Below are 72089 nucleotides of genomic sequence, written 5' to 3' on the forward strand. Positions count from 1 at the left end.
ACGGAATATGGCTCATAGCAGGGCTGGGCGGTCTGGAGGGCACACCATCCTCACCCTCCTAATAAGCATGACTACCATGGGCTGTCCAGGCTGTAGAAAATGGACAGGGGTAGTAGCAACATATTCTGGTAGGTTAGCTCTGGGTAGCTGCCATTTGCCAGGGAGAGATGTCTATCCCCATGTTTTCAACAGGTCTGTCAGCCCAGGCCAATCTAGTCCTTCACTCCACGTGTGTAGAATCCAGGAAAAGTAGAATATGCGTGGAGCAAGCATGCTGTTGGTGGCTGGAGCTAGCCAGGAATCCATTTCGAATAACTGAACCAATATGCTACAGGAGCCGGAGCCTCGAGAGAAACCCACAAAGCAATGTGAATTGCGGGGTCCATCCAAACCATTCCTGAAGTCTTTTGTACAGGGGCGGCTTACACAGCTGCAAAACGTTTACAAGAAAACGATAATAAACTATGTTTATGATTGTTTTCTTATAAAAGGGGTGGGGCCACGGGCGTGGACAGGGCTCCCTCTCAGTGCGCATGTATGTTTGGCCGGCCGTCTTGGGCCAGCCAAACACACATGCGCACAAGGCTCTCTCCAACCAGCTTGGGGATAGCAGGCAGAGACTTCAACTCTGCCTCAGAGTGCCGTGGCTGGGCACTCTGTCCAATCCTAACACTGATTTTATGCTGCCAGCAGCATGAAAGCTGCATTAGGATTCGATACAGGGCAGGATGGGAGCCTGTGCCTGCAGTGGAGGAGCGGATCGGAGCGGCGAGGTGCGGCGCAAAAGGTAAGTGTTTTTTAAAAATTATTTTTATTTTTTTTGTTGCCACGCACCACGCCACCCTGTCCCCCCCCCCCTTTTTTTCCCTCCTGCGAGCTGGCACTGTTACGGAGACGAGACAATGGGCCCTTTTGAAGTGCAGGGATTACCCCGTCCTTTTCAGCTCTATTCCTGAACAGGTTGAGTGTTAGTTAACTGCAAAAACCTGTCCCTCTTTGTACCTCTGTTTTGAGTATCTCCTGACACAGGATATACACATCCACCAAGCTCCACTGTCCTCCTGACACTGTGAGACAGCGACTGTGGCTGGACCGCTCTGGGAAGAATACATAAAAGTCAGGAGCTGCCTGAAAGTAGTCCCAGAGTGGAATATTGAAATACACAAATTCTATTGGTAAACTTAGTATACGTTTGGGGCAGAAACTAGCAGCCAGTGCGTCGCAGTTTCTCTACCAGAATCCGAGATCCCATACCAAAGGCATGGGGGAAAATCTTTTGTGCTCCATAGTTGGGTTGTTGACTGCCTATGCCCCATGCTAGATTTGACACCAGAAATCTGAAAAGCTTGACAGTCTACATGGAGGAGCTGCCTTGGGGCTGCCTAGAAGCCAGTGGCAGACAAACCGCTTTGGTTGGGTGCTGGAGATGACCTCGCATGAGCAAGAGGATGCCTTTAACAGGAGCACAATCTGAGACAGCCTGACCGGAAGCTGCCTGCTCCGGGTCAGCAGAAAGGCTGGCATCACTAGTCCAAAGCATGAGACCCACGACTGCTCTGAAGCAAAAGTGCCCATAATCAACCTAAATCTTTCCATCACTGCTGGGATTCCAGGGTGGGATTGGCCTTTTGTTTGGAAGATAGGCTTCTGTATGGGCTGTAGAAGATCTCCTTGTGATGAATCTGCAGACCACAAGCAGCCTCTTCGCCACCAGTGCTGGCGCGTTCATCCAAGCCAGCCATGATCGCTAGAGGGGGACCGAGGAAATGTCGGGAGGATCTCAGTTGATAGGCTGTGTGAAGACACGTCACCCGGAGCAGCTTGCCTCTGCATGCAGATAAAGACAGCCAAGGACAGAAACGTACAGTGCAAGGGTGTGGCTGCCAGTGAGAGGGGAAACATCACATTGGGACTGAGTTCACGTTAAATCCGGAAAAGGGAAGAACCCAGACGAGTAATCTAAAACTTTACCATCTTATTTCCTCAAGTGGCCAAGCATCTAACTTGCATTGTACAACCATTCAATAGTTGTCAGAGTGGAGCAGCATTGACTGCACCAAAACCACAATACTTGAGATCTGATAACTTTGTGCCAATGGAAATGATCTCTGATGCTTGCATTTAGTATTATGTTGTGTGCTGAAGTAAAAGTATTTTTCTTTTCTATGTAAAGGTACTATCTAGGCCCTGTTTTAATAAGTGTTATTGGATTTTTTATTGAGTTCTGAGTTTCTAACCCCACACCACCTCCTTGAAAGTCCTTGGACTGCTCGATTTCGCTATGCAAGGAGTCAAGTGCCCAAGGGGTGTACTTGGTGATCAGAGCTGGGCTCAAGAGTAGGGTAAAACCCCAACACACCAGTGGTAAAAGGTTCTTATTGTTAGAATCTGAGCTTAGTAACCCTTGTCTGTCCAGGAACATTTGAAACAAAAAATCAGGATGCAATTGTTTCCTTGTAAGTGATAACGCGTCCCTTTATGATATTTTATTACACATCAGGACTCGTTTTAGGCCAATTAATCTTTTGACCCAGTTGAGAGACACCTTAGGACAAGATAGCTAATCAATATGTCAATCAATACGTCAATAATGTCATCAATATTTATCATAATAATACATTTCAAAGTCATTAATCAATTCAAAACTCTACCATGACCTTGCAGCCATGAATAACCACACCAGTTTAGTAGAATTTTATGAGTTTTATTCCCTATTAGTTACAATCTAAGAACAGATGCGTCAATCTCAAAACCAAGAAACATAATAGCATAGTCACGATATGGCAACTTTGATAAGATTTCATTAAAGTGAGAATCACAAACATCAGAACATAACACGGCGTGAACATAGATCAAGTTTAGCAGAGTGTCAATATCGCGTCAGTTCAACAAAGCATAGTTTCATTTGTTTGTCTATTTGCGTCAATTTTGGTGAACACCTGTCCTAACCACTGATTAGCATTAGCATTTTGGGCTTCATGCAAAACAATTTAGAACACCAATTTGGAACACATCTAACTAAGGTCTCTGTCAAAAGTAAGCAGTTGGTACCTAGAAAGGAAAAGCAAACAGACAAATCACAATTGCATTGTCATAGTTACCTTCCAAAGTTTAGGTCAGCGCACAGATTCAGTCTTCGTCCTCAGGACATCAGTCAAATCGCCATCAGTCAGGACTCTGCTCCGGGGCAAAAGGGCACTTCCCTCATAAGGAGGAAAAGTGTGAATGGACAAAACTAAGGGCGAGGATGGTTTTAATAAAGTAACAAGTCACCAAACAGAGTGACTGAGTTTCTGGATAAAATCAATAGCATACCCTAACCCACCTAAATGACTCCCCGTGACATGGGTTTTTATCCCTTTTCCATTTCCCCAAAATTCTATTGGTCATCTGTTATACCCCACTATCTTTAACCTATCAGAAAACGCATTAGGTAATCTAACTCTTCACCCCATATTATTTTACAAATCTTTGATTGGTCTTCATAATTGACGTCTTCCAAGGTGGCACGTCCGGTATGATTTCATCCTTTTGTAATTCTTTGCACATCTTTTGGTCAGCAGTTCCATTGTCTTCACCGGTTTGATTGACCTTGTACATTACATTAATCTACACTGTTTCAATTTACTTTTAACATTCATTCTGCAAAGGCTATGTGAACGGATCTAACATGGTTACATTCGTCTTCTAGTTTGAAGAAAAAGAACACGCAGGGTCATGTCCCTTTGTGAGTCAGCATACTGAAAAATAGAAAAAATGCATTTAATATGAGAGCCAAGTAGCTAAGCTTCGGCTCATGCTAACTTAAGGCCTATGAGGATTTCAGCACAGATTCAATAACGCAATCATTGGTACAAACTTATTTAAACATAACATAAACATTTTATCATTATTATTATTCTACGTATACATTGGTGGCCAATTCAAGTGCACGTCTAAGCAAAAATACTATTATTATAGTTTCTATGCAGCATTATCACACATTGATTAATAAACATTTCATGTTACTATAGATTATATAAGCTACGCTCTCTCAGTCCCTCCTCTGATGAAGTTTGTCATCACACAAACCTTTTCCTTTGACCTTTCACTTTAATTTTTCACTTTAAGCATAATGCGCATTTCGACATTTTGTCCCTTGTGTGAACTTTCCCAAATTTCATTAAACATTTTCTCTCCTTCACTTTCCTCATTTCTCTTGTTTCTCTTTGTCCAATTTCTTTTAATTTTATCATTAATTTTGCATGCTCCCCATAATCCTAATAGACAGGCCAGAACAATTAATAGACCACCTAATATTTTTGCAAGTACCCCACTCCAAATGTGGCTAAACCAGCTCCCTACTCTGGCAATTCCTTTTCCTAATTTTTCCCACACTCCAGGTTCTTTCAAATCCTTCAAATCTGCACTATCTTTAGTTAGGTTAGTAAGCATACCTCTAATCTTTTTACTATTGTCTGGTATATATGAGCAACAATGACACTCGTTGAGCATCTTGCAGACTCCGCCACTTTTTGCTAAAAGAATGTCTAAAGCAAGCCGATTTTGAAGAGTCATAGCTCTTTCCACAGAAAGTTCAGTATCCATCAGGAGTATAGCCCCTGTAAAATTTGTCAGCATGTTATCCACAATAGTAGACAACTTTTGAATCTTTATGGAGTTTAAGATAACCCCTACTGAAGGAATTATGGCTCCAAATATGTCACCAACGACAGCAGCCGCTGTCTCTCGTTTTTGTCTAGCATGTTTTAATTCAGATGTTTTAGGTATTTGCTTTAAAACATCAAGTCCACAAATATAATAGATCCCAGGGATTGCTGGATCCTGTCCATTTAACATGAATGTCCATTTACTCTGAAACAAAAACACATGCCTGGATTCACTCGTTCCCACAAATAAAGTGTCCTGCTCGGATTTCGGCCTATATATACAAAGCCTTCCTACATGTAAAGCATCGATAGCTAATTTGCCTTGGGTCTTTATTGCAGTGTAAGCATAATCATTTGCATATGTGCATTTCTCTAACCCTTTCTCTAATCTTTCCTTCAATGCTTTGCGTCTATCATCAGTGTGGTCTAAAAAGCTTTTCTCTACAGGTGTCAATAAGCAAGTCAGATTATTGAGGTGTGCATAAGCTGTCCCAAATGTAAGTGTTGGTTCAAAGAAACCTCTAACTAGTTTTATACTATGCTCTTTAGCTAATTTGTTCAGAAACTCAATCACAGGCACAAAAGAAAACACTACATCCAAATTTGCACATGCTCTTGATTATAAAATCTTGTTAATAGCAAGCTACAACTTATCCCGTAAGTTAGTGGCAAGCTATGGTAGGTGACCCCTTCTTGCACTGATGAAGGAATCTTTGTGCACACATAACAGTTTTTCACATCCATTGTCTCAACATACTCATTCAGCAAGCGATAGAAGACATTAGTGGAAAGCTCCCCTTTTGAATTAGTTCCCTCATATAAGTGTTTTGCATCCTACTCAGACTTCTCCCACGGTGTTAGCGTTGTAGTCTCAGGTTTTGAAGCATTGTTAGTCACTTTCTTATCCAGCCACGGCATTCCCACAATCACACCTACAATTATTATCGCACACACAACACCTAATATAAGACTCAACCAACCACACACCTTACCCTTTTTGTTACTACCTCTATTATAAGCCATGTATGTAAAGAATCAGATAATAGAACAATAATCAATTGAGGACGATATAAAACTCTTTTTCTTTCTTTTTTTTTTTTTCTTGATGCAAAAGTCTCTTTCTCTCTGCATGTATTTACAGCGTTTCACTCACTCCAGGACCCCTTTGTCAAATCAGGTTAGCAGCTTGTCATAATCGGGTTTTCAAAGTCAATTCAGGTTATCAGTGTCACATCCGGTAATTTATAAGTCTCTTTCTTAGCTTTCCAACATTCAATTTCTTTTCAGTTTTAACACAGTCTCCTTTCCTAATTGATTTCAGGTACCGTAGTATTGGCCTGGTACTTCTCAATCAAAACAGAACGCTAAGAATTCTTATTGCCATTCAGATGTTGTTGCATATGCCCACTCAGGACCTGCGTACCTTCTATTTGCGGTTCTCTTTCTTTTCAATCGGCGTTCGCCTTGAAATTCTCCTTCACTCAAATCCTCTGTCCTTGTGGTATCAGTTTCTTCCGTTATTGTTTCACCTGGTACGATCCTTTCTTTCGCAGCCTGCTTCTCTGGCCAGTTATCTCCCTTATGCGTCTTTTTCCTGCTTGTTCTTTCAGGACGCTGAACAGCACCCTCCTCTTGTGCTATGGTGTTTTCTCTTGATGGACCTGCAACTGGCTCAGGGGATGCCGGTGTACTTTGATCTCTTTCTACTATTTCCCCTTCTTCTTCTTCTGAATCTGTAACGGGTTCAAGCTTAACCCGTATCCGTCTGCTTCTGGGAGAACCTCTCCTTGATTTAGTTCTCCTGCTGCCTCTACTGAGATAGGCACACTGTCACCTCTCTCGAACTCATTTACTGTTTGAGGGACAAGGCTGTTCTCAGTGGGTTCTCCTGCAGTCTCAGTTCCATCTTGGCTATTCTCAGGCCCTGAGACTTCCCTCTCTGGAACTGTTGAGTCAGAAACATCAAGTTCCTCATCAGTTGGACACGTTACCTTCTTTGTGTGACTGGCATGTATCCAGTTTGGAACGCCTGCACATTTCACAGCAGTGGTTGTTGTCAATATTACTTGATATGGCACCTTCCAGCGTGGCTCCAAACACGATTTTCTCACGTGCTTCTTGACAACCACCCAGTCACCGGCTTGCAGAGTGTGACCTGGATCACTGATTGGTGGCAATGTGTTGGCTTCCACCTGGTGAGAAAAAGAGCGAACCACATCAGCCAAACTTTTGCAGTAGTCCAACACCATATCATCCGTGATATTCACAAGAGCATTTGCAGGTACTGCGGGCAGCCTCATAGCTCTATCCATAAGGATCTCGTGGGGTGATAGTCCTGTCTTCTTATCATGGGTGTTCCTCATCAACATCAGTACTAAGGGCAATGCATCTGGCCATTTCATATTGGTAGCTGCGCACATCTTCGCCATTCTCGATTTTAAGGTACCATTCATTTGTTCTACTAGTCCTGATGCTTCAGGGCGGTAACTACAATGCAGTTTCTGTTCAATATCTAATGCAGCACACAAGAGCTTAATCACCTCATTGTCAAAGTGTCTGCCCCTATCTGATTCTATAGAGACCGGAAACCCGAACCTGGGTATTAGTTCCCTAAGCAGCAGCTTTGCAACTGTGAGACTGTCATTTCTACATGTGGGGTAAGCTTCAATCCAGTGACTGAAAACACACACAATCACCAACACGTATTTCAATCCTCCACAAACAGGCATCTCAATGAAATCCATTTGCATCTTGCTAAATGGACCACCAGCTCTCCCTATGTGGCTCAAAGTTACCACAGTCCCTTTTCCGGCATTCATCTGTTGACAGATGATGCACCTGTGACAGGTAACCTCTGCGGCATGTCTGAATTTTTTATTAAACCAGTCAATCTTGAATGACCTGATTATTGCATCTCTCCCAAGATGTGCCTGTCCATGGTAGAGCCTCGCAAATTGTGACAGAAGACTGTTTGGCAAAACCAGTTTCCCCTCCTCTGAGACCCATAAATCGTCAGCTCTTTGTACACATTGCATTCTCTGCCAGGAGCGTTTTTCCTCTTTGCTAGCATGACCCTGTAGTGTTTTCAGCTCATCTAGTGTATCAACCACCCTTAATGCAAGGTTCAAACATGTGTCATTTTCGGTTTGCGGTAACAATTCCCACTGGTCCTTGAACGATATACAGTTCAATACACAAAATCTTGCGACTTGATCTGCATAGCCGTTTCCCATGGACACAAAGTCTTGCGACTTAACATGAGCATTACATTTCACCACGGCAATTTCAAGAGGTAACTGAATCGCATGTAACAAATCTTTAATTTGTTCACCATTTTTCACCGGAGACCCAGAAGAGGTCATGAAACCTCTCTGTGACCACAATTGGCCAAAATCATGTACAATTCCAAATCCGTATCTGCTGTCAGTATAGATAGTGACTCTCAGATTTTCAGCTGCGTGGCATGCCTTAGTAAGGGCAATTAATTCTGACACTTGTGCGGAATACACTCTCTCGAGCCAGGAAGCTTCAATGATACCAGCTATGGTACATACAGAGTAACCAGCTCTCAGCATTCCGACTGAGTCTCTCAAACAGGATCCATCAACAAACATAATGCAGTCATTTTCTTTTAACTGTGTATCTTGAATGTCAGGCCGGGGCTTGGTACATAGTTCTGTTACCTCAAGACAGTCATGCTCCACTTCCCCTTCATTATTAATCTCGGTATTCTCAACAGGAAGCAGAGTTGCCGGGTTTAATACAGTACATCGCTTCAATGAAACATTAGGTGACCCCAATATAATTGTCTCATATCTGGTAAGTCAGGCATTTGTCATGTGCTGAGTTTTGGTTCGAGTTAGCAAAATTTCAAATGAATGAGGAACCATTACTGTCAAAGGATGTCCCATCACTATGCCTTCACACTGCGTGAGGCTTTGACCAACTGCTGCAACTGCGCGCAAACAACCCAGTAAGGCTGCTGCGACTGGGTCCAAGGTAGCTGAAAAATATGCTACAGGGCGGTTTGCACCTCCATGGACCTGTGTTAAGACAGACAAAGAACAAGCATCACGTTCATGACAAAACAGTAGAAAAGGTTTCGTGTAATCAGGCATACCCAAAGCTGGTGCCCTGCACATGCACTCTCTCAATTCCATGAATGACTCAAGCTCTTCTTTGGATAGGGTTATGGTGTACGGTTCATCCTTAATCTCTTTACCTGTCAGCTTTATCAATGGTTTTGAGATAATTGAGAAGTTGGGTATCCACTGGCGACAGTAGCCCACCATTTTCAAAAACATCCTGACATCTCTCTTTGTTGTCGGGGGGTTCATTTGCAAAATGGCTGTCACCCTTTCCTTCAATATTCTCCTGGACCCTCTCTCAATCAAGTGTCCTAAGTACTTCACCTCTTTCTGACAGTACTGCAGCTTCTTTGGCAACACTTTATGTCTGTTCCTACCCAAATGATTCAGTAAGGCAATTGTGTCATATTTACAGTCATCTTTTGTCCTGGATGCAATCAGCAAGTCGTCAATGTACTGTACTAGTGTCTAATTGAAAGGCAGTACTAAGGATTCCAAGTCCTTTTTCAATATCTGGTTGAAGATGGATGGTGATTCAGAAAACCCTTGAGGAATTCTGCACCAACTGTACACCTTGTCCAGGAATTTGAAACTGAATAAAAACTGGCTGTCCTCATGAAGAGGTATCGAAAAGAAAGCTTGTGACAGGTCTACAACGGTGAACCATTCAGCATCGCACGGAACCTGAAACATGATTACTGCTGGATTGGGCACTATGGGGCAACACTTCACCACAATCTCGTTTATTTTTCTCAAGTCCTGCACAATTCGAACCTTCCCACAAGGCTTTTTCAAACCCATTATCGGTGAATTACATGGGCTGCTCAATACTTCCTTTAAGACTCCCTGTTTTACAAAGTCTGCAATTATTTGCGCCACCTGGATAAGAACATCTTGTGCCATATGGTACTGTGGCACCTGGGGAAACACTGCGTTTGGTTTCACTTGATCTTTAACTGGTTCCACTCCTTTTATCAGTCCCACTTCTTTTCCTGTCAAATCCCACACTTTCTCTGTCACTGTTCCCTGTAATTCAGCCGGTAAGTCAGTCACTGTAAGCATCGGGAATAAAGTTATCAAAGGGTAATCTTCATTTGCGGTTTCTGTCTCTAACTCTGAGAACTGACCATCATCCCCTTCATCATCACTGTTTGTCTGCACCTCAATTCCATCATTGGAACAGGTAATGGAGCATTTCGTCTCGCACAGTAAATCTCTTCCCAGTAGGGATACCGGACTTGAATCACAGACTACAAACTTATGCAGTCCCTGGAAGTTGCCAATCTCAACTTGCACTGGATCTGTAATCGGATTTGTCAAGTACTGGTTTGCTACTTTGACCACTCTTATGGTACGCCCTGAAAGTGGTAATTTTGGAACTTCTGCACTTCTGACTGTGGAGCGTGTAGCTCCAGTATCAACCAAGAATGAAACCTTGTGACCCATTACCTTTCCCTCTACATAGGGTCCCCTTTGATCTACCTATAGGGACGCTGCAAGCCTGCACTCTTCACTGTCTGAACTGTCATCCGACCATTCCTCATTCATTCCATCTTCACCATGCAATGGGACTTGCTGTACTGTATTATTTTGGCTCATCACTTGACCTGTGACCTGTTGAGGAAGCATCACCTGCTGCTGTCCCATTGGAGCAATTGGTAGTTGCATTTGCTGTCTAGGTACCATGGGAACCTGCTGTTGTACTTGCTGCATTTGCCCTGGTTGAACATGCGGCATTTGCATTTGCTGCATGGGTTGTAACCCTTGCATCTGGACCATGTTATTTTGAAAGTTCGGGTTTTGATTTCTCAATTTGTGGGGTTAACACCCCTAGCCCTGCCTGTCTCATTGCTTCCAATGGTGCTTCAACTGGGCTAAGGTCTATCAAAGACCTTGGTTTGTCATCCCTTGTGCATCATTTTGAATCACAACAGTATTCAAGTCTGGACCGTGATTCACAAAACCTCGACCTCTTGGTTGTGCCTGAAACACACCATTCCCTTGCGGTTGCTGCTGTATCATCTGCTGAATCCCATTTCCCTGCCTTCTTGCCTGTGCAGCCCTTATCTGCATCACCATCACTTTCTCCTTCAACTTTTTCTGCTTCAGTTCAATCTCATCACTACAGTATTTTGCATACTGCAGCACCTCATCAATCGGCTTCGCTTACCAACAGATCAAATGATTCTTAATCATCTGGCTAACCTCTGGTCTCAACCCTTCAACAGATCTGAACACGAGATGGTTCATGTCTTTTGGCTCAATGGTCTCAGTACCACTGTAATGTTTGAATGCCTTCAACAACCTCTCATAGTAAGCATGTATTGATTCTTTAACCTCCTGTGAGGTCCGGTCTATTTTCTGCCAATCAGTCACTTTCGGCGACACTTTCTGCTTCAAAAACTCAATTACTTTATGATAGTACTTCATCACCTCCTCAGAGGGTGCTCCGGTCACCTTATCCCTTGCCGGCTCCTATGTCGGTCAGTCTTCCCCTCTCTTGCACTCAAGCCATAAGTCGGGCGGAACAATGATCTCAAACAAGGTATTCAGGTCTTCCCAGAGACACTTTGCAAGCTTCACAAACCTATCTGTTTGTTGGTACCACTCGATCGGTTTCTCCCTCAACCTGGGATAATCATTAGTGAAGGATAGGATGTCTCCCCTGGACCATGGTACATGGATTAGAACCCCACCAGCGGTTTCTCTCATTGGTAGTATCTTTACTGATTCCGTATCTGGTGTAATTTTAGCTTTACTCGATCCTGGGCTGTCACCTTTTTCCTTGTCTTTTTTCTTAGCCCATCTGCCTTCCCATTTTTCTAACGCTCCCCAGATTTGAGCACTTTGCAATATTTCCTTTAAATGCGCTTTCATTCCAGCAGACCTCATGTGCTCGAAGTCTTTTGAATCAAAGTCTAATCTGTAACTTCTTTTCAAATGTTTAGTATTCTCAATATCAATGTTGTATTTGTCTGCCAAGGTCGCTAATTTCTGATGTACCTTGCCTACTTCCTTAGTAATCTTAGGGCACAGATATCTCAATTCTGCTTCTGTGTATGACTCTAATCTGTTTACCCCCATTGTTCCGTCCACTAATTCAGCAGCTTCCACGCCCAGCCTCACAAAGTTCAGGTACTCATCTCTCCCCAACCTTTCCGGTTCCACTGCAGTTACTGTAGTCTTTTGCGTAGTAAAGGTCTTCTCTAGCCACTCATTCAACTGTTGTACTGAAAAAACTTGTAAGGAAATGTTCCCTGCATGCATCATCGGCGACTGTGAAGCATTCGTACTTATTGTTTGTGGGGTTAACACCCCCAGCCCTGCCTGTCTCATTGCTTCCAATGGTGCTTCAACTGGGCTAAGGTCTATCAAAGACCTTGGTTTTTCAACCGCTTGCTCTCCTGGGGCCATTAGCTGAGGGGTTCCTATGGACCCTCCTCTTATCACATCTTGGGTCATTACTCCCTGATCACATAAACCAGGCTTACCTTGTGCATACAATGGCACCGATTGACCAACAGTAATTAGCAATGATATTGCAGCTGGTGTCTGACCTGGTCCCAGACCTCGTGGAGCAGCAACTCCAAAGGTCTTATTTTCTGAAGCCGGGGCAGGTATTAATGGAGGACCTGCTGCTGGATTATACCTTGGTATCAGTTGTGGCTGCGGCTGGGGCAGCAATTGCGGAGTTGACTCAATCTGCACTAACCTCGATTTTGTATATATCGGGTCCGGCGGCACTATCAGATTTGTAGTAGTCTCTAGTACTGGGACGTCTGGATAGATTCTCTGTATCTGCGGTGGAGGTTGCAACTGTATCTGCATGTCTGGCGCAGTGGGTACACTGACACCATTCTGTATGAAACCCATATCACTAGTCTGTGCTGTATCAGTAACTCCCTTCTCCTGCGTCTGGTTCCCAGGACCCGCGCTAGTGCTCGGGACATTGTCGCTTACCGCATAAGGTGGCAGGCGATCATGTAATATCTGATTTAGGAATTCTTCATTGTCTGAATCATCTTCTTCTTCCCAAGGTCTCTTAGTTTCTTTAGGCTTTGTCTGTTTTACAGGTGGCTTTCTTTCCCTGCGTCTCGTCTCCCTGTGTTATTGCTGGGAATAATTTGAATCCACCAACCATTCCCTGTCTCCACATTTTGCTTTCATTATCCCACCTAGCTTCCGCATAAGTCTTTTCTGCCCTTTTTATTCTTCTTTGGAATTTCTCTTGTCTCTGTTTAAGAGCCATTAGATCCCAAATTGCTAAAGCCTCATACTGAACTGGCCTCGGAGGTGGCTTTCGTACACTTAACATACACCTTAAATTCTCTAGAATTCTCGTATTGAATGTCCTGTGTTCCGGGAACGCCAAACCTCCTTCTTTTTCTGTCAATTTGCGCCACTGTTTCATCCATGAACAAGGTGCAACACCTTTTTCCTCCATGACAATGTAAGCTGGAGTTTCCTCAGGCGGTGTAGGCTCCCCTTCACTCGCCATAATGTATGCGTCTCCTTTCAGAGCACTCTTAAAAGCTTTGACAAAGTTCATCTTTACGTCTTTTCTTTTGTTGTATTTAATCAGAAAGTGACTTACTTCCCAGGACACTCTTCACCCACCTTTCTCAACCTACTGCCTCTCACGGACGGCAGCCAATCCGTGCGCGACCCCTCTCGACAACTGACCTATCTCAGCGCGGCACCACTGACGTCACACTTACACACTGCAGCTGACAAAGTCTTGCGGCTCGTCCGCCCCCCCCTGGATTCACACCAAACTAATGCAAAAATAATTGCGAGCACCTTTAACAATAACACAAATTTGCTGGTTTACTTCAGGAAGGATAGCACATTCGCTTCAGAACTTTACAGAGATTTCACTTGAAGCCTCGGCCGCAACTCTCTACTTCTCAGTTCCCGCATACGCAAGCAGAATTCGACCCGCAAATCCTACTCTCGACTTGTCAATGGTTCGTTCTAGTGCACTTTAGAACTTGCCAAATCTCCATTGAAGGTTTCATACATACTGTACAATTTGACTCAAACTCGACTTGTCAACCACGTCCGATTGACCTACTTAAACCGCACAAATTACAACATAAACCCAAGTGTCTCCTACACTTGTCAACATACTCCGGAGTCTTAGACCACGACGGGTCCGTACATGAACAACCAACCACGTGGATAATTTTGAGCACAAAGCGCCACAATCAAATGAAGTACGCCAACTTCCCTACTCTCATACTGCGGAGTACGCCCACTCCTACTAAAACAACATTTACCTGGCCTACATACACATAAACTTCGCAAATCACCTGCAAAATGCATAAGCTGAGCAAGCGCAAATCCTACATCACACATACTAGAACGCCGAGAACATCCCCAACTCACTTAGGCAGGCTCCGAGATCCCGGGAAAGTCATGGTGAATTTAGAAACACATCATACCTCCAATTTGCATTATCTCAGAGAAACAGTCTAAACAATGATTCTCCGTCCTAGGGCCCCAAAGGGCCAAACCGTCGCTCTGCTACCAGAACTGATAACGCATCCCTTTATGATATTTTATTACACATCAGGACTCGTTTTAGGCCAATGAATCTTTTGACCCAGTTGAGAGACACCTTAGGACGAGATAGCTAATCAATATATCAATCAATACGTCAATAATGTCATCAATATTTATCATAATAATACATTTCAAAGTAATTAATCAATTCAAAACTCTACCATGTCCTTGCAGCCACGAATAACCACACCAGTTTAGTAGAATTTTATGAGTTTTATTCCCTATTAGTTACAATCTGAGAACAGATGCGTCAATCTCAAAACCAAGAAACATAATAGCATAGTCACGATATGGCAACTTTGATAAGATTTCATTAAAGCGAGAATCACAAACATCAGAACATAACACGGCGTGAACATAGATCAAGTTTAGCAGAGTGTCAATATCGCGTCAGTTCAACAAAGCATAGTTTCGTTCGTTTGTCTATTTGCGTCAATTTTGGTGAACACCTGTCCTAACCACTGATTAGCATTAGCATGTTGGGCTTCATGCAAAACAATTTAGAACACCAATTTGGAACACATCTAACTAAGGTCTCTGTCAAAATTAAGCAGTTGGTACCTAGAAAGGAAAAGCAAACAGACAAATCACAATTGCATTGTCATAGTTACCCTCCAAAGTTTAGGTCAGCGCACAGATTCAGTCTTCGTCCTCAGGACATCAGTCAAATCGCCATCAGTCAGGACTCAGCTCCGGGGCAAAAGGGCACTTCCCTCATAAGGAGGAAAAGTGTGAATGGACAAAACTAAGGGCGAGGATGGTTTTAATAAAGTAACAAGTCACCAAACAGAGTGACAGAGTTTCTGGATAAAATCAATAGCATTCCCTAACCCACCTAAATGACTCCCCGTGACATGGGTTTTTATCCCTTTTCCATTGTACATTCCCCCAAAATTCTGTTGGTCATCTGTTATACCCCACTATCTTTAACCTATCAGAAAACGCATTAGGTAATCTAACTCTTCACCCCATATTATTTTACAAGTCTTTGATTGGTCTTCATAATTGACGTCTTCCAAGGTGGCACGTCCAGTATGATTTCATCCTACTGTAATTCTTTGCACATCTTTTGGTCAGCAGTTCCATTGTCTTCACCGGTTTGAATGACCTTGTACATTACATTAATATACACTGTTTCAATTTACTTTTAACATTTATTCTGCAAAGGCTGTGTGAATGGATCTAACATGGTTACATTTGTCTTCTAGTTTGAAGAAAAAGAACATGCAGGGTCATGTCCCTTTGTGAGTCAGCATACTGAAAAATAGAAAAAATGCATTTAATATGAGAGTCAAGCAGCTAAGCTTCGGCTCATGCTAACTTAAGGCCTATGAGGATTTCAGCACAGATTCAATAACGCAATCATTGGTACAAACGTATTTAAACATAACATAAACATTTTAGTCATTATTATTATTCTACGTATACATTGGTGGCCACTCTCCGTGGTCACAATTCAAGTGCACGTCTAAGCAAAATTACTATTATTATAGTTTATATGCAGCATTATCACACATTGATTCATAAACATTTCATATTACTATAGATTATATAAGCTACGCTCTCTCATAAGGGTCGTGCCCAAATACCCCTCATGGCCCAAATCTACTAACCTTACACATAAACCAATGGAAGGCACAAATGTGTCTCCCATCTATACCACTCTAGTTTCAATCAACAGTTCCTCAGTTACCTTGCACTAAGGCTACCATCCAACTTTCATATTTCAGGCGCACGCTCACCCTTTGGCACCCACCCTCATAACACTCTAAACAACTTCATCATCTTCAGATACATCACTCCATTCCTTTTTCGAAACACTGTTCATGATACAAGCTCCAACATTAATATCTGGAATCACACCCTCCGCATCAGCTTTGAGGGTCTTCCCATCACCACTATCCACCATCAATGTCAATAAACAGCATTCCCTGATGTACTTTCCATTTGGAATGTATTCTACAGTACAGTGAAGTTCCACATGTTTGCTAACTAACCTCATCAACCTTGCAATGGGTTTTCGCCTGCCGACATCACTCAGAATGTTGATGAGAAGCTTGTGGTCCATTAGAATATAAAGTTGTCCTCCACATAGGTAAGATCTGACCACTCTAGGTCAATGCAACACAAGCACCCAAGCTGGCTCAAAACCAAGTAGAGCAAAAAAAGAGAAGTCAAGCCATCTCCCTCTAGGCACCAAGGATTTGGAATATTAACTCTGTACACTTGAGGCTGACACCCTCACTCCTGTGATTAAGCGAGGTGTTAAAGACTGACGTTTTGTAGGAAGAGCCTTTTCAGCCCCTACTAATGACTTTCGCAGCTCCGGCAGCCACTGCCCCTGCTGTAGTAACCCCTCCCTTACAATTGTAACTAGTTTTAGATGTCTTACAATCTTTATCACTTTGTGCATGTCTCTCAAGCTAGGGACACGCCATAGAAGTGCCAATACCCCAGAAGTGCCTGCTCCATGAACACTGATCTCCATGACTTATGCAGAGGGTGGTGGAGTCTATGGGAGGCTGAATATGATGTCTGTGTTAGCAGGACCCTAACATTAAAGTGTGCCCCAAATGTAATCATACTGATGATCTACACTCGTCCTCACAGTCTTGCAGTTTACCTTTCCATTCCTTACTGGTGATCCCACGCTTCCACAAAACCAATTGCTCCTTTTCTTTTGGGGGTCCCACTGAAAATTCTACCCACTCACACTGAACAGTGGCATTAATTAAGGATATCCCCTAAGAACTTGGGGGCATGTTTATGAGGGGCTTGGGCCATGCTTGCATCGCACAATGTGGTACATATGTGTCACAAACCACTAAGCCATATTTTTGAAGCCATTTTGTGTGTCTTTGAATGGCTTCAAAAATATGGGGTAAGGCAGAGCAGCGCAAATCGCTCCGTCGACTTATTCTGCGCTAGGGAGGCATTCCATGGACACTGCGTGGGTGTTCTCACACAACTCCCATGGTTTTTGATGCATTCCCAGATTTTCCACTGTCCCACAATTCTATGGCTCCCAGGTGAAGTGTAACAAGGCAAAACATCTTTATTTCTCCTCGACTTTTTCATTTTCTAGGTGTGCTGCATTCTGCTGCACACATAGAAAGAGGAAAAGACTCTCAGGATTGTTTTTGTGCAGGAAGGTGCGTCTCCCTGCACAAAAACAACCTGCATCCAATGCAGACACCCTTGCATCATGCTGTTGGGACTGCCAAAAGGGCTCCAGAGCAGGGGGAAAGGGCGGGCATGCGCTGTATTGGATAAATATGGCACATTCATGCCCTTTTTCTGTGACGCAGGGCAGTGCAGCAAGGTGACTTGCTGCCCTGCGCCAAAAAGCCCATAAATCTGGGCCTGGGTGCTCACCGAACAGCTGTATCAGAAATGACATTCTGCATCTTGGTATATTGGCTTCCAGAGTCCAACCTGTTGGCATCAAACCTACATCAGTATGAAGCAATACAGCATCTACACCACGTATGGACATCTTGGAAACTGTATGGTATGCAGAATCACAGGGAAAGATAATCTCATGGCAGAAAAGGGACTCCCTTTGCTGCTCAGGACGCACCCACATGACTTTCTTTACCATTCTTTGCTGCTCACTATTAAGCCCTAGACCCTAATGAGACTACAACTAGGATTAGGCTCTGCTCTTCTCAATGCCACTTCTGCTGAGTTTGTCCCATGCATTCACCACCTTGTGGGTAACAAAGAAAGTTTCCTCTTGAGCTGGCCTCTCATCCCAGGTAGAGACTGAGCTGAACATAGGGGAGGCTACACTGCTCACGAGAGATGACTCTTCCAAGGAAACTTATTCACTTTAGGAATGTGACCGTCCCATCCCTGCCCAGCCTGCAAGTTAGTGCATAAGTGTTTACATTCCTTAGATTCCTCAGCCTCTCTTCACATAGGCCCCATGGCTTAAATGTGTTTCCTGTACCAATGATAAACACTTGCATCCTTAGTATCCACTTGATTGCAAACTATAGAAGCCATTAGCACCCATCATTCACTATTGCATTTGTGCAGATGTGCTTAGCACGGGAACTTCCAGAAAATCTATAACCAGAGATGTCAAGCGCTGTATGGTGAATGCTGTTCTTGATCTCATGGTCAGTTTCTGGGTGAGGCACGAGGAGGTGGGGAATGAGGGTGATGGTGGGCGAAGCAGAAGCCAAATCTCCTCCTCGTTGCAAAAAATAAGTATGTGATTCCAGTACCTCCTGTGTTTTCACTATCCTGTCACAGAGATATTATAACTTCGACAACCTATGATCAGATTCACACAGCAAATGGCCATGCACAGCCACTGCTTCTCCTGCGCTGCAGAGCTTTGCACAAATTTACACGTTTCTCAAGTGTACATTGCTGCGCAAATGCACCTTTGGGGGAGCAGAGTGGCCTAAAAATGTCAAGGCTGTTTAGAAACCCCACTTCTGACTTTCATTTGCGCCACATATTTAAAATAGTCACCCCTGTGTGACATACCTCCACCCTTAACACCAACATTCATTCATTGCATGGGCAGTGCTCCACACATTCGTTTTCCCCTTTGAAATGGGTACAAATCGATGCAACTAGCTGCAGGGAAATCCAGAAAACGCCCCAGCGGTGCTCACTAATTGAAAGCAGGTGCATCATTCATGAGACAAATAGCTGAATCAATGTTTGACGGGAGCTGGCATCTTTTTTCTGCCATAGAGGTGAAGAATCCTAGGCATCCAGCATCAGTTTTAGGTGAGTCCTATCCTTTATCCATTATTCCTCATTCATCATACACCCCCCATGTATAGCATCCTTTATGCCACATTCACCACTCCTCATTCTTCATCCTTCACCCCTCATCTCTCATCCATTATTCCTTAGCTACCATTCCTTGTTCATCATCCCTAATTCATCATTCCTCATTCATTACCCATCATAACTTGTCCTTCATGCTCTTCCATCATTATCCATCCCACAACCATCATTCCTTTTTCACCATGCATCATTCCTCATTTCTCATTCCTCATTTGTCATTTCTCATTCATCATTTATGATTCATCATCCATCATCCCTCATTCATCATTTTACTTTCATCATTCCTCATCTATTGTCTATCATAAATGATCCCTTATCTATTATCCTTCATTTCTTACTCATCATACATCATTCTTCATCTACCATCTGTCATCCATCATCACTCATTCCTCTTCCATAATCACTCATAAAACATCCCTCATTCATTAGCTATTATTCTTCATCCATTGTCTCTCATTCATCATTTCTCATACATCATTCCATCAACCTTTATCCATTATCCATCAATCCTCATTCATCAGCCATTATTCGTAATCCATCACCTTCATCCATAATCCCTTAACATACCCTGCATTTCTTATCCACTATTTACCATTCCTCATCCATCATCTATCATTCCTTAGCCATCGTTTCTCACCTGTTATTCCTAATCCAACACACACCATCCATTGTCCTTCCTCTCTATTCTATCTACTCTCATCCATCATTCCTTATCCATCTTCCCTCATCCATCATCCCTCATTCATCATCATTCATCCTTTAGTCCTTATCCACAATTCCTTGTTCATCGTACCTAATTCATCATCCCTAACCCTTAATTTCTCATTCATCATCTACCAAATCTCATCCCTCATTTCTCATCCATCAACTATAATCATCAGTCCCACATCCACCATTCTCTATTCACCATGCATCATTCCTTGTTCATCATTTCTCATCTATTACACATTGTTCACTATTCCTCATTCATCGTCCATCATTCCTCATCCAACATCAATCATCCTCATCCATAATCCTTCAGCATTCATCGCGCATTCAGCATTCTTTATCCACTGTCCATCATTCCTCATCCATAATTTCTCATCCACCCGGCCTCAACTTTCATTTCCCATCCATCATTACACTCCCATCAACCGTCATCCATCCTCTTTCATCTCTTCTCTATTTACCTTTACCCATCATTCTTCAAGTAACAACCTTCACCTATCCTTCCTCAACCATCATTCCTCTTTCATCATCAATCATCCACCTTCCCTCATCCATCATCAATCATTCATCACCCATCATCCATCATCCTTCATACCTTATCCATCACTCCTCATCCATCATTTCTCAAGCATCAACCCTCATCTATCCTTGCTTATTCATCATCCATAATTCCTCTTTCATGATCAACCATCCCTTATCTATTTACCCTCATCCATCATCCTACATTCATCATTAGTCACCAATCATACCTAATCCTTTACCCATCATTCCTCATCCAGCATTCCTCATTCATCCCTTATCGTCCCTCATACTTCCTTTTTTAAACCTCATCTCTCCTCCCTCATCCATTATTCCTCATCCATAGTCCATCATCACCCATCATCATTACTCATCCATCACCATCATTCCTCATCTATCGTTCCTAATCCTTCAACATCATCTCTCATCATCATTCCTCATCTAGCATGTATCCTTTATCATTCCTTATCCATCACCCATCATTCCTCATCTAACATACTTAATTTCTTATCCATCACTCCTCATCCTGCATTGTTAAGCCCTCATTGATGAGCCCTTCTCCTAACTTCAAGAGTGAGGAATAAAATGGATAAATTATAATGACCTAAAGTGAAAAATATATCTTCCCATTCTATGACATCCTCTTCCTCATTCATCATGTTAATATGCCATTCTTGTCACCTCCCCTCATACCTTCTTCCACTAGTAAATGTGCAGAAGTTGTCAGTGCGATGCCCAACACAGACAAGAATTACATAGTGAAAATTATTTGCATAGGCAAGACAAAAGACAAGCTTTACATTATTTACTTTAAGTGATTTCAACACTTGCGTTGAGATAACACAGACACAAAATTGTTTTAGAAATAATGTACCATCTACTGATGAGACCGGATCTGGGATTGTGATGTTTGCAAATCCATAGTACTTTGCTTGATGTCACTTAGGTTCTCATTCCAATATGAATAAACATATAATTGTTAGGTGTGACATTATAACTATGCAGCATTATTGTTGCCTTATAATGATGAGAACACACTTTGGCCCATCATTTTAAGACATTACTCTTAAAATGATGTTGCTGAATTTTACTAATTTATAGATTATACTCAGAAGAAGGGAAAGATTGACTACTTTGGAAACAAAGTAAAGAAAGAAGATGAGGCGAATACAATGAAGGGGCCAGGACTACGGGTCTCAGACAGCCATGCACTTTTGGAGGTGGGGCCTCTATCAGCGCACCGGATGGGTGCAGAAAAGGACTCCTTGTACTTGCAACATCAGGCGCACCCAGGCACTACCCGGGCGAAGACCGGACCAAGAGCAGTCCTGTCTTCGTCGTCATCGGCTGGATGAAACTGGGCCGGACCATCTCTTTTGATCCTTGGACCTAGCTCTCTCAAAGCGGTGAGTCCATATTTACTTCTAGCCTCTGAACTACTCCATATCTGTTAACTATTGAAAGTCCTCAGCTAATTGTCTCAAATAATATTGTAAAGCTGCCTGAAGTAATATGGGGAAACGGAAATTGTCTGGGGCTTAAAACAAGGCTATTGCCAATCCTCCTCATAGCACTACACTGAATTATTTTTTGGTTTGTGCCATCGGAATAAACTCCAAAGAGATTGATCTTGCAGAAAGGCAGCTATTGCTGGATGTTGGGGAGGGCATAGTCTATCCTTCGCTGGGCCAGTGAGGTCATCAATTATGCTCCGGGACTGGGAACTCACCAATCACATGCAGTCTACCATTTAGTGAATCTGTGCTTCAACTTCACCCGCTACCCGGTGAAGTCCATAATGATGCAGTTGTTTCATATGCTAGTGATTGTGGTCCATATATAAAGAGGAAGCGGCAGTCCAAGAGGGTTGGTAATCCTAAGTGTCATGCACAGAGGAACCCAGACCAAAGCACGATGGTTGTTACCCAGCAATCTGGGTTACTCAAACCTCTTGCAAATGAAGGTACAACCCGTGAGTGTGATCTGATCCTGGAAAAGAACAAATCTATTGTTGTAGCCAGTGTGCCCCCATTGGATGACAGATTGTGAAGCCTGGGAAAAGCCATTTTGGAGTTAACTAAGGCACACAACAGCAAAAAGGCCCTTTCTGACACCGCACCCTGCTCGACGGAGGAGAAGGAGCCGCCCGGATCGTGCTTGACCTCTCCACCACCTTCGACACCGTCTCCCACCACACACTGATCAACCGACTACGCCAGACTGGGATCACAGATGATGTGCTCAGATGGATGGCATCCTTCCTCATGAGATGTACCCAGAGAGTCCACCTCCCCCCTTCACCTCACAGGTCAAGCACATCATTTGCGTCAACCCCTAAGCCCAACACTCTTCAACGTCTACATTCAGTTCAACTCAATTCAATTAAAAGGTGTTTGTGTAGCACATGGCTACCCAAACTGGGCTTCACAGCACTAGGACCTACCTACATGACACCACTCGCAGATATTGTGAGATAGCGCAACATCAACATCATCTCCTATGCTGTCAACATGCAGCTTGTTCTCGCGCCACAGACGCCACCAAGACAAAGACCAACTTCCACAACTGTATGAAGAATTTATCCACCTGGATAAAGGACAACTGCCTGAAGCTCAACACAGACAAAACGGAGGTTCTGATCTTCAGAAGACACTAAACCCTCTGAAAGGACTCCTGGTGGCCAGCAGAGCTCGGACCCACGGCCACACAGAAACATCAAGACCACAACCTCTGCACCATTCTCAACAGCAAACTCTCCATGAAATGCCAAGTCAATGCCGTTTCCTCAGCCTCCTTCCACACACTCTGAATGCTCCTCAAAATCTTTAAGTGGCTCCCCATCAGCACGAGGAAGACAGTGACACAGGCCCTCATCACCAGCTGACTGGACTACGGCAACACACTCTAAGCAGGCACCACCACCAAAGTCATGGAAAAACTTCAGACGATCCAGGATGCAGCTGCCAGACTGGCTCTCAACCTGCCCAAGAGAACCCACATCACCCAGCACCTGAAGGACCTCCGTTGGCTCCCGATCCAGAAAAGATGCCACTTCAAGCTCCTGACCCATGCTTAAAAATCCCTCCATACCCAAGGACCTGCCTACCTGAACCACCGCCTTCACTTCCATCAACCGACCAGGAACCTCTGCTCGGCACACATCATCCTCACAAAGATACCACGCATACACCGCTGCCGACCCGGAGGATGCTCCTTCTCCCACTTCGCCACCAAAGCTTGGAACGCTCTCCCCCTCCACTTCTGCACCGCACCCTCAGTGACCCACTTCAGAAAGGGACTGAAAACCTGGCTTTTCGAATAAACACCTGCATCAAGCGCCTGGATACCCACTCAGGTAACAAGCCGTGCTATACAAATAACACTTGATTGATTGATTGATCACACTGTTTGTCCTACTCAAGCAGAGGCTACTGGGCCAATAATTCCCAATGTTACTATCTCCAGTCTGGCTGCACCTTTACCCCAAGCATTTACTAGCCCTGTGGATATGCAGAGGCTTGGTATATTGGCCTGTGGGACCTCAGGACTCCAGAGAGAAAGGAGAGGTACACATAGGGGACCAAAGGGGCGAATGACTCCCATGATCAGATATTGGTGCCTGCACCCAGCAGGAGGAGCCTAGACCCGACCAGCATTGCTTAAACCTTCCTCCAGAAGGTTGTCTGTATGTTGCCATCATGACAGGTGTCCCTCCCCAGCCCCCCTCTACAATGGAATCTACTACTTAACTCAAGAATAATGTGTGCCATTTGTTGACTCATAATTCAAACTTTAAAATAAGGGAATATAAAGACATCATATTTTGAGTAGGATTAGGTGGGTTGACCCTTCTATTAAATACCTTAAGGGAGACTATATAGTGATCAACTATAGGCACCCGAGTTTTGCCAGTTGCCTGATATCAAGCAATTATAGGAATCATCCTTTGAGTGCCAGCATCAATATCCTGCCCTTAGGTACCTCTTATAAACATTTGCAACCTAGCCTGCAGACAGGGTTCCAGAGAACATCATTAATGGCCCATGAGTTGACTAGTTTTCTTGTCCCTACCTCTAACACAATTTCTCCCTCTTTCGGACCAAGAGTGTATAGACTGATGCTCAGAGGATCTAACAATGCCTAGAAGTGTGACCAATTCACCCAAAGGTAGTTTTTCCCACTAGAAACCAGGTATCCGATAAGGCATTGTCCTAAGGTTTGTCTGCTGACATTAGGTCTAAACAGCAGGACCCTACCTGGTTTTATTTCATCACCCAATTTGATATAATCATTTTACAAGAAGTTTAGGTCTTTGAGGATATCACATGGCATGGATATGAGAGTGTTACTTTCCCAGCTATTCCCTCTTTTGGGCAGAGAGTACAGGATGGTCTTGCGTTTATGATACACATCTCTAAACTTCTCAAGATTGTTCCAATTGTCCCCAGTCACAATGGGATCCAGATTCTGTTGATGGCTTACCCAACAAGTTCAATGTTTTTACCACTCTGTATTTGGTTTAGGCTGTCAAATAGAGACACTCTTCCAGGCATTGCCGATCCTGAAATATAGGTCTTTTTTGTCTTTTCAAATATTTTTATGTGATATTAGGTGACGATTTTAATGCTAAATTGGATCCAGTTCTACTGTATAAGACCCCTTTGTGGTGAGTGATCAGCCAAATTGTACCAAACCATTTGATTATAGGGGTTCAAGGCTTTACACTGCCCTCTGCACTTCGGGTCTTTCTAGTTTGATGGATATTGTGGATGATTCTAACAATCAGCCTCCCACTTTTGTCGGCTGTGACCAAGGCTCAACCGTAGATTATGTTTCTATTTCAAAGAATATGGAGCAGCTTGTTTATTCGGGAAGGGGGCTGACTGAAAATTGCTATAGTGACCACAACCCTACTGAGTTGGTTCTCACCTTATCTTATTATCCCCGCTCTGCTGTGTCTCCTGGCATGACTAATTTGTCTCAGAAGGATAATGGCCTTAGAATTAAATGGAGAGCTATCCATGTTCCCACTTTAATGCAATTACTAATTAGGGCAAATTTAAATCCTCTAGTTGACCGCCTTCTAATTATTGGTCCACCACCCATTTATCTCTTAGATGCCCTCCAGATTTTGAATCAATCAACTAGGAATATTATGTTGGACCTCTTTGGGTGTAGAGGGGTCTGTAAACCCGGTTGATTTGATAACATTTGTAGAATAGTCAATCATAGACTTCGTGCTGCTCTCAACGCTCCAGAAATCAGCAAACTATTGATGCAACAAGGCTGGCATACAGGAAGGCTGTCAAATATTAGAAACGAGCAAGTAAAGAGGAAACATGGGAATGATTAGTCTCTATGTGTAAAGCTAGGGATATAAGGGGGATTTGGGAGATTGTAATTTGTAAAAAAGACTCCCTTACCTTTGTCCGATGGGCTAGGGTGCAATATTAGCTTGGCTAAATGGGTGACCCATTTTAAGCAAATGTATTCACTTGGGGACAGTGCCACAATACATTCTTTAGATGAGGCTTTGCAGTTCCCTTTGGAGATCTCCTTTGAGCTCCAAGAGGTCACAGTTGCCATATTGGCAAGCCCATCAAACAAGTCCCCTGGTCCAGACGGGTTGCCCATGGACCTTTATAAGGCTAGCATAGTGCTTTGGTCCCCGGTAATCACTAATGTTTTAAATGCAGCAATATCTGTTAAAATTCCCACCTTGTGGAAGAGTGCAACTATTGTACCTGTGTTAAAAAAGGACAATAGGCATGACCCACGTTGCTACCAACCAATATCTTTGCTGGATTCTGTAGTTAAGATCAGGGTCGGGTTGTCCTACATCGAATCGAGGATTGGGTTCAGACTAATGACATTCTCTGTCAGACACAATACGGCTTCAAGGAAGGTTCGGGGACTCTTGAGCAGTGCTGAAATCTAAACCTCATTATAGGAAAATATGTGACTGCAAAGAAAGATACACTCTATTTTCGCATTTATGGACCTAAGCAGTGCATTTGACCGTGTTTGTCGGTCTAAGCTATGGGGCATGTTTTAATATATTAATGCCTTGAAAGGTTTAGGTTTCTAAATCGAAGAACATGTCCAAAGTGAAATTCACATTCATTCCAGCTCTGCTTTTTGCCGATGATGCAGTTCTGTTGTCCCGCACACCCAATGGTCTTAGGGGCCTTATCGATGCCTTTGTCCAATTTATAGACGACTTAGACCTAGACATAAATATAGCCAAGATGCACTATATGATGTGTGGGAGACAATCCTGCAAGATTAGACCAATGTCCATCAAAGGCAAAATGATTTTACGAGTTAGAGTTTCCCTACTTTGAGACCACTTTTGACTCATGGAATTTCTGGTCACCTTGCCCTGCTAACCGCTGTTCATGTTTTACTCAATCATGTGGGGTATTGCTTAAGTTCCCAGGCGGTGTTGGACGTAACCCTTTTTTGCCCCTGCTGGAAGTACATAAATTGAAGTGTCTCTCTGTATTGACTTTTGGGGATGCTATATGGGAGTATCAATACTGTTTGAAGCTCCAGCAGGAGGAGAACCGCTTCTGTAGGAGGCCGTTAGGCATAGCCCACGTAGTTCTGATTTTCTTGCCCATGAGGAACTAGATTTAGCCTATGTAGGAGATCATATAGAAATTGCCCCCCTGCTTTTATGGATGGCAGTTTGGAGCAACCAGCACACAATCGTGATGAGATTACAGACTGCCTGAATTCTCATTATGGCCATAAAATTCCATGGCTAGCCTAGGTAAGGAGAACCCCAGAGTTGCTGGGTAGGCCTGACTTGCAGACTTCCTTACATGTGATGGGTAAGGGTGACCGAGTGAAGGTAAAGGAACAGTGGGTTAAGCGTGCCTCAGAGGCAAGAGAGAGTGAGTGTGCGGCTTTAGGCAAACCTATTTGAGGGATTATTTCAGCATAAAAAACAACAATGGTACTGAGCCTTATCTTTCACTCGTGAGAAATCCGTGAGAAAGGTCTATTTCAACCAGATTTCGATTAGGCCCAGTTAGAACATTTCTCTGTTTTCTGGCCGGACAGTTTGATTTAAGCACTATATTGATTTGTCCTCTGGTCTGGCCTCTTTACAGACACACGAGCATTTAACCTTTTTTGTAGTTATTATGAGCCCTTTCATCCCAGGCACCTCTTGCCCATTCCTAAAAATCATGTTTTTTTTCCAGTACAGACCGGCCCTTTATTTTCTTCAAATTCTGTCTGAGCTGGGGTGATCTTATAAAATGCTCTGCATTGGAGCAACTCAATGAATTTTCAGTATAGTGTGTCTTTTATGGCAATTGGTCGGAATTTGTAAAACTAATGTTTGATATTGATTGCATTGTCATTCGTTTTTGTTTTAAAAACAATGAGTTATTTATGCACTGGAATATTTATCTTCATGTATTTACTTGTTGATGATCTGAAACTTTTTAAATTAGTGTTTTATGTCCACCGCATTGTTATTTGGATTTCTTTTGTAAGGGCGATGTGTCATCTATGTATTTGGATTTTATTCTTCTGTGCATATGTGTACTTTTTTGTGATATACTTTTATAAATAATTTTCTTAATAATCGAATGAAGATAAATAAAATAAAATAAATTAAAATAAGGAAGAGTATGGGTAAACCTGTGTATCAACACATTGCATCATAAGCAGGTAAGCAAATGGTGGGTGTGCACCTAATCTTTCCAGTGCATCGCCTACAGAAAGTCTACATATCACCCTGCCTGACTGCCCTTTCTGTCCTGTGCCTCTGATCTAGTGCCTGCGTACGCCTGCGAGACATGATTGGCAGAGGAGGCGCTTGTGTTGCATGCATGTACTCGTTCCAGGGCATTGTCTGCAGAAAGATCCAACCTGCCCCTGTTCTGGTGCACACAGTGGAGACCGTAGGTTTTGAACACAAAGCATTAAACTCTTCAGAACAAGCATTGGCAAAGCCTATAGGTTTCGCCTTTGTTTTTAGGTCAAGCATAGCAGCGCTGCTTTTCCGACGTGTTGGTATGCATCTGGGCTTTTAACCACGCCCACCGCATGCCTATCACAATCACTTGCTGTTCAAAAATCCTTGGTTTTTGTTGGTAACTGCTTTACGTTTGTCCCTCCTTAGGGCAGTGTTGTGACCGCCTTGGCCATCGATCCTGTTACATGGATAATTGCACTACTGCTGATAACTTTGACTGCAAGTGAACTTCTTTTTCCTTTTGTCTCTCTCTTCGCTCTCACGGCAGCACTTTGAATCAGCTCGCTTATGTCAGCTGCTTTACCTTTTATTTTCAGTTTGTGTGGTTCCAGTTATAAATTTACAACGCTAATAGCTCTAACTTAAGCAAACGCAAGACCCATTGCATTGCAAAGGCTTGGTTCTTTTGCATTCTATCTTACCACCTGGATAATAAATATTAGAAAAAGGTTATACAAAATGTTTGTTTTAAATTTGATAATAGTTTTTTATGTTATGATTTCTGTTTAATTAATATCCCAGGGTTCCAAACTTGTAATTTTTACCTTATTTATTATGGCATTGTATTAGAGAACAGTAATGTGTAGTTAGTAAAGTGCCACTGCAGCTGCTGCACCATTCAAATCATGCACCTTTTAACTGGAAGGGAAATGCAATTGTGACTGCCTGTTTACTACAAAAATATAGCAATATTTGGTGTTTAGAGAAGCTATGACAAATATTGACCCTGGTGCCACTGTACCTACTGCACCTTTCAAATCATGACCTTAATGCCTGCAAGATAACTGCACTTGTGACTGTCTGTTTAGAAGTAAAATGTAGCAACAATTTGTGTTTAATGGGGTTCCCAGAGCTTTTAGACCCAGGTGCCACTGCACCTGCTGCACCATTCAAATCATGACCCTAATGCCTGCAAGGTAACTGCACGTGTGACTGTCTGTTTAGTAGTAAAATGTAGCAATTATCTGTGTTTAGAGAGGTTCTGACACCTTATGACACTGGTGCCACTGCACCTGCTGTACCATTAAAACTATGCCCCAGTGCCTGCAAGATGACTGCACTTGTGACTGTCTGTTTAGAAGTAAAAGCAAGTGATAATTTGTGTTTAGTGGGGTTTCTAGAGCTTTTGGGCACAGTGCCACTGCACCTGCTGCACTATTCAAATCATGACCCTAATGCATGCAAGGTAACTGCGCTTGTGACTGCCTGCTTAATAGTAAAACATAGCAATATTTGGGCCCATATTTATACTTTTTTAGCGCCGCATTTGCGCCACTTTTTGACGCAAAAGAGGCGCAAACTTACAAAATACAATTGTATTTTGTAAGTTTGCGCCGTTTTTGCGTCAAGAAGCGGCGCAAAATCGGTGTATAAAGTATAAATATGGGCCTTGGTGTTTAGAGAAGTTGTGACAACTTTTGGGCCCGATGCCGCTGCACCTGCTGCACCATTAAAATCATTATCCTAGTGCCTGCAAGATAACTGCATACATGACTGCCTGTTCAGTAGTAAAGTATTGCAATATTTGGTGCCTAGAGGAGTTATGACAATTTTTGGCTCTGATGCACTGCATCTGCTGCACCATTCAAATCATGATCCTACTGCCTGCAAGATAAATGCCTGTTAATGAGTCACTGAGAGAATAACATTTTAGAAAAAAAGTCGCAAAATTATACAAATGATTTTTCTTTAAAAATGAGTGAGTGGTAATTTAAGTAATGAACACACAAATCATTTTAATGTTTAACTGTTATTCAACAGAAATGTAATTATTAAGTAATGAAAAACACAACATAATGAGTCCACTTGCTGCTTGCTTTACATCTGCACTCAATACTCAATTGCAAGATGGCTGACATGTTTACACACATTTCAACGCAAATTGACTGCATTCACTTCATCTTTTCATGTACAAACACAAACAAGTAATCAATCAGCAAAAAACGGAAGGTGTACTTCGGCTACGCTCCAAGCGACAGCAAAAGCAGAACAGAAAGCAGAATCATTCAATCAATCAGGGTTTATACCGTGCAGCTACTCACCCGTTAGGGTCTCAAGGCGCTGGGGGGGGTGGTGTAGTGTGTACCGGAAGTGGATTAAAAAAGTCATGTCTTCAGTTCCTTCGTTAAGCTGGGGAGGGAGGTGGTTTGTCTGATGTGGATGAGTAGGGCGTTCCAGGTGGTGGCGGCGAGGTAGGAGAAGGAGCATCCTCCTGTTCTGGTTTTCCTGATGTGGGGTACTTCTGCGAGAGAGAGCTGGGCTGAGCGTAGGGTCCTGTGGGGTACGTGGAAGTTGAGTCACTGGTTAAGGTAGGCAGGTCCGGTGTTGTAGAGGGCTTTGTTGCGTAGGTGAGGATTTTGAAAGTGATTCTTTTCTCAATGGGGAGCCAGTGCAGTGTGTGTAAGTGTTGTGAGATACAGCAGTGTTGGGGTAGGTCAAGGATCAATCTGGTGGCGGCGTTCTGGATGTTTCGCAATTTGCAAGTGAGTTTTTTGTTGGATCCGGTGTAGAGTGTGTTGCCTTAGTCCAGCCTGCTGGTGATGAGGGCATGTGTGACGGTTTTTCTATGCTCGAGGGGGATCCATTTGAAGGTCTTGCGTAGGATTTAGAGGTGCGGAAGCAGGTGGAGGTGACTGAGTTGATCTGATGATTCATGCTGAGTTCGGGGTCTAGGATGATTCCAAGGTTGCAGGCTTGGCTGGTGGGGGTAGGTGGGTTTCCGAGGGTGGGTGGCAACCAGGAGTCGCTCCATGCATTGGGTTGAGGGCCCAGGATGAGTACCTTGGTCTTGTTTGTGTTGAGTTGAAGGCAGCTATCTCTCATCCAGCTGGTGACTGCTTTCATGCCCTCGTGGAAGTTGTGTATGGCCTTCTCTGGTTCGCTGGAGAGGGAGAGGATGAGTTGGGTGTCGTCGACGTAGAGGATGATGTTTATTCCATAGCTTCTGACGATGGTGGCTAGTGGGGCCATGTAGACGTTGAACAGCATAGGGCTGAGGGAGTATCCTTGGGGCACTCCGCAGGTGGTGGGTGTGGGTTCTGCGAGGAAGGAGGCGAGTCTCACTTGTTGCGTTCTGCCAGAGAGGAAGGATTGGATCCAGTCAAGGGCATTGTCTCTAATGCCAGATTCGTGGAGTCTTCTTATCAGTGTGTGATGGAAGACTGTGTCGAACGCTGCCGAGAGGTCATGTAGGATGAGTGCCACCGTCTCTCTCTTGTTCAGTAGGGAGTGGATGTCGTCTGTTGCGGACAGGAAGGCCGTTTCAGTGCTGTGGTTTGACCTGAATCTGAATTGGGAGATGTTGAGGATGTCGAGGATGTTGTGGCTTTCTAAAAACGTGGTGAGTTTGCTGCTGGCTGTTGAGTCGGAAGTTACCTGCTAGCCAATAAAAAGCAAGTAAATTCAAGTGACATTGTAGCGAAGTTTAAATGAACAAATGGGACATTCAGGTAAGTAAGGGGCAAAGTGGGGTCAGGTTCTAAGTCCCTTTAAAGAATATTTTTTTAGTTACATAAGACTTCGCAAGCACAGCCCAAGCGCTATGCAGATGAAACCTAAACAGTGCACTGCTTGTTGGCAACTCTTAAAAAAAAATAAAAAGGAAAATGAAGGCATTGGTCTTTATATATGATCCTACACACAAGTTTGGCACTCTGTACCTGCTGTGCTTCAACAAAGAGTGAAACGCGTGTGTGTGCGGCTAACAAAACACATTATTCAAAGAAATTAATAGTTAACAAGCTAAGAAAATGAAATATTGGAAGGAACTAGTAGTTATCAAGCTTTGCTTCACTGGAAGAACTGTAGCTTTGCTAGAGATGAGCCATATTGACTACAATGCATTGAAAGGAAGACTGAGTTGTATCTCACTTGAAAACACATTGACGAGTGCCAGTCATGTTTTGAGTACTGCCAAAGTGAGGCTTTTGTTTATTTCACGAAATGGTTCGCAGGACCTATGACTACGCACCAGCAAGAGATTCCCCTTTCAAAAGCATTTTGTTTAATAAACAGTTAAGAAGTCATCGGTCTTTAAATGTTATGCTGCAAACACTTTTGGCACTCAGTACTTGCTATATTCACAGGAGTGCTCATGAAGAGCGAAAGTGTCTGTGGCTACGAAATTGAAATATTGGAAGAAATTAAGTTATCAAGATAAGAAAATGAAATATCGGAAGAAATGCATAATTATCCAGCTTTGCTTCACTGAAAGAACCACAACTTGCAAATATGGATGTGAAGTGTTACTGAGTCATATTTCACTTGAAACACACAGCTGGAGGCTAGAGGCGAGTGCCAGTCCTATGTGCTGACAAATTAAGGTTACTCTGTCTGCTAGAGTGTCCTCTGATGTGAATTGCTTTCAGAGCTCATAGGCAACATACAAGAGACCCACCACACCCAGAGAACTGAAACCAGCGCTCCCTCACATTTTCTATAAGATACTATTACCACATTGTCTGCACTCATCAACACATGAGGATTCGGAATGTGTCATTTGAAGAGTTTGACTGCCCTGAAGACCACAGTTTATTCCCATGTGGAGAAGCAGTGAGCCTCTAAGACTGACCACTGGCCCTGAATTCTGTCTCGGACTGGCTGTACCAGGTACGAGGAGTTTGTGATGGTGGCGAGGCCAGTTTTGTTGTTGTGAGACAGGCCAGCTGTGTTTCTTGGCAGCAGCCCTTCGGTACTTCAGACAACAATGCAACATAAATGCATTTTAAATTTTACCATTGATTGCATTGAGTGATGATTGTTAGAAGTGATTGTATTCATGAACTTAGGGCCATATGTACGAACACTTTTTCCCATAGACAAAGAATGGGTAAAAACCTTTGCTACATCTGGCCCTTAGAAACATCCATGCCCCTCCACTTATGCCTTGTCGACAGTGCTATTTGCGAACCAAGAGAGAAGTCACTTCTTTTTTGCCCCTATATGTGGTCCAGGGGTTCCTATAGGCGAAGTACCATTATAGTATTTTGTTTTCGTGCAGCGCGTGCCTTGAACTTATATACTTAAATGTGTTCTCCTATGACGAGGAAGGAAAAGGGTCACTATGAAAAAAAGTAATTGCCTAGGACCACACAATGTGGTCAAGAGACAGCGGGTGCTGATGCACGGTTTTCTGGTTTCACATTGTGTATTACGACCAGTACATGGTTGTCACTTAGGGCCAGATGTAGCATGCAGTTTTGCCCATTCTGTGTCTATGGGAAAATGTGTTGGTACATATGGCCCTTAATGCTTAATGCTATGTGTTTAATTCTTTGAGGTGCTAAATCAGTGCACTCTGTTAAACACATCAGGGCCACGCATACTCCATAAGAAAAGGAGGTGGCAGTGTTCGGGAAGGGCTATGCTTTAATGCAGGGGCTAAAATGAAAACCAGAGGAGCCACCCTTGGTCAGTGCATTGAGACCATTTGCTCCATGTAGTTAAATGGCTTTATTAATTGCCATCCATTCCTGAATTAATTAATCCACCCATTCTTCACAGTATCCAACTATTCATTCATTCATTGAGCCATGCATGCGCCTTGAATCTGGTTACATCTATTGAATGATTGGAAAGAATCTCTAATTAAAAATGTGTAGTAAAATGCACCATATTTACAACTTTTTTTCACAGATTTCTTGGGGAAGAACCCCCCAACAGTCCCCAAATACCCATTGTAGAGGCCAGGCTCGCTCCCTATTCTCACTCACTATGTGCAGAATGGGGGCTGGTCTGACAAAATTTGCCAGGGTTGCTTTTGGTTCCCAGTCGGACCCTGCCTGAATTGATCTGTCCTCCATGTAACCCCCATCCCAAGGAGCTGGCATCTTTTGTTCTGATTTTCAGAGGATCGTAATGGAAAGGAAAACCCCTACTGAGATTCTTTGGCTGCAACCACTACTCCAGAGAAATGTTACTTTCTCTTGACACAGGAATCAGGGTTTCAAAACTGAGGCACTTGGGGCCAGAACATTCTTATGTGACCCAGCAGTGGCCACAGAGACAGTAATACCCAAGGGACTGTGAATATCCAGGAAGCTATGTGACCCTCCACCTTCAACCACAAACTTGGTAAAGTTTCAATATGTCCAACAGAGAGACCACAAACTGACAGACCTATATTGCTGTGGATTTCAGTAGAAAAACGATGCCCATTTCTGTGCTGAAGCATGCTTCAATACATACCAGACCTTACAATTGCATCTTGTGATATTTGGGAATGTTGAGGAGAAATCCATGTTTCTTCAGACAACTACAGATTGCCCTCATTCCTTCCAAGGTATTTTAAAAAAAGAAGGTAAGAAACCAACCCATACATAGTTACCAAGATCACATATGCCTGAGGATCTGTTTATTTATACGCCATTGACAGTCCTTTCCCGTGATGTGCTCTTCTATCTCCCAAGCCCAGCAGAGAAGGAGATTCTGAGGCGTCTACGGAGGTTCAAGCCTGGCAGGGACCTCTGATGATCCCTTCTTTTGCTCCAAAACAGCAAGAAAACAGGAGGACACTGGCAATGTAAGACTCTTTATAGCACCCATTGAGGCTGGGTGCGCTTTCATCATCAGCATTTTCTGGGATTTCCTGTCTCGTGACTAGGACAAGGATAAGGGATGGAGAGGTAAACTATGTTTTGTTTTCAAACTGTACTGTTAATACTGACACCTACTTTGGTTTCATTGTTTACACTGATTAAAGACTATTTTAATGGTATGGGTAGGGTTGCCACCTCTCCCATTGACAAATAACAGACATTTGTTCATGTTATAAGATTCAGGAAAGACCCGGACATGATACTTAAACAGGACGACTTTCTATGACACAGTATGGGGACCCAGAGATGATATAGACAGAAGGAGCACATTGCGGTCAATGTTTTGAAGGTGATCCCATTGTCCTAGGACCACCACAGACTGGGTTATGAGGAAAAATGATTAGTACAAACAATGCCCTGCAAAGCATTATGTGACAAGTTTCCGTGCCACCAATATTTTAATATGTTGATATGACTGTAATGCTTAGAACAGCTGCTAGAGGACACCACAATTAAAATAGCATTTGTAAGAAACATGGTCATGTAACTATATAGTTAGCCCCTAGAGGGCATAACCACACAAACAAAAAACGGCAATAAATAATTCAGTGAAACTGCACACTTAGCCCTAGACGACATAGTGCATTACATATATTCAGAGACAATAGGCCTATAACAATGATATTACAAACAAGTCCCTTAAAACACAATCAACTCCCAACAGTAAAACAAAATTTCTAACCATAAGAGGACTTAAACAGACACTGAATGGTGGGTGGGGTTATTATTTTGGGGTCCCGCTAACCCAGTGTGGGGACCCAAAGATGATGTAGGCAAAAAAAGCACGTTGTCGTGAAAGTTTTGGTGGTGGTCACATTGTCCTAGGACCCCCATAGGCTGAGTTATGAGCAAAAATGCTTTGTAAAATTAATGCCCTCCAAAGCATTATGGGTTGAGTTTTCCCGAGTGCAGTGAATAGTGTAGTATCAGCTCTCCCACTGTGCCGGGAGAGCCGCTTTCACTTTGAGAATTTCTGTTTTACATAAAGCATTTACCAATGTCAAGTGTTTGAAGGGGAGAGCCACAAGAAATTACTCTGATTACGTAACTGTGAACAATGAGACCAGCGATCCAATACCGCTGATCGAGTTCAAGCTGTTGTGCCTGTTCGCGCTGTAAGCGCCCTGGTTGCCATGCAGCATGAAAGGGAGAGACAAAAGAAATAGTTCATCAACGCTGAATTATAAAGGCAATCGTACAATAATCTATGGAACAGGGGAAGTCTGCAAGGCCTGACAAAAACAGCCTCAAAGCGGGACAAACGTAAAGCATTTACCAATGAAATCAAGTGATTTTTGAAACCCAAGCCCACAAACAAATTAAAGTAATGGGCGTGACATGGGCGTGGTTAAAAGCCCACAATACTTACAACAGGTCAAAGCGCTTGGGCGCTTGACCCAAAAAGCATTGACAAAGCCAAGGAGTTCCGCCTCGACAAAATCTATTGGTTTTGTGAATATATTTTTTGACATGCAACATGGCTTAAAGTTTTTTTTTAAAGCGATATAACGCGGCCCGTGTTGACCACCTCATAGAGCTTTCTTCTTTTAAAATATGCTGCTATGCACGTTGTGTATTTATGTGTAAAAACAGCACAGGAGGAGGGGAACTGTTAATCAACACAAGACAGGGCAAACAACAAGGATGGGAGAGGGGGTAAGAGGGATGGGGAAGGGTACAGAGGACCTGCAAATACATGCACTCTTAAGGAGTGCTAGGTTAAAAATATAAAAAAGTACCTCTGCAAGTGGTGGCCAGTGGAAGGACACAGGCAGTAGAGACAGGAAATTATGCTTTGTCCAAGTTCCATGGATGACCAAACAGCAGGAAGAATTTAAGAGAAAGTGAAAGCAGCAGGAGGTCAAGATCACTGAGAAACAAGGAAGTGGGAGCCAACCAATGGTAAGTAACGGTAGGCATGGGGTGGGCTACAAACCCATTTTTAAGCTTTTGTAAAATTTATAATTGCTTTCGCTGACAGAGCATGCACGCTGTAGGCGAAACCTAACAGGGGAACAGGGCCAAGACTGATTTGCATATGGCTAGGTCCAAGCTAGGGTGACATGGCGAGCAAAGGAACAATGGATTAAACCCAGATCTGTGATTGGGGGTGAGTGTTTGGAAAGTTTCAGCACTTCCGCCATCATCCTTTTGCGTTGCTAAAGAAACCTAAAAATTTTCCCTGTGGCAACCTTAGGCCGGGGTTGTTATTCTAAGTGATTTTGCATGATCCTGTCAGAGATGGTTACAAATGAGAAAATTACTGCGTAGTCTGCAATCTGTCATAAATATTCTTTGAGCATAGAGGCAGTGAACCTAGGGGTGCAGGAGGTGCTGCAGCACACCCTAATTTCATGGAAGTAGATTCAGAAAAATGGTACAGAACTCTGCATTTCATATTTGTTCAAAACCTATCTTGTGAAGTCAAATACCAGGCATATTTAAACCTCAAAAAACTGAGTAAGAATGTTTTATAACTGCTGCTATTTTGTTATGATGCAAATTGTGGGTATTTTGTAATTTGAAACAACAGACATCTGCACAGCAGATGGAAAAAGGAAAGTACAGTTACAGATTTCTTAAATCATCCATATTTGTAAAAACAAGTGTTCTTTTAGAACGTGTGCAAACATTTTAAAAGGTTTTACCCTTACTAGACGTACAAATAAGGCATACTACCTCTTAATATTGAAGTGTGACAGGCTTTGTTTTAGAAGGGTCAAGTGAACCTTTATGTCATACACACAGGATAGAAATACTGGTTTGCATATTTTTCTTTCATAGGTTTTCTTTCTGTGGAAACTGACACAATTACAGATCAACAAATCAGTGTACTTTGTAACATCATATTTCAAGACATCTTAGCAGGTGCAATACGTTACTGTTGTACATTATGTAGCAAATATTTTACTACTTTCAAATATTTCAGTAGACTTTCAACTGTGTTGTTTCTATTTCCCTTTGAGGTCGTGGGCTCTGTGCAGCACGTGCATGAACCCTTTGAGTTCCACTGAACTACAATACCATTTAAAATATTGACTAGCACTTACATGCAGTTTTTTTTATCCTTCTGGTGTGTCTATTAAACCTTAGACAGCACAAGTGATCTGCTATGCACACGGCGTGGGGAGCAAAGTGCCTTTCAAATTTACCGCACGTTTAGGTGCTAGAAAAGCAAAACAAATGGCTGTCTACGATCTGATGTTTAGCAAGAGATCATTTTGGAAATATTTAAAGAGAATACTCTTAGATTACTACATTTTTGCAATTGCATCACAAATGATTAATAAGTATCACCTGCTAAGTACTAAACATTTATCAAAAGATTCTGCGAGTTAAGCAGTTGTCGTTTACGTATTGTGCTGACCACCAAATATGAATCTTGGCAAGGCCAACTCAGCCTTCATACTTCTGGGGTCAATTAACTGAGTAGCAATGTATTTGGTATTATTAACTCATTTGGACAACAATACGGCAAGGCAAAATCACTCTATTGAGACCCGTGTATAAATGATTACACCTTCCTAGTGTTTAACCTGTAGGCTGGGCTGGGGAGATAGGCAGGTTTCCTGGGTGCCTGTGAGACAGGTCAGGTTCTGCTCGTCTTCCAAGTAAGATGGCCTACCAGGGGCCTAACACTATCCCTGGCATTGGCAGGCATCACCTCTGGCTGAGATGCAGTGGTGCAAGCTATCGAGGTCTTTGTTTAGCAAGACCTTTGTGGAGTAGTCAAGGTGAGGCTGGTGCCTGTCTAAAGTATTACCCTGAGCTACAAGTGATGAACAGGAATGCTGCCCCTGAATAATTACCAGTGACCGAGATTAACTCAAGCATTCCACCCTGCGCCTGTCTATATTTCACAATATTTGGAAGGGCATTATACCATGGCACAAAATGAATAAGGGTCATTGTTTTTAAAGGATGCACTGTGTTCCTTGGGGTAGTATTGTTCTTTGCACAGAGATTACGTTTGTTATTATATCTGCTGCTGCTCGGTGTTTCGCTCTAATAACTCTTCTCATGTTAGACAAACATTCACATGCTCATTCCTCAGGGAAGAGGGAGCCTGAATATGAAGTGCAAAGCACTGAGTGAATCTATTATGTGCACCCAGGGTTTCAGTCGGGCACACACATTTCTGTTGAGTCACCTTCAAACCTATCTTTGAAATAAGTGATTAACAGGTGACTTGTAGAGTGGAAATACTTTGAATCAGCCTCCCACTGGTTAGTGCTGCTGATTTTACACTATCAACAGCAATTTAGAAGAACATTGTTGGGATGAAAAAGTCCTCCGCGTGTACCTCTGCCTAAGTGCTCAACTGTGCTGTTGTCAGGATCGCTTATGCCGATTTTTGTTGTCATAGTTGAACACTGATCATGCGTGTGGGCCATGACAGAGGCCTAACTCACAGATTGAGATCTTGTTGGACCAGCAGTAGCACCCAAAGTGCTGCCCTCATAGTGGTGGAAGGCTACCGCCTTAACCAAGACTTAAATAACACAAGCATACCCTGTAATGATCAGTAGGAGTGAACGATCCATTTGCCCCTGTGTCACGAGAGTGAGTGAGGCTGACAGGCTCACTCAACTTTTTAAGGTGCTGGTGCTGTGTGTTTAACTCACCCTTGGCCAACATCAGGTAGATATGGACTGCTGCTCAGAGCAGAAGTAGTGACTCCGGTGGATGTATGTGTGCCTGAGAAAGGGTACAGTACAGAGGTAGAGTACTACTGTGTAGTGCATGTGGGATTAGTGCAAATGCTGAATATACGTATGCCTCCAAGGAATATGTTACATGAGAGATGTAGAGCGGTGCAATGTGTGACAATGATAAGCATGTCATGGCTGTATGTGTGCTTGTGAGAAGTACGATATATGAAGGGTGAAGTATTGTGCAGCACGCACATGCTGAGTGTGTGTGCTGGCACTGTGTGTGTTTTCAGATAGCACACCCTATGCTAAATGTATGTGTCTGTAGTGACACAATGTATGGAGGTAACAGTGCTGGACAGTATGTGTGCTGTGAATGCACATGGAGTTCCGACGCGGAGGTTGCTGCAAATGCGGCTGCCTCCCTGCTGGGGCCATATGAGTTTCCTGCAGGGTCAGCGGGGTGAAACTCAGCTTGCAGAACTGCCCTGGGGGATTAGGACCGCCAGCAGCGCCACACATCCTGTGGAGGAAAAGTGGCGGTGGCGGTGGTCCGAACACGGTGCTACCGCCACGGTCGTAATGTGGTGGTTGGGCAGACGCATTGGCGGCAGTGCTAACGAAACCGTGACCCTAGCAGTCTTAAGACAGCCAGGGTCGTAATGAGGGCCAGAGTGTAAGTGTGCCTGCAATGATACATTACATGGAGGACAATGGGTTGATTCCTGGTGAACACATGAGGAGTAAAGGGAATCCCCCCAGACAAATGTGTGCAATTTGTGCACTGCTGTATTCCTGGAAGCTGGGTGGGACACTCACTGGAGAAAAGTGCTCTTAGATTCAGTGATAGATCACAAAGAAGTTGCTGCAAACATTTCAGTAAGGAGAAGGGGCTGATAAGGGAATCATAAAGAGTAGGGAGGGGAGATCAGGATTAACCTTTTGATGCACATATCACTGTGGCTGACATTCAAGTGTGAACTCTGGTCACTCCCATGACTTGTGTTGTGGGACAATCAGCTTCAGAGCCTTGTCTGCTGTGCAGACAGCCTTTCAAGATGGGAGAAGAGAAGGAAAATGTATACTTAAAAAAAGAAGCAGAACCCCCTAAAACTTCAAAGACTCAACCCCTATATCACATTTGGTGTCTGGAAAAGGAATATAAGAAAGGGGAGATTGAGATCCCACAATTTCTCATCTGCCATGCAGCCAGATGGGCTGTGTGAGAAGGGGAATCTCGGCAAGATGTCTTCATATGACCAGGACTGGTGACCAAGATCTACTCTTCTCCCTACTGGGTGAGAGAGCCTCACCCAGGGAAACCAAAATCTCTTGCCCTGGAGCATCAGCGCTTGCTTTCTTGCCAAGACCAGTGTGCCTTGCGAAAAGTGGAGAGTGCTGGAAGGAGTGAGGTCTAGTGTAGAATCCCTTATGAGAAGACACACTGAGTGAGGTGTCAGGGAACAGCTGTGCACTGATTGAGTCATTGCCCGTGTGCAGTGTTGGCTTGGCAGCTCCCATATGCAAGGAGAGGACTGTCGTGGACTGAGCTGTGTACTAAGTGCCATTGTGGTGACCCCATATGCCAGAGTGGGCCATGCCAAAGTTACTGCTGCAAGAGTGATGAGACTATTAACTGCCGTGATGGAGGCAGCTGCAACGGAGGAGTCTGCGCTCAATGTGTGAAGTACCTCAGCAACCCAGTATGCCAGGAGGGCTTTTGGTAGCAACCTTGCCAAGAAGTTTGAGTCATGGCCTGTGGAAAGACTGAGGCTCCTTTTGGCGGGTTGAGCAAATCGACAGATCAGCCCCTGACTGACCCTCCCTAGGACTGTAGAGGATGTCATTAACAATATCACACCCTCGAAGGGCTATAGTTGGGAGCTGAAGGACCATATTCACTGCCCACACTCCTGTGTTTGGAAAACTATTTCACTGTGTCTTAGCAGGCTGGGAGCATTTCCGATCACTGGGAAGCTGGCAGCACCGCTCGTGAAGAGAACCCATGCCTGCCGAGTATTGTCACGTGTACTGTGAGCAGCCCAACTTCTCTCAAAAAGATCAGAACTCTTGAGTGCCCACGGTCGGGGCACTCAACAGAACGCTGAACTCTTTTGTACTGCTGGAGCAGGGAAGAAATGAACTGGGCCTGTTGGACCCCAGCAGACTCACTGCTGGTGGTGCTGTCACACTAGACACTTTTGAATAATTCTAAAGAGTCAAAGGGGAACTCTTGAGTATGGCCTACTTGTACAAAGTCCCTGGATGCAGGCACCAGCAAATGGGGAATAACCCAGACTATCTTACAAGGAAGAGAATGGGGCAGGAATTTGTCTGACAAACGGTACACCCTTCCTTCAAGGGAATTGTGTCATTGCTAATGAATGTTGTTATCCCTTTTCTGCGTAGAGTTAGAAATAAAATACTTATTTTTCATTTAAAAGCAATTATTTGAATGGACATTGATTTATTGACTATATTGTGTGCACTCTGTCCACTAATCTGTACCTACCCTCCTCCTCCCTGAGGGAGCCTGTCACTGCTCATCCACAGCTACCAGTAAGTCAGGTGCAGAAGGGACACTTGCCCAATTTGCTCAGGATGCATAGTAGGTTAGGCTTTGAGCCAGCTGGAGTAAAAGGCCGCTTCCACTGCGGTTGGATCCAGTAACCCTGTATGCCCAGTGGCCCTCTGAAAGGGGTTCTGACAAATATGCTACATAAAAGTGCATATTATAGCACAGGGAGATCTTGAGAAGTTGGTGGTCATTCTATTAATATGACCGGCAACTAATACAACGCATTCTGGTCTGTGCCTATTATTGTATTCCCTGAATGCTCTGTACTTGGTATTGTTTGCTATCCCTGTTTGTTCCATGCATAAAATCAATAACATTTGATTATAAAAAAGTGCCTATCATGCCATGATGAATTCATGTTATGGGAAGCTGAGCTTTAAGATCCTCTTTAATTGCCTCTATATTTCCAAGGATGTCAAAAGGAAGATGACAAAAGAGTAGCCACTCTCACTTGGACAGGGTTTGGCATTTTCTACTTTGCTTGTGCATAATCCCATAATTGTTTTGCTTGTGCATACTCCCATGATTGTTTGAAATCTTCATTTACAGCACCCCACTCTGAAAATCATTCATGCAGCACTGTTTCAGCATCCTATTTTGTAGTATCTGCATCTTGCATTAAACCCTCTTTTTCCTAGCTCGATCTGAAGCAAATATTAATTGTATTAAAGATTACAGTAGATTGCCCCACAGCCATTACTTGTTAATGGTGCTAACTCCAAAGTAAGGCACTAATGTCAAGCTCATAGGTGTGAGCTGTTCTGTCTACAGGCTTTGACAGGATTCTATAAAGGAGGGCATTTTCTACCAGTATCATCCTGCTTCTTCTTTCCCCAGACATGTCAGACTTTCAATGGTGGTTGAAGTGAGAGGCTGAGCTATTGGACAGGCAGCAGAGAAGAAGAGGTCTTCTGGGACTAGCAGCTGGTTGGATGAGGACTGATTTGTGAGTGGATTCAGGGTGCATTAGTAGTGTAGTTTCTGTGCGATGTTTTCGCTTGTGAGAGTTATTAATGTTGCTGCCAGAAGAAGTTAAGTGGTAACGTATGTGTGAGAGAGGTTGTGCATGAGTGGGATCGTTAATAAGTGCACAGGTGGGAGAGTGTGTGATTGTGCATAAGAGGTAGTGTGTATAAGTGTGTTCATGTGAGTGTGCGTGTGTGTGTGTGAGACAGCAAGAGGCAGACTGCATGTTGTGGGAATGTATGTGCCTCATTTTGCATCTGTGTGTGCATGAGAAAGAGAGTGAGTGACACATGGAGAGACAGCCTGTTTTTTAGGTTTCACCTGCACACTGCTTGCTCCCTGCTTCTGAAATCTCTTGTAAAGAAACAAAAATCCTAAAAATGGCTTTGAGCCCGCCCATTGCTTACTGTTAGACCTGTTAGCCTTAGGGTGGTCTCCCCACAAACCTTTTGCCTGCTATCCTCATGTTTTTGCTGATTTGTTTTGCTGGCCTTAGGACTCTGATCACTTCTAACCAGTGCTAAAGTGCATGTGCTTCTCTCCTAAACATGGTGACATTGATGTATCCACAATTAGCATATTTAATTTACTTGTAAGTGCCTTGTAAAGTGATATACCATATACCCAGGGCCTGTACATTAAATACTACTAGTGGGCCTACAGCACTGCTTGTGCCATCCCACACACGTAGCCCTTTAAACAGCGTGTGATGTTTTACTGCCCGTTTGACTTGGCATTTAAAACCCTATGCCAAGCACTGAACTCCCCTTTTATTACACATACATCACCCCTAAGGTAGGCCCTAAGTAGCCCATAGGGCAGGGTGCTGCGTAAGCAAAAAGTAGGGCATGTACTTTTACGTTTTGTATGTTCTAGTAGTGAAAAACAACCAAATTTGTTTTTCACTACTGTGAGTCCTACTCCTCTCATAGGTTAAAATTGGGAATTTCTTATTACACTTTTAAGCTGTAATTCCTGTTTGAGAAGGAGTAGCTATATTATGTTTCATATCATCAGAATGGTAATGATAAATCCTCTTTACTGGTCAAGTCTCATTAAACATTTCTATTACAGAAATGACTTTCAGAAAGTGTAGATTTCTCTGCTCTTACAGTTCTGCGTGCCTGCAGCCAGTCTCCAAAATACATCTGGGGTGGGTGACAGCGACACTTTGTGCATTCCCTCTAGACAGCCACGAACACAGGAAAGTTAGGTGTGTCTGAGCACTTATCTGCAATCTGAAGGCTCTTCCTGGCCAGGAAGGGAGGGAGGGAGGGGATGACACTTGCACCGAAATGGGCAGTGCCTGTCCCCTCACAAAGGGCTAATTACCCTCTACTGATAGTCTAGAGCCAGGGCTGGGAAGAAAGAGCCTCTGTGCACTTCAAAGACCCTTCTTTGAAGTCACCCCTGCACTACTGGGTGTAAGTACTGGGTCTCTGACCCCACCAAATTAAACACTTCTGGACCTATAACTGGACTCTGTCAGAAGAGCTGCTATGCTGCATCGAAGACTGTTACTCTGCTGGACTACTGACCTGAAAGGACTGCTTTTGTGCTGTGCTGCCCTGCTGCTCTGTGACCATGGTGAGGGAGAGCTGGGCACTGCCTTGCAACTGACGTGATCTTTAAGGGCTTGCTGGTTTGCCTCCTGTTGCTTGAGACTCATGGATATCAAAGTCTCTACCCCTCCTCCTGTGCCTGGTTCACTGCAAGTGGACCCAGATACTTTCACTAGAAAAATTGACGCACCTCCAGTCTGCTTTTAGCATAACCAGTGCATTGACCCTATTGCGGAAGTAGAACCAGAGCATCACTCTTGGAAACAGTGCATCGCCTATAGAGACTGATCTTCGGAACCGTGCATCACTTTTGCAGCAGCTTGGAGAGATCGATGCATTCCCAATTCTGAGCAGAGAAACTTGGCGTATCGCACTTTGCAACCAATGTATCTCAGCGATTCATCTTCAGAATCGACACATCACCACCATTGCATAAAGAAAACTGATGCATCACCTCAACAAATGCCCAACTTCAACGCCTCACTTGATAAATTGCTTGTCTGCATCCCGCATCTCACTGTTGCACTCAGGATCAAGGTGCCCTGTTCACCGGGCCTGTGTGGCTCTTGTCTCCAGCCTATGCTTCATTGCAGTCAGCCTGAACTGTTGGCTTTGCCCCGGTCCAGTGTGACCAGATAACTCCCATTGGCGCCTATAGCTTCTAAGAGCTAGAACAGTTTTTCTTCTTTATAAATTCATAACTCAACTTCTACTTATTGGATTTTGTCTTGTTTATTTTGTTTTGTTTATACAATTATAGTCCATTCTTCTAAACTGTTGTGGAGTTTTTTGTGGTATTTTAACTGTATTACTGTGAGTTGTGTTGCACAAATGCTTTACACATTGCCTCTTAGATTAGCCTGACTCTTCTGTGCCAAACTACCAGAGGTTGAGCACATGTACTGTATTCTTTTCTGACTAGGATTGTCGTTCCTGCTTGTACAAGGTGCATAAGTTGACAACAAGAAACACAATTTCTAACACTTACCTTTACTTACCATTGGTTTTCTCCCTCATTATTCTTTTCTCCTTTCTTCCTGATGGTCAGTGCCTCCACCTGCTTCCTGCTCAGCTTCACCTTACTGTGAAGCACTGAACAAGTACTGTTTCTGGTGGATTCCTTCTGTACATAAAAGGTAAGTAATGTGATATGCTATTTTCATTTCCAGGTTGCATACAGATCATGCTTTTTAAAGTTTTCTTTCCATAGAGGAGGTGGTGTGGCAGCCACAGAATCACCATTTCTAAGAATGTTGGTGAGTGGGGGCTGGGAGAGGCACTTGGATCCCTAAATTGGGTTGATGTGCCTGTATTACAGGTCTTGTAAAGTGCTTTGATGAGTCTGTATGACAGATGTCAGTAAAGTGGTGTGGATCTAGCTTGTGCAAACGGAGCATCAGCACAGACTGAACTCCAAACCACTCAGGAAGTGCCTTGGTGCTTCAATATTGCTTTGTGTACAGTTTGTGTGAAAGGCAGTGTATCAGTGAAGTGCTCTGGAGTTTTACTGCAACATTTATACAGTGCTTCACACCCATATGTGGGACAATAAAGCCCTTGCCTCCATGAATAGCACCCTACAGACGGTAGAGTGTGTCATTGGAAGGGCGTTGTCTTTGTTTTGATACTAGGCAGGAAGTGTTTCCATGTGATGTGTGATGACTACCGTAGTGCAGTTATTGTGTTATGGGATGCAGTGCTAAGCAGTGTGATGGGCGAAGAAATGTGAGAGATAGGTGTGTGGATTATGGTTTTGAAGCTGGTAGGCTGCCAGTGCTGATCAGCTCTCTTAATGGCATGTCTTATGATCTCAATCTACTAAGCAGGTTACTGCAGAGGGTTGTCCAGTCTGAGATTTATGTTTACTGCCCTGAGCAGTTGCAGTGTGTAGGAAGGAGGTCCATATAAGACCAAAATAAACAGGTTTATTCATAACAATGGAAGAGCAGCTTAACATCCACCAAGCTCGGCTCTAACTTCCCATAGCTCAAACCTGCATTCTCATTTCACCCCCGGCATTCTACAGCCTGACATTCTAACCTAACAACTAACACACCTCACCCCTAATAAAAAAACAAAACACAAAACATTTAAATGACTACACTAAACAATGCATATAATTCAACATTATGCATATAACTAATATAAAGATTAACACAATAACAATGCATAATATAACATTTTGCATTCTCCAAATGACAAAATAACTACACTTAATTCAGTACAAAATCATTAAATAAAGATAAATAGGCTTTTCAATTGTTCCAAGCATTCTAAAATGATTTGTGAAAGAGACAAGATGAATTCACCACCTAATCAAGCACTCAAATTTCAGGTAGCTACAGTGTTACAATGTCAATTGAACACCTACTATTTAAATTAATCAGAAAATGTATCAGCATCTAAATGGGAGCCCAATAGTCGATAAAATAAATTCCAAGTTCTTGAAGTTATTGTATAGGTACACGTAGAGTCTGTCACTCAAGAGGAAGGTAATATATTTATATGATGTTAAAAATGTGGATAGGCTTTAGGGAAGAATTCAAAATGAAGGGATCCAATGGGTATAGTGGGCTGATATATTGCCCAAAGCTGTGGTGGGTTGTAACAGGATACAAGTGATATTTTAACACACTGATGGATGATGCTGGTGACCAAAAGCCCCTCTTTGAATGTATCTTGTGTATGATTCTTTTTGAAAAACAATAGCCTGGTAAGACAGCTAAGGTTGTCTCAAAGGCTACGTCTAAAAAAGGATGATACCTAAAAATGCTTTGACAAAATTCTCAAATAAGAGCATGGTAAGCCCCCAAAGGGCATGAAAATATCCTTGAAGTGTAACCACATATGGCCCTCTTATGAATAACATCAAAAAGTGACACAGAACAACTGCTAGGACCAATAGATTGGATTTTACAAAAAGCATTGTTTGCTTTAGAGAAGAGTTAAGATTTAAAAGAGGAATTGGCAAAAACTAAATGGAGGAACAACATTATCACAGACCAGACTGTTACACAACTTTGGAATTTGTTAATCAATATTGTGGAAATTGTACGGTCGGCCAACAGCACATTACAAAAAATACAATACAACAACTGTATGGACATCTTTCTTAAAATTGTCAGAATTTGTAAAACAAAGATATGATCTACAGCATTAAACACCCCTTTAGTCTCCTACACATAGGAAACAAATTACCCAGAAAACTAAGGAATGTAACTCAAATAAAAGATGATATTCCACACACAGAATACACACTTGGTAAAACATTTCCAAGAGTTAAATCATGCAAAAAAACAATTTAAATGGACAAGCCTCCAACCCCCAAAGACAACAAAAACAGTACAGCAAAAGAAGCATATATTCTCTGGGACTCCCCTCCTTTCTCCCTTTTGATATGATGGAATAGTGATGCAGTAGCAATCTCCAAACCAGGAACGTCTCCAAGCACCTGCTGCCTTATCTTTTATCCTTGCCTTTGACCCTGTACAGCGCTCCACTTCCTTTGGCACACTCTGGAAAAGTGCTACTTGCAAATAATCACCGCTGAATGTTAAACTGGTGGCTAGCAAAGACATTACATTAAAGAAGTGCACCAACCTCAATAAATAAGGACGTACCATAGTACATTTAGATGATATGTTTAAATCAGAGGTGTAAGGTTACTCAATCACTAGATAGTTAGGCCCATACTTAAGAAAAAGTGGTGCATCAGCTATGATGCGCCACTTTTTCTGCACCCCTTATTGGCACCTAACAACACCATGGTTGTGCTGTATTTATGATACGGCGCACCATGGCGGTAGTTAGTACAATAGCGTCAACATTTTTTACTCTATTGTGGCACTTTGCTACACTAGCATCAAAATTGTTGATAATAGTGTAGCAAAGCACAAGGAGGCCCATTGGTTTTTATGGGTGCGTCATTTTAACGCCTACTCTGAGCAGACGTTACAAATAATGCCAAAAGTGGCACAGTGAAATCTTAGAAATTTCACTGCACCATTTTCGTGCCTACTAGCGCCGGAACGCCCCTCCCCCTTGCATACATTATGCCTGGTGCAGGCATAATGTGGTGCAAAGGGGTACAAAGTGGTGCAATGCAAGCATTGTGCCACTTTGTAAATGTGACGCAACAGAAAAGCCACTTTAGTGCCGCCTTAGCATCAAAAAAATTACACTATGGCGGCACTAAGGTGGTACTAGGGGCTCTTAAATATACCCCTTAATTTGCTCTTTTTTATGACTTTTTCATAAAAAATGCGGTATACCTTGAAATACAGCACACATGCAGACTTTGAGAAAAGGATGTCTAAGGGTGTGGAAAAAGAAGTCAGATTCATGACAGTGCAAAAATGAACAGTTTTTTTTATTAAGGCATGAGAGGAGACAGAACCTACTACTGTTTCAAATAAAGTTGATCAATAGGCAGGAGGTCAAATAACATTTTTGAGAACTCATTATACTGATAACACACTCATTGCAGTGACATCACCCTTGGACTGACATCACACTGTCAGGTGCCCTCACAACACTGGCATAACACTGGATGGTGCCCTCACAACACTGGCATCACACTGCATCCTCAATAGAAGCTGTAATTACTGTACAGCAGTTCACTGTGAGCTGTGCTTACTGCAGTGACATCACATTGGCAGTGGCGGACAGTAATTTTAGTAGGGAGGGGGCGGGCGGGAAGCACACTAACTCTCACACTTATTCATTCATGCACGCATGCACATCCATTCAACATTCAAACATACATGCACACCCCAAACATTCATTTGAAACACACACACACTTACCTTCAGTTAGGAGGTCCCAGGAGTGTTGGGACTGCTGCCTTCTCTCTTTGGCTGACCTTATGTCAGCCAATGAGGTAAGGCAGCAGTCCCAACTTTGTCACAGAGTGGGATGAGGTCAGTGAGACTTCTGACCACTCCCCACTCTGTGACGAAGTGTCACTGATTGACACTCGCCCTGGGCACTTCAGGGCTTAAACCTGAAGCACCCAGGTCGAAGTCAATCGGTGACACTTCCCCTTGTCACCAAGGGGAAGGGCCTTGAGAAACCTTTGCTGAGCCGATGAGGCCACGCCCATAGGAGCTGTGACCTCTTCAGCCCAGCAAAGTTCAGCTCAGGCAGCCAGGAGTCTGTGCAAATCGCGCATGTCTTGCTCATGGCTGCCTGAGCTGAACATGGAAAGTGTCTGTCAGGCTGACCTTTGCTCAGCCTAACAGACACTCTTCATGAGGGGCAAAAGGTGGGGGGGGGGCGTTGCCCCTCCGCCCTCAAGGATGGGCCGCGGCTGCACATTGGTCCCTTCCCGCACTGCTGTGATCACAGATATTATACAAGCCTGACCAATATACCTCGAAGGACTTGAGTGAATATAGTGTGCGAGGTCTCAGGTATGACTGTGAGTCGAAGCTATCCAAATGAAATACTTTACCTCTTACTACTAGGGTAAATGTATAGATTTACAGTTAATTTGCATAAGCAATCAAAACAAAGGCTTTATAAAAGAAATGATGAATTCTTTTCAGGTAACAAACAGAATTCTGCTTATATAATGCAGATGGCACAGTCCACACAAGGAACAATTGTTCCTTATATCACACTGCAGTGATATCACACTGCAAGCTGCACCCAGTACTACAACATCACACTGGAAGCTGCTCTCACTGTCTCACTGTCTCAGTGACATGAAGTGAGAGCTGTGCTTTTCTGTACTTTCACATTGGGTGCTGCCAGGCCCTCACTTAAGTGACAACACTAGACGTGGGCAAGTAAACAAATTAACAAGGAGAGCCGAGCCAAAGGTTGCCTCTAGTTCTAAGAACAAGCCAAGCCCTGAAAATATTCAGCATAGTAATAATGCAACAAACATTGTGTTGGAGTATGAGAGATATCTTCAAAATGTTGGTACACCAGATTATTTTAAAAAAACATTTATTAAAAGTGAGTGTTTTTAAATGAGAAACATTCCTGACCCTGTCCTGATTGTACAGCAGCTAGTGTACTAAGGCAAGTCTGTTGTCATGTTTACCTGAAATGTAAATTTTTGATGCTATTGTAGCAAAGTGCAAGGAGGCCCATAGGTTTCTGTGAGTGCGTCATTGTAAAGCCTGCTCTGAGCATGCGTTAAAAATGACGCCAAAAATGGCGCAGTGAAATCTTATAAATTGTACTGCCCTATTTTTGCGGGCCTCCTAGTGCCGGAACGCCCCCCTTGCATACATTATGCCTGACACAGGCATAATTTAGCGCAAGGGGTTCAAAAGTGGCACAATGCATGCATTGAGCCACTTTGTAAATATGACGTGGCAGAAAAGCCACTTTAGCACCACCTTAGTGTAGAACAAATGGCGCTATGGTGGTGCTAAGGTGGCGCTAGGGGCTCTTAAATATGCCCCTTAATTTTCTGTTTTTATGACTTTTTAATAAAAAAGCAGTATACCTTGAAATTTATTTATAATAGAAGGTGCTCTCATAAGCCTCGGTAAAATAAAATATTTTCATAGGATTGCACATTTGGGTTAAGCAGGGAAGCTGAGATTGATACCAGATTTTTCAGTTTCACACTGTACAATTCAGCCACTAGATGTGCATTTCTTTCTGACTCAAAGGTTAATTTGGTGCCATTATTTCTCGGAGGATGGGAATATATTGTGGGTGATAGGAAAAACCCACTTTGTATTCCTGGGAGTTTTTACATAGAGCGAACCTTGACCAAGGGCAATAGACCACACAATAAAAGTCCCAGGCTACTTTAATTTTTTTGTTTTTGACAGAGTGTGATTTGCTTGGATTCAAAGAATGCTAAACCGAGGTTGGGATTCAAACCTGGTTCCCCTTGTTACATGATCAGCAGCTGTAGCCACATTGCCTCCGTGAAAGCTCGGCTCGTTTTGCGCTCAAGGTTCCAAGAGCACCTCGAGCTGAGCCAGAGTCAAGCCTCTGGCTCGAGCTTTTAATGGCTCGCCCACCTCTAGACAACACCACTGGTTGCTCTGAAACACCAGCATCATATTCAGGCCCAACAGAAGGTGGGGCTGATGGGTTTTTATTTTCCAGGGCCCACTATTTTTGGGAGCCCTGCGGCAAACATTCATTTATAAATTTTTAGAGTAAGCTTCTCCAACAAGCATCTGGAGAGCTACTTGTAGCTCTCCCGCTACCTGTACGTGGCTCTCCTGTATGCAGTCCAACCCACTAAATTAGAAGCTTTTGTTCTGTTGAAATAATATATGAATAGAATTGAAAAGTGGATGTTTGAGACTAAAATGTGTGTATTTGCAGAACTCTTACGCTGTTGCTTGGTCAAAATGGTTGAATTTCCAAACTATATTTCAAGTTGATATTTAAGTGATTAAATCATGTGGTGTTAGAGAGAGCTATTACTAAAATATTAACTTGGTTTAAGGGGCAGTGCATAAACCAACGTAGAAACATTCAACTTTGACAAATCATTTTTTACATCACTACTGGCAACCATTCCTGATGCACTGAAGTGGGCGCTGCTGGTAATATTGCTTATGATGGTCACTAGTGTCATCTTGTTTTATGTGATCACTGTTACAACTGTGATTAAACAGATATCTCAGTATGATTTTCACTGAACATAAGTAGCACTTATAACAGAAAAGGTTGGAAACCTCTGTCTTGAAGCAAAGTTGTCCTCTATACTAATGAGGAGGCATCTACAATGGTTAATGCAACTGGATGGCACCAGGATATCCAAGATTCTATTTTCTGTACAGAACATGTTGTTTAAAATACAAGGGGTCCTGCTTCAGTTTGTTGAACCTAACCTCACAAAATCTTCTGACATGCCTGATAACACTGGGCGAGGAAACAGTAGAACTCTTGCCTCGGTGGACATTGGGCGGATGGGACCACAGCGCCCTCTCGGCCCGAGGATATCGGAAGAAGTAGGAAACATATTACGTGTTCACTTGGCGGCTGTACGGCTCTCAAAGTTAACAGGTAAAAGAAAGAGAACAAAAGTTAAACTGAGAGGTAGGCTTGGTCCAGGTGCTGCAGGGATGGAACTCATTAGGAAGCATTGAGAGATGAGGTAAGGGTACAGGGGCTGTAAAACAAGGGGTTTGATTCAAGTTCAATACTGATAAGGAACGGGGTGAGTGCTTTAGGGCAGGATTTTTGGACAGGAAGGGTTAGCTATTTTCAGGGTGATTGGGGCTGAGAATGGGCCTAGGCACCAAAATAAAAGTGGCCCTCATTAGTGAATTAGAGAGCTAAAAAAGGGATATGTTTGCAAAGTGGGGCAATTTTGAACTTGTAAAGACACACTTTATAAGTATTTTGCAAGTTATGGAAGACTACATGGATTTGAGCTTCCTGCTGACAATGGCTGTTTTTAAAGCAGGGAAATCAGTAGAAACTAGCCCAGTGGACCACAAAACAGGTCCACAAACAGCCAAAAAAAGGGCCTGGGCACTGCCTCATTGCCCAACATGCCAGTCCAACTATGGGTATTTGTTGTTAGAAGATTGCATTGTTCTTTCTAGAAAGGTCCGGGGGCCACCTGTGGCCCTCTTAACTTTAACATGAGGCCCTCAAGTTAGTTGCAGTACTGGGCTGCTGCTTAATTTAGAGGACACTAACATTCAGAAAGATGTTAAATAAATGGGGAATCTTTTATTTACAAGCTAACTGAAGTAAAGGAAAAGAAGCAAATAAAATATCCTGCACCATTTGATCACCCACAAAGCCCCACTCCCGTCCTCCTAACATCAATGTGGCCCTCGGGCTCACCACAGACCATAGTTTGTGGCCCCCTGGAAAATGTTTGTGAGTATCTATGTTTTAGAGTGTGGCAGAACCGGAGGTTGTAAATGTTAACCTAGCTTGCTCCTGGTTAAAGCGGCCTTTTCCACAATTTCAAGTGTATCTGTGCATTTCACGGTCCTGGGGCGTAGGTTCAGGGGGATGTTTGGGGTGTTACACCACCGCCTAATAAATGTAGTTTCGGATAATTAGTAGGGTACAAGCGCTTCAGTCCGGTAGTATGAGATGTCTGTCAGATTATAGTAGGAATTGTTACATACACACAGACAAAAACGCAGACACACTCTCTGTTTTGAAAGTCCTAACAAATATTGGTTATTTTACAAAATATTGTGTTTCTCCCTTAATACTCCTACCAATTCGTATTCCTCTTTCCACTGCCCCTTGGGCCCCTCTCATGGGCCTTGCTTGTATTTTAATGTATTTAAACATTATAGGCCAGCCTGATTGTCGGAAGATCCGAAGCTCACACACCCCTCCATCCCCCCAATTTTACGAGTTACAACCGAGGCACGTCCCTGATTTCACCCTTCCTACATTACTTGTAATATGAACGCTGCGGACAATGATGTACAAATCGCTGTCCGTTTTATTTCCCCTACAGCTCGTGATTGGGGGCAATTCTTGCCGTAGGAGCCATGGTACTTTCACAGAGGAGCTGCGTTCCTCGAGATCCTGCAGCTGCACCTGCTCCCTGTGGGGGCTCCTGCTGCCTGTGGGGATGTGCTGCATGCCCCCCCCCCCCCCCCCCCCCCCCGTGAATGTCATAAAACCTTACTTAGCAGCCTATGGCTGACTCAATCCCAGCTCTACCAACCTTGCACAGGTACGGTAGCAAAATCCTCAGACTTCCTGATGGGCAGAACCACCTCTCATTCTGACTGGTAATGGCCTTAACTGGCACTGGGGCAGGGGTTCCGGGCCTGCGCGGGGTTGTGCCCTTCTCGCGCTCTGTAGTGCTCTTGGGATCCGGCGATCTCTGAGCCGATGAGCCCGGGGAAGTGCGCGTGCCTCTGAGGTGCAGTCACGCCCACACCAGGGGGCGACTCCACCCGGTTGACGTATATTTTCGAGAAGGCCATCTTCCCCCCTGAAATGTAAGTGGTCACAGCCAATCTTTTAATAGTTTTGTGTTAAGGAAAGGTGTGCAGCTATCATTAGTGCAGCAGGTGCAGTTCCACCGGGGTTCACTGCACCCCAATTATGGCACTCCTTTATTACCCAACCTGGATGTTCAAAGGCCCATAGCACCCTTATTACGTCACTGCTTGCACCACTTAAGAGTCTAACCACAATCAGAGCTTCACTGAGGCGCATAGCTAGCTAGATAGATAGATTATAGATAGATAGACAGATAGACAGATAGGTAGATAGATAGATAGATAGATAGATAGATAGATAGATAGATAGATAGATAGATAGATAGATAGATAGATCTTTCCAAGAGAGAGAGAGAACCCTTCAGTGGAAGACGGTGGCTCGTTGAGGACGTCTCTATATATACTCTTCGCACTGGCAGGCCAGGCCTCCCAGCCCCTGCCCCCGCCCCAAGGAGCAGGGTCGCCTTGGAGTAATGAGACCGAAGGGGGTCTCGCAGGAGGCAGCCTCGGCTGAAGACACTATTTTTAAGACATTGGCTCACTGGATCCTGCCCCGAGCATCTGCTGTGCCCTCGAAGGGAAGGCCTTGGGTTACCGACCGGGGCAGCTGCACCCGCGGGAGCTCGGACCCTGCTATAAATACCCCAAGACCCGAGCAGCGGTGTCCCGCGAAGGGGCTTCTCGCCCCAGGCAGCGAACGCGGGGCTCCTTAAAGCACCGAACAAAACGTTTCCTCTCATCTAGAACAAAGGGAAGAAAACTAAATGCAAAATAAACTAATCAGTGAGAGATGCGCACTTTTATGTTGTAAAACCTCTGTCGGTTATAGCGCTCACTGCAGGTATCGGCGTGTAACCAGAGAGCCACAGAACGGAATTCTGGTTCTTGCACTGGGGAATAGTGACGTGTGCGCTTTTAGTGTTAAGAGGTCCCAGCATGTGGCAGGCAGCACTGGGAACGTGTAGGGCATTACACACAGCATAGGGTAGGCACAAGAGACATAGGTTTAAGATAAAAAAAGTGCTTCCAAAATATAGATCTGAGAAATATGCAGACTGTACCAAGTGCAAATTTTTTTCTAACTGTACATTAAAAGCAGGCACTGCACAGCTGAGGGGGGGGGGGGGGGGGGGGGGGGAGCACCTTACAATACCCCACCAAAAATCCTCTTCAAGTGACTGCATCAATTAAGGCCAACGCCGCTCCCAAGCAGCCTCTACATTTGCAGATTAACCAAGCGTTCACTTTTACATTTCTTTCAGGCAGCAGACACCCTGGTAAGAAGGCTTGTTCTTGTTCAGCTGACTCTGGGCCTGATTTACAACTCGGCGGACGGGTTACTCCAGCACAACGGTGACGGATATTCCGTCTGCCGAAATCTAAATCCTATTATGTTCTATGGGATTTAGATTCCGGCAGATTATATATTCGTCACCTTTGTGATGGAGTAACCGTCAGCAGAGTTCTAAATCCGGCCGTCGGTCCCTTCATTTCAATGAGCCCTCTCGAAGTCGGAATTCATCGTCCCAGGAAGGTTTTCTTTTATCATGAAGTAGGGGAACCTTTTGTAGTCAAATTTAAAAGGTACGATGTGCAGCTCAGATCACTCCCTCTTGGACCTCTGCCTGCAAGTGATTGCTCATCACTAAAGACACAGGTATGATCGTGGTGAATGTTCACCTCCATGCAGCACAGGCTGTTCAACTCCAGGGACAGAGGTACGTTTCTGGTAAGATCATCTCTAAGGCCACTGGTAAGATCCAGGTGATTGTTCACCTCTAGGGATGCAGGTAAGATCCTGCTGACTGTTCACCTCTAGGGACGCAGGTAGATCCTGGTGGTTGTTCACCTTTAGGGACGAAGGTAAAATCCAGGTGACTGTTCACCTCCCGTTTCACAAGTAAGATCCTGGTGGTTGTTCACCTCTAGGGCCTCAGGTAAGAACCTGGTGATTGTTCACCTCTAGGCACACAGGTAAGATTCTGGTGACTGTTCACAGCTACAGAGACAGGTAGGATCTGGTGATTGTTTATCTCTAGGTACACAGGTAAGATCCTGGTAATTGTTCACTTCTAGTTTCACATGTAAGGTCCTGGTGATTGTTCACCTCTAGGCTCACATGTAAGATCCTGGTGACTATTCACCTCTAGTTTCACAAGTAAGATCCCGGTGATTGTTCACCTCTAGGGATGCAGGTAAGATCCTGGTGATTGTTCACCTCTAGGCACACAGGTATGATCCTGATGACTATTCACCTCTAGTTTCACAAGTAAGATCCCGGTGATTGTTCACCTCTAGGGATGCAGGTAAGATCCCTGTGATTGTTCACCTATAGGCACACAGGTATGATCCTGATGACTATTCACCTCTAGTTTCACAAGTAAGACCCTGCTGACTGTTCACCTCTAGGGATGCAGGTAAGATCCCGGTGATTGTTCACCTTTAGGGACGCAGGTAAGATCCTGGAGATTGTTCACCTTTAGATTCACAAGTAAGATCCTGGTGATCGTTCACCTCTAGGGACGCAGGTAAGATCCTGGTGATTGTTCACCTCTCTGGCGCTATGGAGATGGGTAATATCTGGTGATTGTTCGTTTCTATGTACACAGGTAAGATCCTGGTGATTGTGTAGCTCTAGTTTCACAAATAAGATCCCGATGATTGTTCACTTCTAGAGACAAAGGCCTCTTTAGCGCCTTGAGACCCGCACGGGTGAGTAGCGCGCTTTATAAATGTTAATGATTTGATTTGATTTGAAAGGCAAGATCCTAGTGATTGTTCACCTCTACTTTCACAAGTAAGGTCCTGGTGATTGTTCACCTCTAGGCTCACAAGTAAGATCCTGGTGATTGTTCACCTCTAGGACACAGGTTTGATCCTGAACCCTATTGGTGATTACTCACCTTTAAGGACAGAGGTACAATCCTGGTGATTGTTGACCCCCAGTGTGGCAGGTAAGATCCTGGTGATTGTTCACTTCGATGAACACAGGTACTGGTAACTGTTCACATCTATGGAGATGGGTAATATCTGGTGATTGTTCCTCTCTAGGTACGAAGGTAAGATCCTGGTGATTGTTCACCGCTAGTTTCACAAGTAAGAACCTGATGATTGTTCACTTCTAAAGACAAAAGCAAGATCCTAGTGATTGTTCACCTCTAGTTTCACAAGTAAGGTCCTGGTGATTATTCACTTGCCCTTTTCAGCATCACTGGTTCCCATACCACCTCTGTGCCACACCGGCAAGTCATAATATCAGTTTATCAAACCCATGCACTTTCACACCTGTGCTCTCACTGTAAACAGACCTACAGTGCTTTTAGAAACATCCTTCAAGGGATAAAAGTGCTGTTCCAAAATAATATTCCTCGAAGACATTTAACAATCACAGAAATGGAGGTAAAGAAGCTAGAGGATCACATCTGATTGATTCATTGAGATAATCGTAAAAGCGCGCTTTACCCGGGGACCAGGTATCATGTCGCTGACCTTTCGAGTGTGTTACACCGAGGAAAATAAATGCGCCTTTATCAGTTTCAGGAATTGTAGGAGAGAGACAGTAGAGCGTAAAATACCAGAGGGAGTATTGACAGAACGAAGGAATTGTGTTTTTAATATAAGGCGGTCTGGACTGGAGAAAGGTGTGATGTTTGAACAAACTGTGCCCTACAGTGGTCAGGGAAGGGCGGGGCTTGAGGTGGGAGGTGTGTTTTCTCAGGCACAGAATAAGGCCAGAAGCAGAGTTCTGAATGATTTGCAGGTGTTGCAACAGATGTTTGGAGAAATCCAAGAAACAGAGAGGTGTAGTAGTCCAGGCAAGCCATACCCAGGGCCTGAACCTCTGTCAAGCGAAAATCAGGCTGGAGGAAGTGTAGAATCACTTTACCTATACTCAGGGGGAAGAAACAGATCGAGGTACGTTTTGAAATAAGTGTTGTAAAAGTCAGGTCAGAATCAAAGATGATGTCAAGGTTGTGTACAGAGGATGAAGGGGAAGGAGTGGTGCACAAGTCATGACCCCAGGAAGAGGACTGACAACCAACACTTCAGTTCTGAAAGAGTCTAATTGGAGAGAACTGATGACCAACCATTGTGCAGCTGTCCCTAAGCAGACTCTGAACGGTTTCTGGTTGATGGTTCGGGCCTCCATCAATACCCGGAATGAGCTGTGTATCATCTGCACAGGAGAAGAGGCTCAGGTCAGAAGACCGAATGAGAACAGCCAGCAGAGAGGGACTCAAAGCAGGGGCTTGGGGTACTCCCCAACTAGTGGATTTAAAACTGGGCTGCCATGGGGAGGGTAAGGCAGCCTGAGCACGGTCCTTAGCAAGAGAGGTAAGCCTCTCAAAGGCTTGGCACACCTGCCTGTTCCAGTCTACTCAGGAGGAGGGTGTGGGATCCCAGGTCAAAAGCCGTGGACAAGCAAAATTTAGCCAGCATCACCACCGCAGGTGAGGGCATTCTGTTTCATCTGTGGCCTCAATCAGAACGGTCTGCATAAAAAAGAGGGATGGAAGCCCATTGCTGGTGGTCATGGCAGGTGTTAGATTCTTAGAAACAGACAGCTGCAAAACTCTCCACAATCCTAGGCTGAAGGGGCAGCCGGTAGCTCGGCCAATGACTGGTAAAAATGCTAGGATCCACTGAGGACACTTTTAAAAGCAATTCCTTCAGGTTATTCTTCCAAGTAAAAATACTGTGTAGTGGAGTCATGGGAAACACGGTGTGCAAAATTTGCCAGTCGTTTCAAAGGACAAGGATCCAGAGGAGAGCTAGAAGATAAAGAAATACTTTTAATGAGTACCTCTGTTTCTCTAACAGGACAGAAGGATAATAGCACAGGATCAGCAGGTACCATGTGCAGCAAGGCATGACAGTTCAGATGTTTTAGGAGGGATGGGACTAGAAGGTATAAAGGATGTCATTGATTTTGGTATGAAAAAATAGTTCTTTAAGGAAAGACCTCAAGCTTCGATACTACGTTTAGCTTGCTGGCATTAGTTAATATTTTACATGCAAATCGTGTATAAATTATGTCGTCTTAGAAGGCTCAGCTAAATTATTTATGAGGGGTGGAGGGAGTGTGCAATAAAAATGTATGAAGACCATTGATATGAAGGAAAAGCTACATTATTTGCCACAGAATGCAAAGTACTGTTGACTTAGGAACTGATGGGACGTCACCTCATGATCATGTGGCACTACTTGTCAGCGGGCACAACCAGATTTTGAGGAAACCTTACCTACTTGAAGAAGCTGCCTGCCCTGGGCAACGTGAGCAAATCTTTGACTTTCAGAGGTGCACCGAGTCTGAAGCTTGGGAAAGCAAAGAGTGGTGAACGCAAGTTCTGGAGCTTACTTTAGGTGCATGAACTCTAGAGATTGGTTACAAATGCAGACAAAAGCCACTATTTGTCATCCAAATTTCCTGTGACTGGGCAGGTATATCTTTGATGCACCAAAGGTGTCCAAGTCCACCCATAGAGCAGAAGACCGCCTCTGTCAGCCTGATATGTTGATCCAAATGGAGCAAAGCATGCCCGGTTCCTCCCACACTCTCCAGGCAATGGGCAACCCAAAAATGCACCAAGACTTTTTACATAGCTTTCTCCACAGTCTTTGCCCTTCGCCACCAACACTGCTGCATACAACTCGGTCATCACCAACCGGCTCTGTGTTTTTTAGACTTATGCCCAATTCATGCCCTTTTCTTCACAAGGGTGGTTTCTAGGGTCAGGTGGACCTATTGTTGCTTTACTCACTTCCTCCTTCCACTTCCACAAAGGTCAAAGAAAGTTCAAGGTGGCCTGTCTGACCTTTGAAGAGATAGGAGTAAAGAGATCACAAGAAAATAGAACGTGTAGTTTAGCAGGCCAAGATGCTTTGAGTAGCTTTAAAGGGGCCATCCAGTGTAGAGAAACAAAAAACAAATCACTATACCCAACCCAGTATCTCTATCAATGATAAATAAAAGGAATCGTAGGATGTTTGTTTGATGACGTCACCTGGGGTTTTGAGATTATTGTGACATCATTTACCGAATGTCCCCTTTACAATACAAACAATGTTACATAAATACTACATAATTCCTCAGTTCCTGGTCTAGGGAAGCTTGACAATGGGTAGTAATTTTAGAGATCAGGCAAGATATGCTCTGTTCCAGTATGATCCATTAATAAGTCTCAGATCTTTAGATTATGACATTAGCTGTACCAAACCATGGAACAGATGTACTACTCCCAGTTGCAAAGTATGCATGTGCAATTTGCACACTGACTTCTTTGTGACTGACTGCCAAAGCACGAATGGAGGCCTCCAAGGGGCAGTGGATCTCAGTCCAGTGCTTAATTTGAGCCAGTGGTTGCAAGTGGGGCACAACAGCACTCATTTTCTGGGAACTGGCACTTATTATTCATCATCAGACTTTGACCTGGGACAAAAGAGAAAAAAAACCACAAAATTGGAGAAAGAAGGAGGAAGAGAAAGATGGACAACAAGTGACAAAGATAAAAAGTAGGTCTGAAAAAGAACATACAAAGTGGAATAAAGGAGCAGGTTCTGCAAAAGCCTTGAGCATGTTCTCTCTGTTCTGCCCTTTGTATAGTCTGGAGTGGTTGACCTCTTTGTCTATCTTTGGGTCTTAGACATTACTGGGAAGCAGCAAGTGTTGGCAAAAAAGACCCCAACCTTATGGTGGTGTTTGCTGTGACTAAATTCCTCCAAACAGCTTGGTACAAAAGACTAAAATTACTTATACACTGATCAGGAAGTGGCACGTAGGTACTCAGCCTGCATTGGTCATCTCTTTGCTTGATTATTGTTCACCGGCTGCTATTTGCTCCCAAAAGTACCAGGAGCAATTCTCCTCAAAAACACTTTTTTTTGTATTCTTATCTTTCAGGAAAATGCGCTTCTGCTTCAGTATATGCACTCATTTTGCACTGAACTTTTTGATCAATTAATGTTCATCAGCTGCTAAATTTGTTTTTTAAATGTAGAGGTCTGCTTTATTATGCCCTAGTGTAGTAAAGTTACAAGTGCAGAATTTCCACACTTGAGGCAGAATCTCCGCACTGCCAATTGCAGAGTGGAGATTCCGCCCCAAGTGCGGATAGTCCACTTGGAATGAGGAGACTCCGCACTCGTTACTTTACTACATTCAAGTCCCTCTGGCCAATCGGACTGTGAATGTGCAACATAGAGGATGCAATTTCCCATCAAGAGGTCTTGCCTTACCTGCACAAATTAGCTGTTGTCACCACAAATAAACCTGAGGATGAACTGGCAAGTAAGACTACTGAGGAAGGCAAAAGAGATGCAGGGCCTCCAAGCACCGAGGAGTCTGCAGGAGGACATTGCATGTCTTTGGACAAGTGGCCATGTTGGGTAGGGAAACAAACAACAACTTTGATACATGCTAGCATTTGTGGTATTCAATCCTTATTAGGAAATCGAAGAAGAGGTTGCTTCTCAAGTTGCTTTTGTTTCACAGGAGCTGCTATTCCTTGAAGCAGTTATCATCAGCTTACAAAGATTTCTAATTTCTATATTTGCATTTTTTTGGAGCGTCTGTCTCAGGCAAACCAACCATTTGAAACAGTTTTTTCGGCAACTATTCTGGTGTCAATGTTTTATTTTAGGTACAGGATTTATTTGTGAAAAGAGAACAGACTGCTGAGAATGTGTTGATGTTCAGTAGCCTTGGGAGAAAAGAGGATGCATTTAAGAATCAACTCCCATGCACCTTTTTACCTTTCTAAGGGTGCGGCCATTTGGAATAGAACTGAGAGGCTAGCTGTATTAAAACAGGCTGCTGCTTTCTCCATTGGCTTTCCATTTCCCTGCAATTCCTGTTAAAGGGATTCAAGGTAGTGAATTTGGGTGGATGAGGTATGAACCTTCGTGCTCAATCCATACATCCCTGCAGATCTGCTCAACTCCCTGAAACCCCTCTGAACTATGCATTGAAAACGCCAAATGTAGTTCGTGTGTTTTCAGCTGTCATAGACCCAGATTTTCAATTTGTTGTATTATATAATTTATCAAGAGTGACTTTGAACTTTGACTTTGCAGGTCCGAAATGCAGACTAATGTTAATAATTCAGAGAGGAACTCTGTTTTTGAAGGGGTTTAAAACAAGTATAATGAATACGTTTAATGGAGGGTTTACTGTTGCTGCCATCTCTCTGCTTCTGAAAACATGTTCCTTCTTCCAGTAGTTCAGCGAGATTGCTATGTGGGCATGAATGTCCGATTTAAACTGCACCTGTGCTCTACAATTCCACTTAATCTGACACATTCCCGGGGTCACAACATGCATTTGTGTGCCAGGAGGCTGCTGATATTTTTTTCTCCGTGTGAACCTCTGCCATGCTCCAGGTTCCCAACAAGTCAATGTCAACAGTTATTTTTGTGTGTCCGGATAAACACTTGTTTTTCCCATACAAGATGTTGAATAAATATACGTTATTGCCTTTTAATAGGGCTGAATAGTCTTTTTGCTGCAAAGTGGTGTTGCTACCCCCATCCCAGAAGTGGGACGACAGAACAGTGAGTATGTTATGGCTTATTTTAGAGGTGTGACAGATTATTCCATTCAGGATGTGCATTACCATTAGATCTCAGGTGCTCGGTCCGTGAGCAGAACACACCGCACCCCCTCATTGTACTCTAGTTCAGATTAGAGGTAATGTAAGGAGGCGCTGTAATCTCCACCTCATCATCTGTGCAGGAGCACGTGTCCCTAAGGGTTTCACCTCACTTAACAACTGAGGTTGACAAAAATGTATTTCGGGGATAGATGTATCTGCAGATTCTCCAGAGTCAAAGGATGATAGAGCGCCTCCCCATCTCCACCTTATGACAGATTTGGGATATCTGAAGTGAATATCCATGTGCTAAATTTAAGGTCGCATGTTCTTTTGTAAAAAAGGCTATTTTTCTTACATAAAAAGAAAGGCTCCTCAGTCGACTGCTCTATGGTCTGCATGGAGGGGCTTAAAATTTCCTTTTTTTAATGCGAGGCCAGTGTAGAGACTTCGAGTGGTTCGAAACCATGGCTGAACTTTCACACAGTTGCGACCACACAGGCCTAAGCCAGTGGTGTAAAGTAAAATGATGCCCCCCCCCCCCCCAGAATGGGAAGAGGGGCCCCTGTGTCTTTCATATCTAACAGATATCCATTGGCCTTGGGCAGAATGGGCCCCCATTTAAGGGATGGGGGCCCCTGAAGGGCTGGTGGACCCAGTGGCATAACAAAGGCCCCCACAGCCCCTGCGGTGTTGGGGGCAGCTCCAGGGGCCCCCTCAGCACAAGACACTATACACGAGTGGCAGGCCCCTGACTGGGTCGAGGGGAAGGGGGCTCCCTAAAGGTACTTTGCAGGGGGGTCCCTTTAACTTTCGTTACGCCACTGGGTGGATCCCTGGTGCCACATGGGCTGCAGGGGCCTGTGTTACACCCCTGCATTCTACATGAGACACAGTGGGAATGTGACAGCTGATGGTCAATCAAGGCAAGAGAGCTATCTTTCATTAGACTAGATAAGGCAACATTACTGAGAAGGTTATCATAGGAATGTTCTCCATGGTCCACTTCAGCACCATTCCAGGGGGGGAAGTATCACTTTCTGCCTCCCAAAGCGGCCAATCATGTCACAGGCTACGCGCCACACAGTACCGGAGGTTACATCAATGACAAAATATAACAAGCATTTGCAACGCAATGGGTCTCGCATTTGCTCGACTTAGAGCTATTAGGGCTGTAAAGTCCTAACCAGATTTTTCTTGCCACATAAAATGAAAAGTAAAACAATTTCACATAAGCGAGACGATTTAAAGTGCCATGGCATGGGCATGAAGCGCGAAAGAGAGACAGAAAAGGAAACCAAAGTTTGCTCGTAGTCAAACCTATAGGCAGGTATGCAATTATCCATGTAACAGGGTCGATGTCATGCAAAGTGCTTGACTACTGCCCAGCGAGATCACTCTGCATAGGAGGTGAAAAGAAAAAGTAGTACGGAAGCGATGTGGAAAACATGGAGCCTTGTATGTTTTCAGTAGTTGGTCGGTGCGCTCAACGAAGGCTAAACACTGGAAAAGGCATGACGTATGCATGCCTTTCACTAATGAAATCAAGTGAATTTTAAAAGGCAAGCCTACGAACCAACAAAACTGATGGGCGTGTGGTGGGCGTGGTTGAAAGTCCACAGAGAGATTACAGCAGGCTAGACCCTAAAAAGGAAATCAAGAGTCTGAACCTAGCGGACATCTGTAGCTTGTTTGTAACCATCTCTGTGTAGCTCCGGTACACCACTGCACTATACTTTGCCCCATAGATGTGAGGGAAGGCGGCTCACTCACCAGGCACGTGCAAAAAAACAGTTTTCTGTGCGTTATCATAGTTAAGGGAAACTTGCAGAGGCCGTTCCTACTTGAGTTAATGACTCTGGCAACTGGCATGGTTCCTTGGAAAAACTGTGCATTTATTTAATCAACTGCACTCACCATGGAATGCATAAAACACGCACAAAAATGTCCACGACCAGTTCTTCACTATGGAGTGTGAGACGACGCAGGGTAGCTTCCCCTCACTTATTAAAAGGGAGTCTCACGGCTGTGGATATGTGATACCTACTACTTTTCACCCTAGAACCCCTTCTGTTTGTAGGCCTTTGCATTCCATCCCTGTTTCTGCATTTCATCATGCACTGGGACCATCAAGGCTGGTTTATGAGCTCAGCTAAGGTCCAAGGGAGAGGGCACAGGAGAAGAGAAAGTAAAAGCGATGCAGCATTGATACCCCAATAAATCTGCCTTATTTATAGTGAACACAAATGTTTCTGAAGATGTAAGATGTCAGGTGTTGTACGATTGTGTACTTCAAAGGATACTAGTTGGGCGTAGTGATTTGGTTCACTTCCTGGGTTGTAATCCCGGCTTCCTCATTTCCTTGAACAGTTTGATCCTTGGTGAACCCCTGCACTTAATCTCCATGTACATCAGTTCCTCTCAGAAAAGAGATAGGTCGGTCCGCTTTAAAAAGGGAATCGTAAATCTGCAGTAGTTAGGTTCAGAACACAGCAGTAGTCCGCCTCGAAACCTGCGCCAAGCACAGCATTTCGGGCCTACTGCTGAGTGAGTCACGTGACCTTCTGATGCCTTCCCATCTCTTCCCCAGAGGGTAACCACATATTGTACACTTACTGTAGGAAGTTGGCTCTGTATGCACTATTTCAAAGTAAGGAATAGTATGCACAGAGTCCAAGGGTTCCCCTTAGAGGTAAGATAGTGGCAAAAAGAGATAATACTAATGCTCTATTTTGTGGTAGTGTGGTCGAGCAGTAGGCTTATCAAAGGAGTAGTGTTAAGCATTTGTTGTACATACACACAGGCAATAAATGAGGAACACACACTCAGAGACAATTCCAGGCCAATAGGTTTTTGTATAGAAAAATATATTTTCTTAGTTTATTTTAAGAACCACAGGTTCAAATTCTACATGTAATATCTCATTTGAAAGGTATTGCAGGTAAGTACTTTAGGAACTTTGAATAATCACAATAGCATATATACATTTTACATAAAACACATATAGCTATTTCAAAAGTGGACACAGTGCAATTTTCACAGTTCCTGGGAGAGGTAACGTAATGTTAGTTCTTGCAGGTAAGTAAACCACCTACGGGGTTCAAATTGGGGTCCAAGGTAGCCCACCATTGGGGGTTCAAAGCAACCCCAAAGTCATCACACCAGCAGCTCAGGGCCGGTCAGGTGCAGAGTTCAAAGTGGTGCCCAAAACACATAGGCTACAATGGAGAAGGGGGTGCCCCGGTTCCAGTCTGCCAGCAGGTAAGTACCCGCGTCTTCGGAGGGCAGACCAGGGGGGTTTTGTAGGGCACCGCAGGGGACACAAGTCCACACAGAAAGTACACCCTCAGCAGCGCGGGGGCGGCCGGGTGCAGTGTGCAAACAAGCGTCGGGTTTGTAATAGGTTTCAATGGGAGACCAAGGGGTCTCTTCAGCGGTGCAGGCAGGCAAGGGGGGGGCTCCTCGGGGTAGCCACCACCTGGGCAAGGGAGAGGGCCTCCTGGGGGTCACTCCTGCACTGAAGTTCCGATCCTTCAGGTCCTGGGGGCTGCGGGTGCAGGGTCTTTTCCAGGCGTCGGGATCTGGGAACCATACAGTCGCGGTCAGGGGGAGCCTCGGGATTCCCTATGCAGGCGTCGCTGGGGGGCTCAGGGGGGACAACTTTGGTTACTCACAGTCTTGGAGTCGTCTGGGGGTCCTCCCTGTAGCGTTGTTTCTTCACCAGTCGAGTCGGGGTCGCCGGGTGCAGTGTTGCAAGTCTCACGCTTCTTGCGGGGATTGCAGGGGTCTTTAAATCTGCTCCTCTGGAAACAAAGTCGCAGTCTTGGTCTTTTGGAAGCAGGGCAGTCCTCTGAGGATTCAGAGGTCGCTGGTCCTGGGGAAAGCGTCGCTGGAGCAGGTTTCTTCTGAAGGAGGGAGACAGGCCGGTAGGGCTGGGGCCAAAGCAGTTGGTGTCTTCTTCTTCTCTGCAGGGGTTTTTCAGCTCAGCAGTCCTCTTCTTCGTAAGTTGCAGGAATCTAAGTTCCTAGGTTCTGGGGAGCCCCTAAATACTGAATTTAGGGGTGTGTTTAGGTCTGGGAGGGCAGTAGCCAATGGCTACTGTCCTTGAGGGTGGCTACCCCCTCTTTGTGCCTCCTCCCTGAGGGGAGGGGGGCATATCCCTAATCCTATTGGGGGAATCCTCCATCTGCAGGATGGAGGATTTCTAAAAGTCAGAGTCACCTAAGCTCAGGACACCTTAGGGGCTGTCCTGACTGGCCAGTGACTCCTCCTTGTTTTTCTCATTATCTCTCCTGGACTTGCCGCCAAAAGTGGGGGCTGGGTCCAGGGGGCGGGCATCTCCACTAGCTGGAGTGCCCTGGGGCATTGTAACACGAAGCGTGAGCCTTTGAAGCTCACTGCTAGGTGTTACAGTTCCTGCAGGGGGAGGTGGGAAGCACCTCCACCCAGAGCAGGCTTTGTTTCTGTCCTCAGAGAGCACAAAGGCTCTCACCGCATAGGGTCAGAAACTCGTCTCTCAGCAGCAGGCTGGCACAGACCAGTCAGTCCTGCACTGAACAATTGGGTAAAATACAGGGGGTATCTCTAAGATGCCCTCTGTGTGCACTTTTTAATAAATCCTTGTGGGTTTATTATTCTGAGAAGTTTGATACCAAACTTCCCAGTATTCAGTGTAGCCATTATGGAGCTGTGGAGTTCGTTTTTGACAGACTCCCAGACATATATTCTTATGGCTACCCTGCACTTACAATGTCTAAGGTTTTGCTTAGACACTGTAGGGGCATAGTGCTCATGCACCTATGCCCTCACCTGTGGTATAGTGCACCCTGCCTTAGGGCTGTAAGGCCTTCTAGAGGGGTGACTTACCTATGCCACAGGCAGTGTGAAGTTGGCATGGCACCCTGAGGGGAGTGCCATGTCGACTTAGTCATTTTCTCCCCACCAGCACACACAAGCTGGCAAGCAGTGTGTCTGTGCTGAGTGAGGGGTCCCTAGGGTGGCATAAGACATGCTGTAGCCCTTAGAGACCTTTCCTGGCATCAGGGCCCTTGGTACCAGGGGTACCAGTTACAAGGGACTTACCTGGGTGCCAGGGTTGTGCCAATTGTGGAAACAATGGTACATTTTAGGTGAAAGAACACTGGTGCTAGGGGCCTGGTTAGCAGGGTCCCAGCACACTTCTCAGTCAAGTCAGCATCAGTATCAGGCAAAAAGCGGGGGGTAACTACAACAGGGAGCCATTTCTTTACACAAGCCCCCCCCAGCCCACAGGCCAGGAGACTCAGCCAAAGCTGGGAGAGTCTTCCTAGTCTGTCAGGCGAGGAAGAGTAGAGGAAATAGGCTGGTTTGTTGCAGGGCCTACTCTGCCTTACATCCTCCTGTTCAGGTCATTCCCTCTGGGGAACTGATCCACTTCCACAGTGATAGGACCTAATCTGAACTGCCGCTTGTCTGTGCTTTTAATGTCTTCACCCATTCTCTCTATTTTGGGGTTAGAGGTATCCACCTCTGCTAATCTTATCTTAGCCAGGGTCACCCCTAGTTTACCCAAAGAGGTTACCCAGAGCTGGAGTAACCCCACCATGACCAACAGGGTCAGGGGGCCTAACTTGCTATTTGGCATGGGGTCTGACCACCATGCCAAGGATAGTGCAGCCATAAAGGCTAACACCCAGCAGAGGCCACTGACAGCTGTCAGTGCCCAGAACCACACCTTTATCTCTTCACCTACAAGGGAAGGGGCTAAGTTACAGGCTTCTTTGGGTTCAGGGTGCCTGTCTGCTGTATTAGAGTGGGGGGTTACCACATCTTGTAGTAAACACCCTTCTTCCACTCTTTCTTCTGTTAGCTGAGGAGCCACCCACTCAGGCTTAACAGTTGCCTGACTAGCCAGGACTTCTTGTGGGTCAAGTTGGACTGTACCAGTGCCACTTTTGGAGTTCTCCCCTACTGGAGCAGAATCTCCTTGGCTTGCTGGAACCTTGGCTAAAGGTTGTCCACCTTTCCTACTCTGTTTTCTTTTCTTTTTCTTCTGGGGCCTACTTGCAATTACTGCAGGGGTAGCACCTTCGGAATCCTTGGGAGAGGACTGGCACTGGACCAGTTCCTCTCTTGGGCTCTGACTAGCCTCTGGATAGTCATTTCCAAGGAGACAATCAAGGGGGAGGTCTGTACTGACTACCACCCTTCTCCAGCTAAAAGTCCCACCCACTTCTATGGGCACAAAAGCCACAGGCCTATCAGTGGCCCTGTCTGGGCTAACTCTTACTCTGGCCATCTCACCTGGGATGTACTGGTTTGAGAACACCAGCCTGTCATGCACAATAGTGTGACCGGCACAAGTGTCTCTCAGGGCAGTGGCTGGGATTCCATTCACCAGTAGGTGGTGGAAGTGTCTACTTCCCTCTGGAATCTCCAACTCACCTGTTGGGCCCTTTTTCCAGTTGAAGGCTATGAAGACCTCCTCATCTGAGGAGTCATCCCCAATGGCTACACTGGTCACCCCTTGGATTTTGCTAGGGGGTTTGTTTCTGGGACAAGAAGTGTCCTTGGTGTGGTGCCCTGCCTGTCTACAGTTATGGCACCATGCCTTAGTGGCATCCCAGTTTTTACCCTGGTACCCACCTTTGTTCTGGGTTGTGTCTCGGGGCCCACCCACCTGGTCTGGTTTTTGGGGGCCTACAGAGGACTCTTTTTCTTTGTTTCTAGTGCCACCCACTTTCTCCTGAGGAGGTTTTGTAACCCCTTTCTTTTGGTCACCCCCAGTGGAAGTTTTGGTTACTCTAGTCTTGACCCAGTGGTCTGCCTTCTTTCCCAATTCTTGGGGAGAAATCGGACCTAGGTCTACCAGATACTGATGCAACTTTTCATTGAAGCAGTTACTTAAAATGTGTTCTTTCATAAACAAATTATAAAGCCCAACATAGTCATGCACTTCATTTCCAGTTACCCAACCATCCAGTGTTTTCACTGAGTAGTCTACAAAATCAACCCAGGTCTGGCTCGAGGATTTTTGAGCCCCCCTGAACCTAATTCTATACTCCTCAGTGGAGAATCCAAAGCCCTCAATCAGGGTACCCTTCATGAGGTCAAAGGATTCTGCATCTTTTCCAGAGAGTGTGAGGAGTCTATCCCTACACTTTCCAGTGAACATTTCCCAAAGGAGAGCACCCCAGTGAGATCTGTTTACTTTCTGGTTGCACAAGCCCTCTCAAAAGCTGTGAACCATTTGGTGATGTCATCACCATCTTCATATTTAGTCACAATCCCTTTAGGGATTTTCAACATGTCAGGAGAATCTATGACCCTATTTATGTTGCTGTCACCATTGATGGGACCTAGGTCCATCTCTTGTCTTTCCCTTTCTATGGCTAGGAGCTGTCTCTCCAAAGCCAATCTTTTGGCCATCCTGGCTAACAGGAGGTCATCTTCACTGAGGCTATCCTCAGTGATTTCAGAGGTGCTGGCCCCTCCTGTGAGGGAAGCAGCATCTCTGACTAACACAGTTGGAATCAGGGATTGAGGGTCCCTGGGTTCCCTAGTTAGGTCTGGAAGGTGGGAATTCTCCTCCAGTTCACTATCCTCATCCTCTGGGTTGTCATCCTCAGAGGGGTTGGCTTTTTCAAACTCTGCCAAGAGCTCCTGGAGCTGTTGTTTGGAGGGTCTTAAGCCAATTGGGATTTTCTTTATTTTGCAGAGAGACCTTATCTCCCTCATCTTAAGATGGAGGTAAGGTGTGAGGTCGAGTTCCACCACATTCTCATCTGCACCAGGCATTATGTTTCTAAAAGTTGGAATACTTTTTAAGAATCTAAAACTAGTTCTAGAACCTAATTCAAACTTTCACAAAACTTTTAAACTCTAAAAGAAATGCTAACAGGGACTAACACAAGGCCCTAGCAGGACTTTTAAAAATTTCGAAAAACAGTTCAAATTGCAAAAATCAATTTCTAATGACAATTTTTGGAATTTGTCGTGTGATCAGGTATTGGCTGAGTAGTCCAGCAAATGTAAAGTCTTGTACCCCACCGCTGATCCACCAATGTAGGAAGTTGGCTCTGTATGCACTATTTCAAAGTAAGGAATAGTATGCACAGAGTCCAAGGGTTCCCCTTAGAGGTAAGATAGTGGCAAAAAGAGATAATACTAATGCTCTATTTTGTGGTAGTGTGGTCGAGCAGTAGGCTTATCAAAGGAGTAGTGTTAAGCATTTGTTGTACATACACACAGGCAATAAATGAGGAACAAACACTCAGAGACAATTCCAGGCCAATAGGTTTTTGTATAGAAAAATATATTTTCTTAGTTTATTTTAAGAACCACAGGTTCACATTCTACATGTAATATCTCATTTGAAAGGTATTGCAGGTAAGTACTTTAGGAACTTTGAATAATCACAATAGCATATATACATTTTACATAAAACACATATAGCTATTTCAAAAGTGGACACAGTGCAATTTTCACAGTTCCTGGGGGAGGTAACGTAATGTTAGTTCTTGCAGGTAAGTAAACCACCTACGGGGTTCAAATTGGGGTCCAAGGTAGCCCACCGTTGGGGGTTCAGAGCAACCCCAAAGTCACCACACCAGCAGCTCAGGGCCGGTCAGGTGCAGAGTTCAAAGTGGTGCCCAAAACACATAGGCTACAATGGAGAAGGGGGTGCCCCGGTTCCAGTCTGCCAGCAGGTAAGTACCCGCGTCTTCGGAGGGCAGACCAGGGGGGTTTTGTAGGGCACCGGGGGGGACACAAGTCCACACAGAAAGTACACCCTCAGCAGCGCGGGGGCGGCCGGGTGCAGTGTGCAAACAAGCGTTGGGTTTGTAATAGGTTTCAATGGGAGACCAAGGGGTCTCTTCAGCGGTGCAGGCAGGCAAGGGGGGGCTCCTCGGGGTAGCCA

Source organism: Pleurodeles waltl, chromosome 3_1 (genome assembly GCF_031143425.1).
Source record: "Pleurodeles waltl isolate 20211129_DDA chromosome 3_1, aPleWal1.hap1.20221129, whole genome shotgun sequence".
NCBI classification, from domain to species: domain Eukaryota; kingdom Metazoa; phylum Chordata; class Amphibia; order Caudata; family Salamandridae; genus Pleurodeles; species Pleurodeles waltl.